Genomic DNA, 72,089 nt, shown 5'->3' on the forward strand with positions numbered 1-72,089 from the left:
CACACCACAGGGCAATAAGCAGAAATGCCAGCAGTGAGTATTTCACAGATATGTATAGAGAAACTATGAGGCAAAACAAGATCCAGGCTTAAATTGTGTGTGGGGCAAGATTCAGAATGTACAAAATTAAGTGTATAATTTGGGAAGATGGTACTGTTGTGTGTGGCTTACCATTGGACTTGTTGACTAGTCCGTAATTTGTTTGTTTTACTCTGTCTTATGTTTTAAAGGTGCAGTAAGCAATTTCTGACAAACACGATATTTGAAATGGACACTCAAATAAACACAGCCCTCCCTTCATTGCTCCACCCCCAAAATAACGAATACTCAACACTGGCTAACAGCAGTCGTGTCAGACAGCTGGTACAAGTATGGATGAATCAGCTGCAATTCAAGCCTTTGACATAATTTATTACTAAGCAGTCTGGGTAAGTAGAAAGAAACAACTATGAAGCACACATATCAAAGCAGAACTGAAAAAAGAAAGACAATAAAAGAGAAATCCAATACTGAAAGTTTGCCAAAGCTTATGTGGCAGAGAGTGGTACAGGTTTTGACACACAAGCCCAAGTTCATCTACTTGAATAGAAAATAGAATAGAATAGAATAGAATAGAATAGAATAGAATAGAATAGAATAGAAATAGAAAAAAACACCAGAGTTTGTTATTAGGTCACACAGGTTCGCTTCTCTTATAAAAAGTTAGGCAGGAAACGTAGGTATCGTATAAAAATACAAAATGTATTCACACAGATTGGATTAAAAAAGATAGAAAAATCACTTAAAATAGCCTCATTAGCCGCTTTTCCACTGTCGGGGCAGTGTGAGCCAGGGCTAACAGCGTGCCGGGCTGGGCCTATGGCCACAGACCTTAGGCACCGAGGCCAAAATCAAGTTGCGTTTCCACTGTCGGTCCACTAGCTCCGCAGCGCTGATCTAAAAACCGCCCTTAAACACACCTCCCTTGATCAAATGTCACACAACCCAACCCATTTCAGCGTGTAGACCATCACCTGACTACGATTAGCTCCACCTTTCGCCTCGACTGCGCCTCAAGCCCCAGCTGGCCCGCTTTGGACCAAGGTTTTCGGCGGGCCGAAAAAACCCGTGCCTTTGGCACCGAGGAAGCACCGAAGAGGCACGATCAAGCCCCGGAAGCGACAGTGGAAACGCGACCGGCCCTGGCACGCACTAGCCACCCGCCTTTGGCCCGGCAGTGGAAACGTGGCTAATGATACTGTGCCACCCTTGGCAGCTTTCTCCAATGACAATTCAATAATAAACAAAAATATACAAAACAAATTACATAAAAGACAGAAATTCACACAAAAACTTGAATTATATCGAATCATAAATCAAACTTTACATGGGACTGTAGCTCCTGAAAGAAAATCAAAACAAATAAGTAAATCTTATAAACAAAAGCAAATGAAATCAAAGTATGAAATCAAAGTTAAATGGAGTCACAGTTTCATAATAAAGCACACAATGATGGGAAAAATAATAACTAATAAATAATTAATAATATACAAATATTCAAAAAAAACAAAAAAAACCCAAAACAAAGAAAGAACTCAGTTTAAACTACGAGGAAGACAGGACTCGCACGGATCAAATGCGTAGTTTGTACGCCGGCTCTGATAATCAAATGAGCAATCCTCCACCCCGAAATAAAAATGAATTAGAAATCAAAGAAACCAGCCAGCAGAAGCAATCCCCTTTATTAGTTGCAAGGTAAAAGTGTTCTTGCAACAATAAGTGCCCAGAAAGAGAGGGAGAATCCTGCGGCAAATACGAACAACAAAACACAAAACAGTGTTACTAATAGTTACATATCAGAATCAGAATCAGAATCAGAAAGAGCTTTATTGCCAGGTATGTTGTTTACACATACTAGGAATTTGTTTTAGTGACAGAAGCTCCACAGTGCAACAGAGTGACAGCGACAAGACAAGACACATAATAAAAAGAATAAAATAATAATATACAAATTTACAAGATAGACAAAGTGCAAAAAAAAAAAAAAAAGCAAAAGACAATATATATTATAGACAATTGTATGTACAATTATGTGTGCAAATTGAGATATAAATAAGTGTTTTAAGTAAATAATGTGTAATAGTGTTATGTGTTCCGTGTTTGTTAAGTGTTCATGAGATGGATTGCTTGAGGGAAGAAACTGTTCCTGTGTCTGGTCGTTCTGGTGCTCAGGGCTCTGTAGCGTCGACCGGATGGCAACAGTTCAAAGAGGGAGTGTGCTGGATGTGAGGGGTCCAGAGTGATCTTCTTTGCCCTTTTTCTCACTCTGGATAAGTACAGTTCTTGGAGAGTGGGGAGGGTTGTGCCAATGATTCGCTCAGCAGACCGGACTACCCTCTGTAGTCTTCTGAGGTCAGATTTGGTAGCTGAGCTGAACCAGATGGTAATTGAAGTGCAGAGGATGGATTCAATGATGGCAGAGTAGAACTGTTTCAGCAGCTCCTGTGGTAGGTTGAACTTCCTCAGCTGGCGAAGGAAGTACAACCTCTGCTGGGCCTTTTTCACAATGGACTCAATGTGGTTGTCCCACTTCAGGTCCTGGGAGATGGTGGTGCCCAGGAACCTGAATGACTCCACTGCTGCCACAGTGCTGTTCATGATGGTGAGTGGGGAAAGAGCAGGGGGTTTCTCCTGAAGTCCACGGTCATCTCCACTGTCTTGAGCGTGTTGAGCTCCAGGTTGTTAAGACTGCACCAGACAGCCAGCTGTTCAACCTCCAGTCTGTAAGCAGACTCGTCACCGTCCTGGATGAGGCCGATCAGTGTGGTGTCATCCGCAAACTTCAGGAGCTTGACAGAGGGGTCTTTAGAGGTGCAGTCGTGTGTGTAGAGGGAGAAGAGCAGTGGGGAGAGGACACAGCCCTGAGGGGCGCCGGTGCTGATGGTGAGGGTGCTGGATGAGAATTTTCCTAGCCTCACTAGCTGCTGCCTGTCTGTCAGGAAGCTGGTGATCCACTGACAGACAGAGGTGGGCACGGAGAGCTGAGTTAGTTTAGGCTGGAGGAGTGATGGGACGATGGTGTTAAAAGCAGAGCTGAAGTCCACAAACAGGATCCTCACATAAGTCCCTGGTCTGTCCAGATGCTGGAGAACATAATGCAGTCCCATATTGACTGCATCATCCACAGACCTGTTTGCTCGGTAAGCAAACTGCAGGGGGTCCAGTAAGGGTCTAGTGATGTCCTTCAGAAAAGCCAGAACCAGTCTTTCAAATGACTTCATGGCCACAGACGTTAGAGCCACAGGTCTGTAGTCATTTAGTCCAGTGATTTTGGGTTTCTTTGGGATGGGGATGATGGTGGAGCGTTTGAAGCATGAGGGGACTTCGCACAGCTCCAGTGATCTGTTGAAGATCTGTGTGAAGATGGGGGCCAGCTGGTCAGCGCAGGTTTTCAGACAGGCTGGTGAAACGCTGTCTGGGCCTGGTGCCTTTCTTCTCTTGTTCTTTCTGAAGACCTGGCGCACGTCATCTTCACTGAACTGAATTGCAGGTGTGGGGGAGAGGGGGTTGTTGGAGGTGTGAATGGTGATTTTTCAAACCTGCAATAAAACCCATTCAGATCGTCTGCCAGTTGTTGATTCTCCACAGAGCTGGGGGATGGTGTCTTGTAGTTGGTAATGTCTTTCAGACCTTTCCACACTGAAGCTGTGTCATTAGAAGAGAACTGATTCCGAAGTTTATCAGAATAATTCCTCTTTGCCACTTTGATCTCCTTTTCCAGTGTGTATTTGGCCTGTTTGTACAAGACTCTGTCCCCTTTTCTGCGAGCATCTTCTTTGGCCTGACGGAGCTGGCTGAGTTTTGCAGTGAACCAGGGTTTGTCGTTGTTGTAAGTTAAATGAGTCTTTGTAGGAATGCACAGATCCTCACAGAAACTGATATATGATGTAACAGTCTCTGTGAGCTCGTCCAGATCGGTGGCAGCAGCTTCAAAAACACTCCAATCAGTCCATTCAAAACAGGCTTGTAAAGCTCGCTCTGTTTCGGTGGTCCATCTCTTTACAGTCTTTGCTACAGGTTTAGCTGATTTCAGTTTCTGCCTGTAGGTTGGTATGAGATGAACTAAACAGTGATCAGAGAGCCCCAAAGCTGCCCGTGGGACAGAGTGATATGCATCCTTTATTGCTGTGTAACAATGGTCGAGTATATTGCTGTCTCTGGTGGGACAGGTAACATGCTGTCTGTATTTGGGCAGTTCACGTGAGAGAATCGCTTTATTAAAGTCCCCGAGAATGATTAGAACAGAGTCCGGGTCACCTGCTACAATTCATAATCACATGCAAGACACTTACCACATGAGGATGGGTGTGCTTTACAATCAGTTCACAGGCAAATAACCCACTGCTAAACTGAAATAGAGGGACTGCACATTACTCAAACCACCCGCCAATCGTCAAGCCCCAAGCGAAGCTAGACTTTCTGCTTGCTACCAAACACTCACATACCTGAAAGGATGGCAATCATCAAATCCACTACTGATGCAACCAAAGGAGACAGGCTAGAATTCAACAAACGAATCATTAATGCCATACGAACAGTAATTAGAATGTTAGCAAACTGCTATGTGCTAACAGCACACACCTAAAGCTAGGAATTGATTTTAAATTCTGGAATCTGATACTTAACCCTCTGGAGTCTGAGGCTGATTTGGGGCTTGGAGAAGTTTTGACATGCCCTGACATTTGTGCTTTTTTCAGTTATCATAAACATATAAATGACAAAAGTGTCATTACACTGTATTCAGCACAAACTAGGCTACCATAATATGTGAGGAACATGTATGTACATGTTTGTGTTTTTGAAGGAATAACATTTATGCGTGGTTATTGAAAAAACAAAAAACTTAAGTCACTGAAATAAGGCCAAAAAAAGTATAGTAAATCTGTGTTCACAAGACTTTTGGGTATTGGAGGTTGTAGGCTAGAGTTTTTGCTTCAAAATTATGTAAAAATGATGCTGCCTACTCCTTCATATAAAACAATATATTGATTTAGTTTTTGTAAGACACTTTTTGCCAAGAAACACAGTATGCGTGGAGGTGTGAATCACCACTGAATAATGGGCCATTCTCACCTGAGAAGACAAAAGAATTGGATAGTAATGAGCTGAAATGACTTGCATATTAATGAGGCATTTCAGTCAGGTAGGCTGTGAAAAAAACCTTCTGTGATGTCTCAAGCTCATTATGATATATGAAACATACAGAACAATATTATTACAATATAAAGTAATGGTTTTATATTATACTTTAAAATATAATTTATTTCTGTGATGCAAAGAGTCTGAATATAGGCTTTTAGTTTAAAAGCATGCACATTTGGAGAAATATTGGATTCTCATATGCTTATGTCAATTTTCTATACAGAGGAGTTATATTAAAGGTACAATTTGTGATATTTTTTTCCGCTAGAGGTCGCTAGAAGCCTATTCAAAACAAAGGCATAGTTTGATGACGTAAAGTTTTAGAGTGGAAACTTGGGACATGTGGTCTCCATCTCAACGGACGGTGCAAAAGAATAGGGATTGGAGTCTGGAAGAACTCATGTTCGTGGATGCGATTATTAACGTTACTGTAGTATGAAGTAGAGCAGGACCGAGTGTTGCGGGAGCTGAACGAGGAGCTGGAGCGATTGATCAACACACGCCTCACGAGCAGCAGGACTTTTATTATGACACAGTCGCCGGCGCCGCTTCCGCTTTTCCGGTCATGAGTTTACGGGAGCTTTCCTTGTCGACAGAACCAGCGGCAGATGGTAAACAGTAATTATGTTCTATAAATAAGTAACACAATCCACCATAAAACATGCAAGAAGTAAATAAGGAACTGCTTGAAGCGAGCTAGTGGTTTGCTGGACGCTAGACTCTACTTCCGCATTTGTCCACGGCACTGTTGTCATGTGGTTTCTACGTCAGTAAAGGCGGTAACAAAGGTAACTGACGTCATTGACAGGCGACTGCACTGCCCCGTGTCACTGTTTAGAATGGGAAATTTCTCATGATTTACAAGTAGTTGAAAACATTACAGATATTGTTAGTAATCAGCTGGACAAAATATATAACACTAGCCTAGTGGTTTTTGGATATTTTACTGCAAAAATTTCACAAATTGTACCTTTAATTTAATATTCACTGTCATTACTATAAGCGCTGGTGTTTTCAATTCATCCTTGAAGTCGGAGGGCGCTCTGTGCATTTTTAGTCCACAAATTCATCTAAAAGAAGAAGAGGCTATTCCATGAATGGAGTTTCCAATACATACTGCAGCCGGAGGGCGCTAAAGAAACAAAAACTCATCTAAACTTCATCTGTAGAAGAAAAGAAAACAGGAAGTAAATGCATGTCTTCTAGAGATCGCTATACATGACTTTTACATCCAGATAAACACTTTTCAAGACAATAAATACACAATTGAGACGATGAATGCATGTATTGCCTCTGAATTTGCGTCTGAATAGCGCTGGCTCCGTGGGCGTGGCCGCATTAGCGGATAATGAGCTGAAACACGGATTTCTGACATGGCTCTCTTTTCATACAGATTACATAAACACAGAAGGTTTGTTTTCGATTTGACTTACATGATTTGAAACCTGACATCTTAACGTTTTTTTAGACATAAGTGTAATTTTTCTGTGATTAGTATTCACTAAGTTACAGTTCATTTTCTGAGAATTATCAGATTGGACTTCGTTCAGAGGGAGAGGAGAAATCACGCATCATGTTAGTTTTCTTTATTTTACAAAAAGCACAACATTTTGTTTTTACTTTGAGTGTATATAAATAAAAGAAGATATTCTATAGTTTCAATTCATATATTACTTATGTCTCTATGACAAGAAATGACGGAGTATTTTAAGTCTGTTTTGCTGCAATGTGAAAAAAAACCTGCAAAACGCACCGGCGCGTTTTTAGACCTCAGAGTGTCAGGAATCGGATACTGGTTATAAAATTAAAATTTCTATTCTGCTTATTGATTACTGTGTGTTCAATTAATATGATTTTAAATTAAGCAAGCACAAGATGCACTTGCCTCTCATATGTGTGAATACTGAATTCAAATGTTGATTCGCCTCTTCTTGCGCTTGAACGGACACATACACAAAAAATGACAAAGTATTGCAAAGTCGCTGATCTTGACTGAATAACTTTTGCAAATTTAATAAGGATTAATCTATATTTTATTTTAAAAAAAGAGAAAACATCTCTGTTACTGACTGATACCACGTTGGTGGCTTTGCATCCTTGTTAAATCCATGATGAATGGTGTACAGTAGCACCTACCTTGGCCCGGAGGCTGTAGTGGTGGAGGTGAGTGATGGGGAGAGAAGCTGAGCTTGTCTGACGTACATCACACTCTCCTGTTTGCAGACCTGATGCAAGAGAACGCTGGAAGGCAAAGAGTTTGCTTCCAGTGAGGTTCTGATGTGGTCCTTTGGTGTCTGGCCATCATGAAAAAGACAACTATGACTTTATAACTTTATAACTTTGTTTGACCATGTAGAATTCACTCCCCCCTGCTAGGAGTGAGGCTCACCCACAGTCCTGGGGTGAACAGATCCACAACCATCCTCCACACCTCTCTATCCCTGGGTTGCCTGTTTCAGAGCCACTTCGAAGCCTTATTAGGGTTCTTAGCAGTGTGTTGATGGCCGGGAGGTGTCACCTGTTTGTGAGCTGACCGTTTGGGGGCTGACTAATAGACAAACTAATCTTGGCTGCGAACATACATGAGGATGCATTTCAGCTTCAGCATCTTGAACGCGAGCTTGTGAAGGGCCCGGTTCAAGATGCGCAGGTCCAAAATTGGTCGTAAGCCACCACCTTTATTGGGCACAATGAAGTATGGGCTGTAAAACCCTGACTTCATGTCGGCTAGAGGGTCCGGCTCTATTGCGTTCTTTGCCAATAGGACTGTGGTCTCCACATGCAGGACAGGAGCATCCCTGTCTGCCACTGAGATAAACCGGACCCTGCTGGACCTGGGGGGAAGCATTGCAAACTGAATCGCATAGCCGAGTCTCATCGTCCAAATGACCCAATCACTAGCCAGGTTTCCAGACACAGTGCAAGGGGGACAGCAGACATGTCCAAGGTGAGGCAGGGCTGTGGAGCACAGGGGCCTACCTCGGAATTCACAGCATCCCGGTGTGTGGGTCGTGAGTGTGTTGACAACACTTACCTGGCTCCATGGTTCCTGTAGCTGGAGCAAGGCCTTGCATCGCTCACTGTCATCCCACACCTCTTGTAACCCAGAGATTGAGAAAGCTGCTTTTTTGCTGAGATTTTGGGTACCGTTGGCTGTGAGACCAGCGGCAGAACAGAAATAAACTTTTTTTAAAAAAAACAAAGGAGCGGTGTGTTCACCATCTCAGAAAGAGTAGCTCCCTCATCTCTGGGTTGCCCATCTCAGGGATGCTTTGCTGGCCGCTTAGAATATTTGCTGAGCACTTATGAATATGGGCGGCATCACTTTCCTGCGGGGAGCTCGACGATGCGGGGGATGCTTTTGGTGATGAGCAGGTGGGGGGCAGCCCCAAACAGACAGGTATTGACAGCAGAATCCACTCGGGGCAGGATGTGTTTGATTGTCTCCGTCTGCTTCTGTACTGTCGATAACTGCTGGGCAAAGTTATCAACAGCATCGCCAAAGAGACCAGCCTGGGAGATGGGGGAGTCAAGAAAGCAAGCTTTTCTCAATTGCTCGCAACTGCACGTTTTAGTTGGTCCCCACAATGTAGGTCTTACCAGGAACAAACACACACACACACACACACACACACACACACATACCTGTCATTGGTAGGTGTTTGTGATTTGTCCTTTACATCTGTTCTCAGTATTTCTAACCAATGTTTCAGTAAACAGAATAAATAATTTTGATATCTCAAAAGTATAGATATTGATCAAAATATGATATAGTGTGTTGCTCACATTTCTTATGTTTGTTATCTAAGGGAATCCAATTTGGTCAATGCTGAAAAAAAGAACATTGCATTTTATTGATGTTGTAAAGTTAAAAGTCTGCTCAAGTTAAAGTTTTATAGATAAATATCTCTCATTACTTAAAACATCAAGGGTACAGCTAACAGGATGAAAAGGAACTATAAGGCAACCACAAATGTGTTGTAATAAACCGCCTTTAAACTGGTTGGTTTGAATCTAGAGCAGTCTACTTCAGCTGAGCAGAAGCAATGCTAGTTTTTTAATCAGTTCAGATCTAGGAACTTTCCATAGAGCTTTGTCCCATTATGTTTTCTGTAATATTGTGTACTAAATATTCGTTGTATTGCTGTTGTTGATAAAATTAAAAGTGTGTGATGAGTCTAATGTGGACTCAAGTAACTCTTAGTGCCTAAATTCTAAACAGAGTGTCCAATGTGACTTGTATTGTAACCATGGCTGTCAACCAATAAAACTAATTATTTCATTTCATTTATAAATAATTAATTATTATTTACAAATAATGAATTACTATTAATTCTAATAATACATTATGAGTGCCAGATTTACTAAACAGGGCAAATTAGAGTGAGAGGGCAATTCCAAAAAAGCACAGATGCAGTGGAAATTTCTGAACATCATCAGTAGATCATGCGCATAACTTTCCATTCCAATTTGCGCTCTCACACTAATCAAGGAACACAGACGCAGCTGGATCATTTCCATAATGATGACTGCAATCTACCAAGAGCAGTGCAAATTAGCACCTGGTTTAAGACATGCTCTTTTTGGTCGTTAAATAATGACGCAACTGACTAGCGTAAACCTTAGTAAATAACCTTGCATGATTCATTTAAAAACTCTCCACCCATAAATTTTATATCTGAAAGGAAAACTCCTACAAATGCATATGCAATAAGGTCAGCCACAAAAACAACCCTGTTCAGCACTATTTTTTCACTGCGTGTCTTTAGTAAATCCTGACAGTAGTTTTTAACACCAAAAGAGAGTTTGCTCTGGCACAAGCTGTTAGTAATCTGGCCCTTAGTATGTAATCAAAATGTGTGTGTTTTGAACAGACACATGCTGTTGCTCTTCAGTCAAAATAATAGTTTGTTCAAAAACATTTTAATTAAATTAATAAAAATTGTATTAGGTTGGCTCAACAAAGCATTATTTGTTTAAATTAACATGTTTCATTCTTACTGTACTGACATAAACTAATTGCGTGGAAAAATATTCCTTAATTTAATGAAGTTGTCAGCGCCGATAGCCTCATGGGCAGTGCACTGACATATAGTGCCGTTACACTTTGTGCGGCCCGAGTTTGAGTCCCAGCTCTCGGACCTTTCCCGATCCCGTCCCCCTTTCTCTCTCTTACTTCACTTCCTGTCTGCTTACTGTTCTATCATAATAAAGGCAAAAATGCCCCCCAAAAATTTAAGTTCCCTTTCAAGGGAACTCGCGCTGCGTAAAAACGCTATGGGAACGCCTCTGCGTGATGTTGTCTGAAGCACGTATGCAATCTGTCCAATCAGGAGACGGAACGTCATAGGCAGGTGACGTCACTGACCAGGAACCATAAAGCCGGCCCGTAAACACTGTCATTCAGCTTCTGTGTTTTCAGCAAGCGCTAAGTGTGATTGTCCTATCTATTTGTTGTTGTCCGTTTATGGCGAGCGAACAGTATTTCAGGAAGTGTGTTCATCCCTCCCGCGTTTATCCTGGAATATGATACACATGGAATGTGTGTTGTTTGTTTGGGAGTGCAGCATGCCCAAGCAGCTCTCGAGGGGGCTGCCTGTGTGCACTGCGAGTAGCGCTGCGCTCCCGTGGAGCTCTCTTTGAGGAGGGCGACTCGCGTTTCTCAGGGCTTGGGTCCCGTTTCTGCCGAGGCAGTTCGGCGCCTAAGGTCTTGAGATTCGCATATGGATATAACAGAGGGGTTTAAGATGGGCCATGCCCTATCTTTGCCTTCACCTGCTGCATCTAAAAAAATAAAAAATTTTTTTTTAAAAAGTATCTATTTCGGAGGCAGGAAGCACACATTGCGGTTTCTTCCTCTCCGGTGGATACAGTCACGTTAATGGCGTCTAGAACTGAGGAGCTGGATGTTGTTAGCGTGGCTAATTCAATGGGATTCTATCCATGGTGGTAGATCCCGAGCAGGCTCTGGTATTGATACAAGAAGTGCAGACACTCTTGCGAAAGGAGGCTATAGAAAGGGTCCCTCCTCCCAGCAGGGAGTCAGGCTTTTACAGCCGTTACTTCATTGTGCCAAGGAAAGATGGAGGATACGTCCGATTTTAGATCTGCGACAATTATATTGAACAGTAGCAAGGCTCAAGTTCAAAATGCCATGTCGTGTCACATATCAGATCCGAGGGTTGGTTTGTGACGATAGATCTAAAAGACGCGTATTTCAATGTGTCAATCCTTCCACATCACTGAGAATTCCTGAGGTTTGCTTTCGGGGGCGAAGCACACCAATATCGGGTTCTCCCCTTCGGCTCTGCCCGGGAGTTCTGGAGAGAGTTCGCCGGGACGGGGTTCGGCTATAATTGGTAGCCCCATACTGGCTGGCCCGAGTATGGTTCTCGGACCTGGTATCTCTCCTGGACGGATCTCCGATGGAGATACCGCTCAGGGAGGACCTTCTCTCACAGGCGGGCGGTCTGATACTGCACCCCCGCCCGGAGTTATGGAAGTTGTGGGCGTGGCCTCTGAGGGGGCACGTCTCATAGATTCCGGTCTCTCAACTGAGGTTGTTGAGACCATACTCCAATCTAGAGCTCCCTCCATAAGCATTGTCACACTGAACTTTTACCAAATGTGTAGATGCTGCGCTGGCGCCCTTGCGCATGCAGGGCATCCGCATTCTCAACTACATAGACGATGTCGCTCAATCTGAGCAGATGACGGTTCAACATTGAGGTGTTGTTCTCGCTCATATGGAAAAGTTGGGGTTGAGACTAAACGCAAAGAAAAGTGTGCTTTCTCCTGCACAGACAACCACTTATCTGGGCGTGGTATGAGACTTGGTGATTATGAGAGCTTGTTTATCTCCGGCTCGAATAACATCGATCCTCAATACCGTCTCGAACATAAGGAAGCAAGGCCAGTCACTCACTGTAAAACTGTTCCATAGACTGTTGGGTCTGATGGCAGCAGCGTCCAACGTTATACCTTGCGGTCTGCTGTACATGCTCAAAACCAAGGGGTTCTCACCAAGGGGGAATCGATTTCGTATGATCAGAGTCACGCGGCAATGCTTACGTGCTCTAGACATATGGAAGCATCCTTGGTTTCTATCCCAGGGACCTGTACTGGGGGCTCTCAGTCGTCGCATCATGCTAACGACAGATGCATCCCTCACGGGCTGGGGGCGATCGTGAGTGGTCGCTCGATACGGGGTCTTTGGCAGGACCATCATCTCACATGGCATAAATTGTCTAGAAATGATGACGGTCTTTCTAGCATTGAGATACTTCCTACCAGACCTCAGAGACAAACATGTGTTAACAAAAACAACACATCAGTAGTCTTGTATATAATCACCAGGGGCGTCTGAGATCACACCCGCTTTACAAGCTGGCGAATCAGATTCTCCTGTGGTCCCTAGGGAAACTGCTATCCCTTAGAGCAGTTTACATCCCAGGGTACCTGAATATGGGAGCAGACATCCTGTTGAGGCAGGGGCCGAGGCTCGGGGAATGGAGACTTCATCCGAGGTGGTGAAGCTCCTTTGGGAGAACTACGGCTAAGCCAGAGTGGATCTGTTTGCGTCTCGAGGGACGACTCACTGTCCACTGTGGTTCTCCATGTCAAACCCAGCACCTTTTGGGCTGGTTGCTATGGTACAGCCGTGGCCGAGGCTACCGCTGTACGCTTTTTCCCCGATCGCTCTGCTCCCGGGAGCTCTCACAAGCGGGCGGTCTGATACTGCACCCCCGCCTGGAGTTATGGAAGTTGTGGGCGTGGCCTCTGAGGGGGCACGTCTCATAGATTCCGGTCTCTCAACTGAGGTTGTTGAGATCATACTCCAATCCAGAGCTCCCTCCATGAGGAAACTATATGCTCTGAAGTGGAGATTATTCACTTCTTGGTGTGAGAATCATCAGTGGGATCCAGTTAACTGCCCGGTTAGCGCAGTGCTGGACTTCCTGCAGGAGAGATTTTCCACAGGGCTATCCCCCTCCACACTAAAGGTGTACGTGGCGGCCTTAGCTGCTTACCACGCTCCTTTCAGTGGGGTCTCTTGGGGAGACACCCACATATAACACGTTTCCTTCGTGGCACTATGAGGATAAGACCTGCAGTTCACGAGAGTACTGACATGGGATTTGGCCACTGTGTTACAGGGCCTATCTATGACTCCCTTCGAACCCATCGAAGAGGTTGCAGAAAAGTTTCTACACTAAAAACAGTGTTTCTCATCACTATCTTGTCTCTCAAGAGAATTGGAGACATTCAAGCCCTGTCGGTTGCTCCATCGTGTCTTGAATTTGCGCCTGGTAAATGTAAGGCATTTCCACATCCCAATCCGGGATACATCCCTAAGGTTCTCACTAATACTGCGAGACCTATCACGCTGCAGGCCTTCTATCCTCCTCCGTTTTAGTCTTCGGACCAGGAAAAGCTAATCTGCTATGTCCAGTATGTTGATGAACACCTGTTCATATGTTTTGGTGCACCAAGAAAAGGTCTACCAGCATCTAAGCAGAGGATAAGCAAGTGAGTGGTCGAGGCTATCTCACTTGCTTATGAGGCGGTCGGGTAGCCTTCACCATTGGCTGTCCGTGCGCACTCTACAAGGAGTATGGCTACCTCCAAGGCTTTTATTTCTGACATTTGTAATGCGGCAGGCTGGTCCTCACCGCACACATTTGTGAGATTCTACGAGCTAGATCTCGGCTCCGCTCCAGGGGCACGGGTGTTACTGTGAGTTGTGCGCTTCGGCTTCACACGATCGGTCACTTGTTACTATGGCGGCATTGGTATGGCGTTCCCATAGCGTTTTTACGCAGCGCGAGTTCCCTTGAAAGGGAACGTCTCGGTTATGTATATAACCTTAGTTCCCTGATAGGGAACGAGACGCTGCGTAACTCTGCCATACTCCCTGCATGCCCGAAAGCGACATGCTTCAGACTTTGAGAAGCTGAATGACAGTGTTTGCGGGCCGGCTTTATGGTTCCTGGTCAGTGACGTCACCCGCCTATGACTTTCCGTCTCCTGATTGGACAGATTGCATACGTGCTTCAGACGACATCACGCAGAGGCGTTCCCATAGCGTTTTTGCGCAGCGTCTCGTTCCCTATCAGGGAACTAAGGTTATATACATAACCGAGACGTTAAAGGAATAGTTCACCCAAAAATGAAAATTCTGTCAGTAATTACTCACCCTCATGTTGATACAACCATGTAAGTCTTTCTTTCATCTTCGGATCACAAATTAATATTTTTGTGATTAAATATGAGCGGTGGAATACTCCTCCATTGGCTCTAAGGGGGCACAAACTTGTCCGTCCAGAAAGTCAGTGAAGAAAATGTTTAAATACTCCATGCCACTACAGTGGCTCAACCGTATGTTTCTCAAGCGACGATAATACTTTTCGTGCGAAAAAAACAAACAAAAGAACGACTTTATTCAACTATTCATTTTCTCTCTTGTAGGGTCTGACGTTAGTTCACGAGAGCTCCATGACGCATGATGTCCGAAAGGTAAGCCCATAGCGTTACTAACGTCACAGGCCTACAAGAGAGAAAATGAATAGTTGAATAAAGTCGTTCTTTTGTTTGTTTTTTTCGCACGAAAAGTATTATCGTCGCTTGAGAAACGTATGGTTGAGCCACTGTAGTGGCATGGACTATTTAAACATTTTCTTCACTGACTTTCTGGACGGACAAGTTTGGGCTCCCTTAAAGCCAATGGAGGAGTATTCCACCGCTCATATTTAATCACAAAAATATTAATTTGTGATCAGAAGATGAAAGAAAGACTTACATGGTTGTATTAACATGAGGGTGAGTAATTACTGACAGAATTTTCATTTTTGGGTGAACTAACCCTTTAATTAAACTAGACTTGAAAAGATTAAAAAGACAGTACTGACATTAGTATCGTTATTGCTCACTAGATGAAGCAACTAAACTATCATGACTATCATGTGCAGTAGCTGCCCACAGCAAGCACAAACCCCTCTCTTTGGCACTTTTAAGAGAAAAATTCAAAAACATTACAGAAACTCTTCTAAATGTCCAACATAACTGAACAGTAAACTTGTCTTTCCATTTACTTAAAAGCACATAACACTTTTGTACATTTGCCATGGTCCAAATCCGAGTGTGATGTTTTCCCAGTACCCCCTGCAGAGTTGGTCTGTGTTCATTCATTTCCATTCATTTGCCATTTAGTTCAACAAAACTACTGTGTGTGTGTGTGTGTGTGTGTGTGTGTGTGTGTGTGTGTGTGTGTACAGACAGTAGTTTAATACTATCATTAAACCTCTAACCTTATGGTTCTTGTTATTATTATTATTATTTATTATTATTATTATTATTATTATTATTATTATCTTAATAGTTCATTCTCTATTATTTAGCCAAGACAGATATTCTTTTCCTTTATCAAGGATCATAAGTTATTCTATTTTCATCTATATGTAAAGCACTTTTTTTTTTAAAGAGGAAGGCGGCCATCAACAGAAACCTTCAGCCCCTCCTTAACTGTTCTTCAAAGAGTCACACAAAGATGCATCGAAAGAGCTACTAGACATCAAAAAAAAATCTAATTTCAGGTAATATATATATATACACATATATATGTTAATAACCTAAAATATTTTATAAACTTAATTATAAAATTCTAACTATTAGCATCTATGTTCTTTGTTTAGATTGTGTCTGTGTTTATATACAATTTTTCTGTTACATTAATTGAATTAATGTTTGGTTACACTATTTCGCTGATCCACTTCAGACACTCTACTAACTATAAGTAACTTTTCAACTACATGTCAACTAACTCTCATTAGAGTATTAGTAGACTGTAGTAGACTAGTAGTCTGTTAGGTTAGAGTTAAGCGCAGTGTTCGCATTAGAATAAGTTGACCGTAGAATGTTTAAAGGGCTCTATTGAAATACAGTGTTACCTTTTGAATAATATTATATTTTTATTTACTCCATTTAAATGTTTTGTCATTTATTTGGGTATTAGTCTACAAAAACCACAATAATATACCCTATTTCAAAATCAAATGAAATATGCAATGTAAATTTTGATCTCTGACCTTTAAGTAAAGTGAATTCCAAAGGCATCCTTGTCAAAAAGAATGCATTATGATGTGTATATGAATCTGAAAGACAATGTTTTCACAGTTTTTTTTCATATATCAGGAACAGAAAAAAAAAAAAAAAATCTATGATAAGCACATCTATTGTCCTCTTTAAATAGCCATAATTTCTTCTGTTCATATATTTCTTAATGAACTTGAAGAAGATTAAATGAACATGCTTATTACAGGTGAAATACAAAACTGTTCCTAGAATGGAAACTATCGAGGTCATCTCAACCGACAGAGCTACAGTTTTCATCCAAATGAATCCACAGGCGGATCAAGACAGCACTATTTTTGTTGATGGACAGAAGGCCACAAGTCACAATGCGGCTCTTAAAGTATTTTTCAAAGTACAACCAAAGGCATTAGGGGTAATGTATTTAATTATGAATTAGAGTTATATGGTTTTAATAATATTCTTAATATTTAATTTCTTCTTGGTAATTTAAAATGAAGGAAATCTCTTTTCATATGCCTCCACGTGCAAATATATAGTTTTGACTCTAGTACATTACACATCAATAGCTTCTATTTTTTGTGTATCCATTCCATACATGTGTATTATGCCATCATTAATAAAACACCTGACCTTTATCTGCCATCCAGACTGTCCAGATAATGATTGGAGTGGTGATCTTCTTTCTTGGTATTCTTTTCACCATCGATTACCCTAATATTGTTATCATTAGTGGAATAACCTACTGGGGATCTTTCATTGTAAGTTTCACTTAATGGTTTTGCTTTACTTCCCTTTTCATTTTAATTTCCAGAGTAAACTTTGTCCTGTGTTTCTCTCAGTACATCAGTGCTGGATCTCTGTCTGTTGCTGCACAGAATAAACTCAATCTGTGTTTGGTACGTACATTTCACACACTGATTTTAGCACATTATAACTTTTCTTTTGTCACATTGTTTCCAATGTATTTCCATACTGTTATTAGTTATGACTGCGTACTTTAAATCACTTTGGTTCCCTTTCATGGGAACATCGACGCTGCGTAGTCGCTTTGGGAACGCCTCTGCGCGTTTTGTCTTGAAGCACTCGTGAAATCGAACCAATAGTGTGACGGGACGTCAGTGCGGGTGACGTCACGGACCAGGAAGCTATAAAGCACTCCTGAGAACAAAGAACGCCAGCTTCTGTGTCTTCAGCAGCGCTCTGTGTTATCGTGTGTCTTATTTGGTGTTGTCTGTCATTTACATATACAGAAACGATCTCCTTTGTTTGAGAACAAGAGTATCAGTATTACACCACATATATATCTATATAAAAGACACTATAATGGCGAGCAAACAGCATCAGACCGTGTGCTTATCCCTACCTTCATTACTTCACGGGTGGGGATACACACGAGCTCTGTGTTGTTTGTCTGGGAGTGGAGCATGCCCAGGCGGCCCTCGAGGGGGTTGTTTGCGAGCATTGTAATATAAAACCTCTCCACTCCCGCCGGGCGCTCTCTGAGGAAGGTGCCGCGGCTCACGTTCTTCGTGGTCGGGTCCCGCGCATCTGCCGAGGCAGAGCGGCGGCTCAGATCATGGAGTTCGCAGATGAATTTGGCAGAGGGGTTAGAGACGGGCGCTGCCCTTTCTCTGCCCTTACCTGCCAGTTTCAGTGGAAGCACGCTCTGCGGTTTCTTCCCCCGGGTTGAGGCACCGGTACTTCACATGTCCAGCTCTGAGGAGGTGGATATTGTGATATTGATTTGAGGACTCGCCACCTCACACACATATCGTGTTTCAAAATCACACGTTTATTCTAACGTCAAAAACAAATCAGTTGTGTTTGAAAGCCATGATTATTTTGTTTAATATTCAGACCGTGAAATACTTGTCTGATTATTTTCTCGATTTAACTGAGAAGTTAAATATCTTTCTGAATTTGTCAACTTACAAATATTGAAGATATATTTGTATATATAAAGAAAGTGAACAACAGTTTGAGTTGCGTCCAGTGCTATACGCGAGTAAGGATGCACACAATGTTTTGTTTGCTGAGAGCGGAGCATGCACGTCAGTTCACAGCTGACAGTGTTCATTCATAAAAATGTCCCGAAGTGTAAAGAGAAGTATGCACTAGCGAGAGTTTTTAGCTCCACTCCTGTTGGCTTTATTCTCGAGGGAATAAAAGTCTAACGCAAGGCTCGAATCTCGCGTTTGCCGCGGCAGCGCGTGGATTAAGCCTGCAATAAAGAACATATAGCTCGGATCTCGCGTTTGCCAAGGCAGCACGCAGATTAAGTCCGCAATAAAGAATATACGGCTCGGATCTCGCGTTTGCCGAGGCTGCGCATAGATATCGTGTCCGCAGGCACGTCTGTCTCCTGCTCTGATGCGTTTCATTCTCTCGGCCGTGAATGGGGTGAAATTAGGCCAGTCACACACTGCAAAACAGTTTCAGAGACTGTTGGGTCTTACGGCAGCTGCGTCCAACGTGATACCTTTTGGCCTGCTGCACATGAGACCCTTACAGTGGTGGCTCAGGACCAAGGGGTTTTCTCAGAGAAGAAATCCTTTTCGCAGGATTAAGGTCATGCGGCGATGCCTTCGTGCCTTAGTCATGTGGAAGAAGCCTTGGTTCCTGTCCCAGGGACCTGTGTTGGGGGCTCCTTGTCGTTGTGTAATGCTAATGACAGATGCTTCCCTCACAGGCTGGGGGGCGATCATGAGTGGTCGCTTGGCTCAGGGTCTTTGGGAGGACCATCTACTTTCCTGGCACATAAATCATCTGGAAATGATGACGGTATTTTGAGTACTCAATACTTCCTCCCAGACCCAAGGGTCGCCACTGTGTTGGTTCGCACAGACAACATGTCAGTGGTCTCTCATATCAACCATCAGGGGGTCTGAGGCCTTGCCAGTTGTGCAGATTAGCCCATCAGATCCTCTTGTTGGCCCTGGGGAAGCTCCTCTCCCTGAGAGCAGCACTTATCCTGGGGCATCAAAATGTGGGGGCAGACATCCTGTTGAGGCAGGGGCCGAGGCCCGGGGAATGGAGTCTCCACCCTGAGGTGGTGGAGCTCATTTGAGAACTTTGGTCGTGCAGAAATTGACTTATTTGCTTCGAAAGAACATCTCTTTGCCCACTGTGGTGCTCTCTGACTAATCCACCCCTCTGGGGTTGGATGCCATGGTGCAGACGTGGCAGAGGTTACGTCTGTACACACTATTTCCCTGATCGCTCTGTTCCCAGGAGTTCTGGAGAGGGTTTGCCTAGAGATGGTCTATCTCATACTGATAGCCCCGTTTCGGCCAACCCGAGTTTGATTTGTAGACCTAGTGTCTCTTCTACACTGCTCCCCCATGGAGATCCCTATCAGACAGAACTTTCTGTCTCAAGCGGGCGGCATGATAATTTACCCCCGCCTGGAGTTGTGGAAACTCTGAGCCTGGCCTCTGAGGGGGCCAGGCTCATAGAATCCGGTCTCCCAACTGAGGTTGTCGAGACTATACTCCACTCCAGAGCTCCTTCCACGAGAAAGCTATACAGACAAATAAATGGAAGTTGTTTTCTACTTGCTGTAGACAACGTCAGCTGGACCTGTTCCACTCTTCTATCAGTCTTGTGCTGCAATTTCACAAAGTATAAAACTTGGATGGTTTATCTCCTTCTACCTTGAAGGTTTATATAGTGGCTATTTCCACTTATCATGCTTTGTTGGGGGACCCTTCTGTGGAAGAGACTCCCCATTTATACGCTTTCTCTGTGGTACCCAGAGGCTGAGGCCTTCTGTGCGTACAAAACTCTGGTCTGGGACTGGGCTATTGTGTTGGAAGGGTTAGCTGCGGCTCCCTTTGAACCATTAGAGGAGGTGTCTGGAAGATTCCTCTCTCTTAAAACTGTCCACCTGTTGGCAATATCATCTCTCAAAAGAATTGGAGATCTTCAAGCACTTTCGGTTGCTCCCTCATGTTTGGAATTTGCGCCTGGTATGTTCAGGGCTTCCTTCATCTTAGACCTGGTTATAAATCCAAGGTCCCCACCAACGTCCCATGACCGATTGTACTGCAGGCCTTTTGTCCTCCTCCTTTGATTAATCCGGATCAGGAAGAATGAGCAAGTGGGTGGTCGAGGCCATCTCTCTTGCCCATGAGTCATACGGGCAGCTTTCACCTTTGGCTGTCCGGGCACACTCTACTAGGGGTATGGCTGCCTCAAAGGCTTTGATCTCGGGGGTTCCCATTAACGAGATATGTGATGCGGCTGGGTGGTCATCTCAGCATACCTTCATTAGGTTGTATAACCTTGATTTGGGCTCCACTCCAGGGTCCTCGGTGCTCTCGTCGTAAGATAACAGACAGGCACTTGGTCTTATGGCCTAGTTGGAATAGCGTTCCCAAAGCGACTACGCAGCGTCGATGTTCCCATGAAAGGGAACGTCTCGGGTTACGTCTGTAACCCTGGTTCCCTGAATAAGGGAACGAGATGCTGCGTAGCTTAGCCATACTCCCTGCACGCCTGTGAGCGTCTGCTTCATCCATATCAGAAGCTGGCGTTCTTTGTTCTCAGGAGTGCTTTATAGCTTCCTGGTCCGTGACGTCACCCGCACTGACGTCCCGTCACACTATTGGTTCGATTTCACGAGTGCTTCAAGACAAAACGCGCAGAGGCGTTCCCAAAGCGACTACGCAGCGTCTCGTTCCCTTATTCAGGGAACCAGGGTTACAGACATAACCCGAGACGTTTTCAAGTAATTTCCTGAAACTAACACATTCTTTTATTGTAGGTGAAAGCCTCTCTTATAATGAATGTGATCAGTGCTATAACTGCAGGAATCGCCATTCTTCTGCTGTCTATAGAATTAATAGCATCAATAGCATCAGTGGGGGATCCATGGTTTTATCCTGAGGTATTACATGCACAATGTGCAATAAAAATTCTGTCAAATCCTGATTATTGACACACTCACAAAATTAGCTCAAAATGATCCCTGCTTCAATATATTTTTCAGAAACTCACTCAATATAGATATGTTATTTCTGAAACTACTTTCATAAATGGGCATGTTGAATGTTTTGCAGGGTTTGCGGATCACTGTAATATTGCTGGTGTTCACCATTCCTCAGTTCATCATCTCCTTGTTTATCTCAGCATTTGCCTGCAAAGCCACCTGCGACAGAGACTCTACAGTGGTCAATGTTTTAGTAAACTAGGTCAATGATTTAGTAGAGGTGATGCTATTAGTGCTATTACATGCATTGCAATCAGTTTTACCAGAACAATCAGTGGTTATTTTAATTTAGATAATTTTTTTTGTTGAAGTCAAAGTTTTTAGAGAATGATCCCACTCCACTAAAGCTATCAGAATGTAAAGGAAATATAAAGCAACCATAATATTTCATAGTAAGCTGACTTTAATCTTAGTGCACATCATAGTGTGTGAAATAGATATAGGAACTGTAAGCCAATCACAACTTGCTTCATTATAAACTACAGCCTTTATCTTACTTCTAGACTACATTTTCATTGAACAAAGACAGTACAGCCTATAAAAAATGTTTGTCTGTGGTTCTTGTAGCAGAGAGTATTTTGTGTACTACATGTCTTATCTGCTAATTTAATTCCAAGGGATATTTGTGCATATTTTATAATTATTGCAAAAGTGAACTAATTTTGCTTCTGCATCAGGCATGTTTTGTCCTGCATGTTCCTTTCATGGCTGTATTTGTTAACCAAGAGTCTGAATGATTATATCCTAGAGTCATCAGAGAGACCAGCACAGTGATTGACATACTGTGAGAATTGAAATAAAAATATTTTTATTGTTGTCACAAAAAACATGCACTTGTGTGTCTTTTTGTCTTTTATTACGCTACTGTCAGTTATTGTCTACTGCAGTCTGCTTGTGTCGGATAAACCAATCCATCCTCAGTACGGCTGATGAGCAAAACCATAGCTAGAAGAATGGAAAGGAAATGAAGAAACCACAAACGAATTCAGCTAGTTGTACACTGACATTATTCATCATTATCGCTCATAAATGATATTTTAGTTTTGTTGAGTTATATTGATAATAATTAAATGCAAAGTCATAGAAAGAAACTATAATTTCTTCCCCCTCCCAAAGTCTTTATTCATCTCCACCTTTCTCCAAGTGCCCAACTACAGGATTATTGTGTGTGACCATAATTTATCTTATATACACACACACACACACACACATATATATATATATATATATATATATATATATATATATATATATATATATATATTTAAACAACAGGTTCTGGTTCTCGAATCTGATTGGCTGATAGCCGTACGATATTTCAGTGATAACAGCACTCCTCCTACCTTTTCACCGTTTGTATCACTCCGCTTGAAGTGACCGTCATGGCGGACGAGCAAATCCACCGTAATTTTTGAGAATACTACTTGTTGTACCACGAACTGTAGTTTTAATAGTTTTTTAGATGAGAATGTAGTTGTTTAGACCTGAAATATGTGATTCATATTTAATAATAGCACCTATTTTACAATTTGTTTTGACGTTTTCGGAGATGTGAGCTCCAGGCCTTCAGCAGCCGTTCAGGGGTCATGTATACGCCGAGAACTGCTTCATCTCGGCCAGTGCTTCGGGGATTTACCGCTGGCACTTATAGTGGTTAAACATATAGCATAATTCAATTTGAGTACATAGAATGGGCAATCTTTGGTCTTATTAATCTATTATTTGTTCCAGAGCAAATCGAATTGTGCTATGTTAAATTTGATAATAATTAATGTTACCTTACATCCTTTATATAGCATATTGGCTACAACTAGACGGGAAATATCAGACGAAGACTCTTCTCCGCTCTTCAAATATGTAAAACATTAAACTTTATAGACAGTGTTTTTTGAGTAAAGAAAATGCTTTCAAACAGATCTTTATTTACCTTTGCATTGCACAGAAGAGATGACCAAACTGTGTGCGCACTTAATTTACGAGGTGAGGCGGATTTATGAGGTTTGACTGAGAGTTTGAGGATCCAATGGAGTTACAAGGTTTTGTCACAAGCTCTTTAAAATCCTCTTCATGCGTTAAATATTTGTAAAAACCCACATACAAGCGTAAAGGGTGACCTATAGTTTTGTTTTTTGTTTTTTTAAATAACTAGTGCTTTACGCTTGACTAAACTGTACAATTGTGTTTATTTGTTGTTCAATAAATATTATTTTATATAAATATAGTATAAATAAATATAGATGACGGCAACACTTTACAGGAGAATTAGTCTGTCCGTCACTAGAGACTTCTAAATTGAAAGGAACTTTTGCAAAGGAAGTTGTTTTTGCGCTGTGGTGTTATGGAAGTTTTGGAAAATTCCGATAACTGCAAAAAAGGACAAATACAAGATCGCTTTCCTCAGTGGACATTCAAACAGACTTTTATAATGGATATAATATTATGGAGATCGACTTGAAGAATGAATGTAATTATATCATTATATCAGACAGGTAATACTCTCTCAGGCAATCTCTCTCTCTCGCATACTGTACAAAATTCAATGTGTTTCAATGAAGCGACTCGACGTTCCTTCGTTACTAGTTCTAAAGTGATGTTTTAGAATTAGTAACGGAAGCTTTGTCCAACTGTCAACTTGAGATTTGAATCCGTGGCGGAAGGAAGTAGTGCTGCACAAAAGAGGGTTTTAAAGGCACTCCATTGTTATTTTTTATTTATTTACACACTCGTGCCGTCGAACTGTTGTATAAATGCAATATCACACTCGTAGCCGTGCAATATGGCTGTATATCAGCATGGCTGTGATTCGTCCATAGTAGTGATATCCGTAGGTAATCACTACTCATGTGATATTGCTCATATTATATATATATATATATATATATATATATATATACACAGGGAGTGCAGAATTATTAGGCAAGTTGATTTTCCGATCATATTTCTTTTCCAAGCACATTTTACCAATTCCAATCCACATCAATCTTAATAACTACTATTAATATTGTTTTTAATCATTTATAAGTGATACATAATTGTTCATGAAGGCTGGAAATGAAAAATGCCCTATATTCAGGTGTGCAGAATTATTAGGCAGGTTTTCTTTTACAGATAAAATGAGCCAAAAAAGAGATTTAACTCAGACTGAAAAGTCAAAAATTATTAAATACTCATGAGAAGGACGCAATACTAATGTAATACTAGAAATTGCAAAGTTAAAGCATGACCATTGGACAGTGAAATGCTCATTGGGTCAGCTGGGTCATACAAAAACAGCTGGAGGAGAAAAGACACGTTAACTGCAAAATAATTAAGAATTAAGGTGAAGAATTAAGTGTGAAACCATCAGGAACCCTTTAGTCTCCAGCACCACCATTTCCCAGTACTGAAACCTACCTGGAGTCTTCAGAAGTGTGAGGTGTCAGGATCTCAGAGACTTAGGTTAGGTGAAGAATCCTAAAAAATGACCCGCTCTTAATAAGAATCACAAGCTGAAGTGTTATAAAGTACATGAAGACTGGGTTTTTATAGGCCTTATAGACAGACAGCTTGAGAGTGACTCCTGAAGGACCAGCACCACATCCTCTTGTACCACTGTTTGAAGAATTTATCTTCCAGAATCTGGCAGTAAGTTTTGGAAGATCATTTAGTCCATCTCTGCAAGATGGACATTTCAGGATAAGAGATGGACTAAAAGTGAACTCCCACACCTTACTGCCAGATTCTGGAAGATAAATTCTTCAAACAGTTGTACAAGAGGATGTGGTGCTGGTCCTTCAGGAGTCAACTTGCCTAATAATTCTGCACTCCCTGTATATATAATATAAATACAGGTGCTGGTCATATAATTAGAATATCATGAAAAAGTTCATTTTTTTTATTGTAAATTATTTTTAAAAATGAAACTTCCCTACATGTAAAGTAAAACATTTCAAAGGGGTTTTTTATTTTTTTTATTTTGATGATTAGAGTGTACAGCTCATGAAAGTACAAAAATCTAGTATCTCAAAATATTTCCTAAGATCAATCAAAAAATGGATGGATTTTCAAAACAGAAAAGATCACGTTCTTTAAAGCATGTTCATTTGTACACTCAATACTTGATAGGCAGCACATATTACAGCAAATGACTTGCTCCTAGCACAAATTACAGCATCAGTGAAGTGTGGCATGGAAGTGATCAGCCTGTGGCACTGCTGAGGCACTATTGAGCCTTCAGATCATCTGTATATTGTTGGATCGACTGTTTCTCATCTTTCTCTTGAAAATATTACATTTATATTTACATTACATTTAGTCATTTAGCAGACGCTTTTATCCAAAGCGACTTGCAAATGAGAGTAGTAGAATCAATCAAGTCAACATGAGAACAACAGTATGTAAGTGCTGTGTGAAGTCACAGTTATGACAGTAAAGTGCTCGTAGCAAAGATTTTTTTTTTTTTTTTTAAATACACAAATAGATGGAATGAAAATAGAAATTGAGGTAAGTGCTACTATTACTGGGTCAAGTGCTGACGAAAAAGATACGTCTTTAGCATTTTTTTGAAAATGGCTAAAGATTCAGCTGCTCGGATAGAGCGTGGCAGGTCATTCCACCAGCCAGGAACAGACCCGGAGAAGGTCCGTGAGAGTGATTTTGTGCCCCTTTGTGATGGCACCACAAGGCGCCGTTCACTTGCAGAACGCAAGTTTCTGGAGGGCGCATAAGTCTGAAGTAGCGAGTTACGGTATGGCGGTGCAGAGCCAGCGGTCGTTCTGTAGGCAAACATCAGAGCCTTGAATTGGATGCGAGCAGCTACTTGTAGCCAAAGCAGACTGATGAAGAGAGGAGTGACGTGCGCTCTCTTCGGCTCGTTGAAGACCAGTCTTGCTGCAGCATTATAAATATCCCATAGATTCAGGGGTCAGGCATGTTGGCTGGCCAATAAAGCACAGTAATATCATGGTCAGCAAACCACTTGGAAGTGGTTTTTGCACTGTGGGCAGGTGCTAAAGTCTTGCTGGAAAAGGAAATCAACATCTACATAAAGCTTATCAGCAAATGGAAGCATAAAGTGCTCAAAATCTCCTGGAAGATGGCTGCATTGACTTTGCACTTGATAAAACACAATGGACCAACACCAGCAGATGTCACGGCCCCCCAAATCATTACTAACTTCAGAAACTTCAGACTAGACTTCAAGCAGCTTGGATTCTGTTCACCGTCTAGTTCTTTTTCTCCTTAGCCCAGGTAAGATGCTTCTGATGTTGTTTCTGTTTCAGAAGTGGCTTGGTAGTCCTTTTCCTGAAGATGTCTGAGTGTGGTGACTCTTGATGTGCTGACTCCGGCTTCATATGACTCATTGTGAAACTCTCCCAAGTGTCTGAATCGGCTTTACTTGACACTATTCTCAAGCTTGTGAATAGATATACCCGGAATTTATACTGTAGGGATGGTCATTTAATGAAACTCAAATGTAAATATTCTAATATACTGGATTTTGGACTTTCATTAGCTGTACACTCTAAAAAAATTAAAAAAAATTGATGATATTCTAATTATATGACCAGCACCTGTATATATAAAATGTAATATAAGCCCTTTGAAGGGCATCAACATATTTTTATGGTATACATAGAACACAAACATAAGTGTCAGGGTTCTGCCCTGACAGCCCTGTCTGTTTTGTGTTTGTTTAATGTGTCCTTGCTTATGTTGTGTCTGAGCACATGGCTTTGTCTATGTTTGTGTTTGCCATGTGCTCCTCTGTTCCCTCCTCCTTGTTTGTCACCACGCCCCCTGGTCTAGTCATTGTTTAGTGTTTTCACCTGTTCCCTATCCTCCCTGCTTCCTTTCTTGTTGAGTCCTCGTTTGTCTAAGTGTTGTCACCTGTTCCTCATGTTCTTTGCCTCCTTTATATTGTGCACTCTTTCCCTCATGTCTTTGCCAGTTCGTTAAGCTTTGTGCCTGTGTTCTAGTCTTTCGTTCACCTAAGCTCATAGCGTTTTGTGTTGGAGATTTTCGTATCCCTTTTTGCCATTGTTGTCTTCCCTGTTCCAGACCATCTAACCACTTGTCTCGTCTAGTCCTCGTAGTGTCTCTGGTCTCCCCCTGTCCTGTCCTACAGACTGAGGATCCCTGTGGCTGCTCCTTCTCCCCGACAAGCAGCAAGAACGGTTCAGTGCCTGATCGTTTCTGATGGTTCTAACTGCTTTAGCTGTTTGATCCTGTCTGGCTCCTACTACATCTTTGGGCCTCATACTGCACACCTGCCAATGCTCACCGGCCTGCTTACTACCTGGGCTGTTCTCAGTGGCCGTTCCCTCAGCGTGCTCGTCTTTGTGTCGCACCCCCTTCCTATTGTATGGACTGTGTTCACCTCCACACCCTCTATATTCCCAGTTTGTCAATAAACCTGTAAAACTCATCCTGCGTTTGAGTCCTCCCTCACAGATCCTTGACAGAACGAACTGGCCAGCATAAGACTCAGCAGGATGAGCATCAGAGTCCTACCACCTGCTAACGCCCGGGAGAGAGTGGCTCGTCATCAAGGTTTGACTCGTCTTCGCCAACAAGGTTGGGAGATAGGATGCTTTGCCCAGACGTTCTGGACTATGTCTAGGGGGCTAGATTACAATGACGCGGCTCTCAAAGACATCTTTAACGCCTGCTTAGATGATCCACTACCTGCATGGGAGATGGATTCTCTCAGAGTTCTAGATTTCTGGAGTTTCACCAGCTATCTTCGTCATCGCAGCCCACGGAGAGTGTCTAGTCGTCTAGTATCGGCCTGCAGCAATTCTCCCGCCCTTCCTCGTCTGTCACGTCAAGTCTTTGATCCTCCTCTGACTTCTACCAAGAAGCTAAGGTTCAGAAAGAGGGTGACTGAGTCCACCACATCTACCTCAGAGACTTGTCCAATCACCTCTGAGCCAGTCAAGTCTACCACTGTCATCCCCCAAGCAATCAAGTCTGTTCCAGTCATTTCTGAGTTAACTAGATCCGATTCTACCATTCCTGAATCTGTCACATCCGCTTCCGTTATTCAGGAGCCAGTCAAGACAGGCACTGTCATCTCTCAATACATCAGGTCAGTTCCAGTATCTCCCCAATCTGAGTCAACCCCTATTTAAGATATGGTAACGTCTACTTCTGCTGCCCAAGAGCCAGAGAAGTCTACCACTGTCACCTCTCGGTCAAGATTTGTTTCTGTCATTTCTGAGCCTGATGTACCTGCTTTTGTCATTGCTGAGTCCATGGGGTTAACTACTATGCCGTCTGTGTTGGCCGAGTCAGTTGCAGATACTACAGAGGCGGTCAAGCACATAACATTGGCCCATCAAGAGCAGAGGAGCGGAAAGGCCATAGTTATTCAGTCTAATACCCTTCCTTCTAAAGCCTCAAACACAGCAGTTTCTGAAGCATCTAGTCCAGTGGAATCAATTTCAAGACCGCTTGGCATTCTTGTCACACCGGAAGTGGGTGTTCTAGCCAGCCATGTCCTGTCCAGGAACATCCCTTGTGTGACTCCAGAGCCAGTCAAATCAACTGCGGTTTTTTCTCAGGTTACTAAATCAGCCACTCCTGAATCTGCTGAACTAATTACTGATTTCCCTTTATCTGCCAAGAGTTTTTCTGTTATTCCTGAGCCTGTCAAATCAAGTGTTTTCCCTCAGTCAATTAAGCCTGTTCTTACTGAGTTTGCTGAGTCAGCTTTGTTCACTGCTGAGTCTACAGAGGTCACTGCTGTTTCGCCTAAGGTGGCCAAGTTAGTTGCAGATACTACAGAGGCGATCACTACAGAGGTGGTCAGGCACACACCATCGACCCGTCGCAAACGGAAGAGAAAGACCCATGCAAGGCAGTCTACTATCCCCCAATCTCAAGCCTCAAGTCCAGTGGTCCGAGAATACCCAAGTCTGAGTGCCCAGAACCGTGAGGTCCTGGAAGACCCTATTATGATGGTCTCAGATCTGGTGGTCCCTGAGGTATCAGGTCCAGTGACTTTTTCTAAGCCACCTGTCAGTCAATTCATGCCCTCCAAGACCGTTTCTACCAGTGCAGTCATGTTAACAGAGGTCCCTTGTCAGTCAATGTCTGCTATTATGGCCAAGGAAACCATTCCCAAATTGCCTGTAGTCATTGCTGCAGAGGCCTTTTCTGAATGTCTTACAAGTCTCATGTCCATAGTAAATATTCCTGTTGTGTCCACAGTAAAGATTCCTGTTGTATCCACAAAGGATGAAATTCCAGGAGGAATTCCTGAGTCTGCTCCTGAGAGAGCAGTCCCAACGCCCGCTCTGTTGAAAGCAATTCCTCAGCCTGCTTCAGATGAGGTTTTTCCTGAGCTCGCTGCTAAGAAAGCTGTTCACGAGTCCGCTCCCAAGGGAGAATCAGTCCCAGAGCCCACTCCAGAAAGAGCAGCCCCAGAGCCCGCTCAGATGAGAGCAGTTCCTGAGCCTGCTGCTGGGAAAGCGTTCACCAAGCCCACTCCAGATAGAGCATTCACTGAGCCTGCTTCAGCTCCAGAGAGAGCAATCACAGTGCCCATTACAGCTCCAGAGAGAGCATTCACCGAGCCCGCTCCAGCGAGAGCATTCACCGAGCCCGCTCCAGCTCCAGAGAGAGCGTTCACCGAGCCCGCTCCAGCTCCAGAGAAAGCGTTCACCGAGCCCGCTCCAGCTCCAGAGAGAGCGTTCACCGAGCCCGCTCCAGCTCCAGAGAGAGCGTTCACCGAGCCCGCTCCAGCTCCAGAGAGAGCGTTCACCGAGCCCGCTCCAGCTCCAGAGAGAGCGTTCACCGAGCCCGCTCCAGCTCCAGAGAGAGCGTTCACCGAGCCCGCTCCAGCTCCAGAGAGAGCGTTCACCGAGCCCGCTCCAGCTCCAGAGAGAGCGTTCACCGAGCCCGCTCCAGCTCCAGAGAGAGCGTTCACCGAGCCCGCTCCAGCTCCAGAGAGAGCGTTCACCGAGCCCGCTCCAGCTCCAGAGAGAGCGTTCACCGAGCCCGCTCCAGCTCCAGAGAGAGCGTTCACCGAGCCCGCTCCAGCTCCAGAGAGAGCGTTCACCGAGCCCGCTCCAGCTCCAGAGAGAGCGTTCACCGAGCCCGCTCCAGCTCCAGAGAGAGCGTTCACCGAGCCCGCTCCAGCTCCAGAGAGAGCGTTCACCGAGCCCGCTCCAGCTCCAGAGAGAGCGTTCACCGAGCCCGCTCCAGCTCCAGAGAGAGCGTTCACCGAGCCCGCTCCAGCTCCAGAGAGAGCGTTCACCGAGCCCGCTCCAGCTCCAGAGAGAGCGTTCACCGAGCCCGCTCCAGCTCCAGAGAGAGCGTTCACCGAGCCCGCTCCAGCTCCAGAGAGAGCGTTCACCCAGACCACTCAAGCGAGAGCGTTCACCGAGCCTGCCCCAGCTCCAGAGAGAGCGATCACAGTGCCCGTTACAGCTCCAGAGAGAGCGGTCACAGAGATTTCTCTAGCTCCTGAGCTTGCTCCAATTTTGGCTCCTGCCCCTGAGGACAATTTTAAGTCTAGTTCTACGGTTTCTAAGGGCACCCTAAGGTCTCTCTCCAAACCCATTTCCAAGACATTCTCCTTCCCTGTCACTTCAGCCATTGCCCCTGATCCTGCCACTGTCTCCAAGCCCAGTTGGAGGTCCAGACCAGTGAGGCCAGTCCCCGTTTCCAAGAGTGCTTCCAGTCAAGTTTTCACCCCTCCCACCCCACCCTCTGTTTTTGCTGGTTGTTTTGGCTCCCCTAAGCCAGCTCCACCCTGGTCAGCCAAAGACTTTGTGCCCAGTTCCGTTCCCACCCGCCCCTTCCCTCCCTCTGTGTTCCCTGGCCAGTTTGGATCCTCCAGTTTTGTTCCCCGCCCACCCTCCCAGTTGGTACCTCCTTGGACCCCTTTGCTCTGTGTGGACGCCTGGAGGCATCCATTGGAGGGGGGGTACTGTCAGGGTTCTGCCCTGACAGACCTGTCTGTTTTGTGTTTGTTTAATGTGTCCTTGTTTATGTTGTGTCTGAGCACATGGCTTTGTCTATGTTTGTGTTTGCCATGTGCTCCTCTGTTCCCTCCTCCTTTTTTGTCACCACGCCCCCTGGTTTAGTCATTGTTTAGTGTTTTCACCTGTTCCCTATCCTCCCTGCTTCCTTTCTTGTTGAGTCCTCGTTTGTCTAAGTGTTGTCACCTGTTCCTCATGTGCTTTGCCTCCTTTATATTGTGCACTCTTTCCCTCATGTCTTTGCCAGTTCGTTAAGTTTCGTGCCTGTGTTCTAGTCTTTCGTTCACCTAAGCTCATAGCGTTTTGTGTTGGAGATTCTCGTATCCCTTTTTGCCATTGTTGTCTTCCCTGTTCCAGACCATCTAACCACTTGTCTCGTCTAGTCCTCGTAGTGTCTCTGGTCTCCCCCTGTCCTGTCCTACAGACTGAGGATCCCTGTGGCTGCTCCTTCTCCCCGACAAGCAGCAAGACCGGTTCAGTGCCTGATCGTTTCTGATGGTTCTAACTGCTTTAGCTGTTTGATCCTGTCTGGCTCCTACTACATCTTTGGGCCTCATACTGCACACCTGCCAATGCTCACCGGCCTGCTTACTACCTGGGCTGTTCTCAGTGGCCGTTCCCTCAGCGTGCTCGTCTTTGTGTCGCACCCCCTTCCTATTGTATGGACTGTGTTCACCTCCACACCCTCTATATTCCCAGTTTGTCAATAAACCTGTAAAACTCATCCTGCGTTTGAGTCCTCCCTCACAGATCCTTGACAATAAGCTCCTCCTTTGTGGTTCTTCTCAGTCTACACACACACAGACCCAGCATAAGAGTGATCAGACTTACACATCAACAGCTCATTTCAGGTATAATATTTCATGCATCAATTAACATTTATGATTTTGATTTGTGATTTTTAAAACATAATTATTTACACACGTTGATATACATCAATTAAAATTAATCATAATCTTTTGACTTTTCTGATTCTTCACATCATGATTGTTTTGGTGCAAGTTGTTGTTTATTTATTGTTAGTCTTTGGTGCATAAAATTCCACTTGAATGTTTTGAGATTTGGAAATTAGGCTACAAAACATTACTATTATGGACCATAACTTTTACAAAACATACATTTTAAATTCTGATAACAGACTCTTCAAAAAGAGGACAAAGGCAAGGTAATTTTATTTATATAACACTTCATACACAATGGTAATTCAAAGTGCTTTACATAAAGAGGAAAAAATTCATAAGAATAAAAATGGAATGGAATGCATTCTTATGAAACTGAAAATGAAAATAAAACTGACATAAAAAAGATGATATATAATATAAAAGATTGTTATAAAAAGCATTAAAAATGAAATAATAACAAGAAAAAGAATAAAAGGATGATACATATAAAATGTGCAATCAAACTCCAGAGGCATCATATCAAAAAGACTGTACAAATTCACAACTGTTTATCTCAGACAAGTAAAAATGGGAAATTTGCAATAAGGTCCCATAAGTTAGTTAAGGCATTAACTAACATTAACAAAACATTTGTTACAATATATATTAATATTAATATAAAATAATAGAATTAATACATCATAATAATATTAATAACCAAAAATTCCACTGTTCATTGTTAATTAATCTCAGCTCGGGACCATTAAATAACATGAACATATACAAATTTGGATTTTAAAGAAGTATTAGTAAATGTTGAAATTAATGTTAATTAAGATTAATAAATATGAGTTAATGAATATGTTAACATGAATAGTGTGTTAAGTGCTTAAAATGACTAATTCAACAATTTTTTTACAACATTTGTAAATATAAAAAGTGCATAAAGTAACATATGAATTAAAGTTTAATGACATTTATAAGCATTTTAATTTACATTAAATAATGATCTGATAATTATTATGTAATGTTTAATGAGTTCATTAGAAAACATTAACAAGCACATTGTCATATTTCTAGCTATGTGAATATATGTTAACTAATGATCTGTTAAGCATTTTATAATGTTTGTTAATGATTTATTAATGAGTTAAAGTTATTATAAAGTGTTACCCCTGCTCGTTTCCCTGTATTTCCCTGTTTGTCTGTGTCTTGAACTCTGTCATTGGCAATATTTTAGCTGTACTTTAAATATAAATTCAGATTTACAGGAAAAGCAGAGAAAAAAATATTAGTTATTATTAAAAGTGAATTGCTGTGAAAAGCATAATTCTAATGCTTAATTTCTGCAGGTGATATACAAAACTTTTCCTAAAATGGAAACCAGCAGGGTCATCTCAAATGACAAAGCAACAGTTGTCATCCAAATAAATCCACAGGCGGCACAAAATGCTGTTATTTGTGATGATGAACAGGAGGCCAGAGGAGAATATCACAATACGGCTCTAAAGGTTTTTTTTAAAGCACAACCAAAGGCACTGGGGGTAATGAATGAAATGAAATTTCAAAATAAATCAAATTTTGTGAATATTTTTAGCATTTAATTTCCTCTAAATCACTTAAAATGACAGAACCTCATACAAGTTTGGGGTGGTCTAATGCTTCCCTTTATTATATATCCCTATATTTGTGTCTCTTGCCTTATATCTTCCATCTAGACTGTCCAGATAATGATCGGAGTGATGAGCTTCCTACTTGGTATTGTACTCACTGCAAATGTCTACCGTTTCAGTACTTTTTATGTCTTTAGTGGAATAACATATTGGGGATCTTTCATTGTAAGTTTCATTTAATGGTTTTGCTTTATGATTTTAATTTCCTGAATGAACTCTGAAATGTCTTTTGTTTCTCTCTCAGTACATCAGCGCTGGATCTCTGTCTGTTGCTGCGCAGAATAATCTTCATCCCTGTGTGGTATGTACATACAGTAGATTATAATGTGCTGAAATCTGTTGGTGATAACTCTTCTTTTGTCACATTGTTACTTATTTGTACAACATTATTTACTATGGACATTATTTACTATTATGGACATTGGTCGTATGGTTATAGGTTTAAGGATGTTTTAAGTGAGGGACAACAGTTTAGTTACAGCTTTAATTGCATGCAGGTATTTTTGTAAATGTGAGTACAATGTAAAAACAGACTTATTGTATACATAATAAGTGCATTATATCAAATGATTAATTTAAATGTTAGTACAGGGGAGTCCAGTCCTGCTCCTCGAAGGCCAATGTCCTGCTGAGTTTAGCTCCAACCTTTCCCAACACACGTCTAGAAGTTTATAGTAATCCTAAAGACCTTTATTAGCAGGTTCAGGTGTGTTTAATTAGGATTGAAGCTAAATTCTGCTGGATAGTGGCCCTCCTGGAGCAGGACTGGACGCCCCTGTGGGGTGTTAAACACACCTGATCCTGTTATGTGTTTGTAGTACATAGTAGTTTGAAGGCCTTTGCACACATGCAAAATTTTTGCACTTCAAAATATAAATTCGACCTCATGTTATGTCAATTACGTTTGCACACTGCCTCTGAAACTTTCGTCCATCATAAAAATATTCGTATCAGACAATTTTGACAATTCAGAGCCACCGTACACGAATGCCAAAATCCCCAATGCCATCTGAAAAGTTGATCCACGTCATCTACAGCACAAAGCAGCAGCACTAAATTAATTAATATAAAATGCTAGAAAGGCATGCTAGTACAATTGCAGCCAGTGAGCAACAAACAGACATTCATCCTCTTACCAATAACAGATCAAGATATCTGACTCATTATTATTTTAGATAGTTAAAAAAAGAGTTTAGGACAAGTGTTCATCATTACTATTCCTTTCACTTAAAGTTTTTCTCCCTGTAGGTGAAAGCCTGTCTTGGAATGAATGTGATCAGTGCCATAACTTCAGCGATAGCCGTTCTTCTGATGGGCATACAGATGGGAATCGGTCCAAGGAGATATCCAAGTTGCTACTATTCTCATAGTTACTCTGAAAATTACTCTGAAAATGACATCTGTATAAACTTTGAGGTACTAAATGTACAATGTCTGATATCTTGTTTTAATGTGCATTAATTAGTTTAAGATATTAATTGCTGTACTTAAAAGTTTACCCAAAAAAATTAAAATTCTGTCATAATTTACTTTAAAGTCATTAATCATTGAAAATCTTGACATCCATAAACTTCAGTTTGTTCCCCACACAAAGCTATCAGTGTCACGTTCGGTTGAATTAGACATGGGAAAGGATCTATTCGCAGCAATGAACATCAGGTGCAAATGATGATCAAACAATGAATAACCAAGATACTAACAGAATAACTAACAGAAACTAAGGAAACTGAACTAAACACAATTAAATTAAAATGTATCTTAATAGCGCTTTTCACAATACATATTGTTTCAAAGCTGCTTTACAGAAAATGTATGTCAACATTACAATTTAGAGTAATCTGTTATCAGAGGTGACTCCAAATGATGTAATTTCAGAAATGTACATGTACAAATCACACAGTTAGCTAACAATGTAATAATTTGAGTTAGAAACAACAAGCTCATGGAAGTAATGAATAGACACAAAAATGTTTGGTTAAAAACAACCCAAGTTGGGTTGAAAATGGACAAACCCAGCAATTGGGTTGTTTTAACCCAGTGGTTGGGTTAAATGTTTGACCAACCTGCTGGGTAGTTTTATTTAACCCAACTACTGATTAAAAATAACTATATGGCTGGCTTAAAATGAATCCAAAATAGGTGAGAAATTAAAAACCAGACACATAATTACTAGAGTCAACAATAATAATCAAAATGTGTACATTTATTAATAAGCAATTTAATATATGTTTATTGTTTATTATTCATTATGTTATTAATAAATGCTTATTTATTAAACATATTAATAAATGTTAATTTCCAGCATATTTTGGGTTCATTTTAAGCAAGCAATACAGTAATTTTTATAAAACAGTTGAGTTAAATAAAACTACCCAGCACGTTGGGCAAACATTTAACCCAACCACTGGTTTTGGCGTGCTTATGGTATGCAGTTTTTCACGTGCATATGATACGCACTTTATGCCGTATTATACGTACGAACCCCCCACCCCCCCACCCCCATCCTACCCAAGAGCGTATCATATGCACGCGAAAAAACCGCGTACCATAAGCACGCCAAAACTCATTTTGGCGTATATATTCTACGAGATTACAAACTCGTACTATTGATACTCATTCTCATGTGATCGTGTTGGTTTAGGAGCCAAATGTGAAAACGCTCTCCCTCCTTTAGTGGACTTAGATATCCTATGTACAACCAGAAGTCCAGAGTTTTGTGATCTTAAAGAACATGAAGGATTGTAGGGCGATAGAAGATCGATTAAATACACATGAGCTAAACCATTTAGAGCCTTATAGGTCAGTAGCAATACTTTATAGTTGTTTCAGAACTTAATAGGTAACCACCCAAAACCAAAACAAATACTGATGAACCCTGACAATCGGATGATTTCAGGATAGTGAACTAGCTGTATGTACCAGTTTTTATGCTTTTTTTGTCTTTCTGAATTGTGAAAACTCCAGTTATCATTCATTGTGATTGCATTAAAGCAGTCTTCAAAATATCTTTAAAAAAATAATGCAGGTTTTAGATTGACAAGAGGGTGAGTAAATGATGACAGAATTTTAATCTTGTGAACTTGATATACATCCTGCTTTTTGAGACATACCCTGATCATCAGAATAATATCTGCTTATAGTGTAATGTAACCTTTAGAAACTCACTTAATACAATACTGGGATGTTGTTTGTGGAACTGCTTTCATATATGGCTCTGTCTTTTTAGAGATATGGTTGGGGGATCATTGGAATAATGATGGTGCTCTCCATCCTTCAGTTCATCATCTCCATCTGTATCTCAGGCTTTGCCTGCAAAGCCACCTGCGACAGAGACTCTACAGTGGTCAATGTGGCACTAAACCAGGTAATGATTTAGTGGTGATGATGTAATTGCTTTAACCAGCTGGTGTCAGTCAGTTTTATCCCAACAACCAGGGCTTGACATTAACACCCGCCAACCCGCCAAATGCGGGTAGATTTCAGCTGTGGCGGGTAAGACAGCCACTCCCACTAGCCACTTTGGCGGGTTGAATATAATTTCAGTTTACAGCCAAATGATCGTCGTAGCACAAAATTACAATCCAATCACACAATTCGTTATTTATGTGCAGTTAGTGAATGAGGGATAGGCGGAATTGCGCTGAATGACACACAACAAAAGCGCTCTCTCTGTGTCGCGCGCGCGATCAGTTCTCCTCGCGCCTGAATAGTCAAATACACTTGCACACAGATGTCTAAATGTCCATCATGTGGAGTATCTCGCGTGAATACAGTCGGTTATGGCTTAAGTGGACGTAAACAGGTGGGTAATAACTGGATATGCGTCAGTTACGTCCATGCATTCAGCTGCCCAATTAAATAGGTCATTAATGTTAATCAAACATCAAAAGATGTTAAATAAATGTAGGCTATATGTTAAATAAACCTAATGTATCTAAAAAAAAGGTTATTTTAATGTACTATTGTTTTTGTAATTTGCTTCTTTGTTCTTTTATATAGCCTAACACAAATAACTTATAAAATTTCTCATATTAGCCCATGCTCATATATTGTCCACTTCTTGCCCACCTGTACATACCAGCTGATATACAATGTATTCTTGATTTGGGTGGTCAATCTGCATTTAAAAGTTTGAAAGGGTTTTCAATTTTCTAAATCAAGTAAAATGACTCAAAATAAAGTAATTTAAGCATAACAAAGTCAACTTTAATCATATTAAATGTAATTTACCAACATCACAATTGTGGCCAGTGAAAATGCTGAGTGGCTAGTAACTTTGGAAAACCACTAGCCATAGTGGCTGGTGAGCAAAACGTTAATGTCAAGCCCTGCCAACAACCAATACTTATTTTTATCTAAGATATACATTTCTGCTGGAGTCACGGTTTTTAGAGAATGATATCACTCCACTAAACAAGCTAGTGAGAGAGAAAGAAATATAAAATGACCAGAATAAGTTCCATTGTCAACTGCCTTTAACCTTAATCTCCTGAATCTAAGACAGTCTACTACAAATTTAAACAGTTTTCAGTAAACTGTCTTTAGTCTTATATTGTTGAGATGTAGTTATGGTACATAGATAAAAACTAATGTACAAAAATCAACATGCTTCATTGTAAACTACAGTAAACTTTTCCTTCTGCTAAACTGTTGAAGTGGGTGGGTAGGTGTCACGGGGCAGGCCCCTCAGGCTGCAACCACCCCTAAACCCGTACCACCCTTGGGGAGTCGGACAGCGGCCAGACAAGGACGACAGACAAGGCTTCAAGTAACACCGTATTTTATTGAATATAAAAAGGGAATCTAAAAATAATGAGTCTTCTGGGCAGGGTCGTTCCGTCCTGCGGACCCACAGAGTGCGATATAGGGGGGTGCTCTAGGGAATGGCTTCGCTATCTTCCAATGGGAAAGACGGGTCAGGGCTCACACTGGGAGGAGACTGCTGTAGGACTGTTCAGGTACGTATTTCAGGTGACGTACTCCCTTCTTCCCAAGGGGAGGATGGGTCAGGACTTACGACCGGAGGGTCTGTGATGGGACAGTTAAGGTACGTGTTTTAGATACGTACTCTTCTTCTGCAGATGACAGGCAGAAAACTGACGGCTGAGGAGCTCCACTACCAAGCAGTCCGGGATATATTCCAATATGAAATCCTCTTGATGGGCTGGCAGACACAGAGCTTACAATAGGGGAAGTTCACTGCAAAGCAGACAGGTGAATACAGAGATACGTAATCCTCTTCTTCAGCAATGACAGACAGGGAACTTACAGCTGGAGGAGCTTCACTGCAAAGCAGTCAGGTGAGTATTCAGGTATGGCTTCCTCTTGAAGGAAGCTGGAGGAGCTTCACTGCAAAGCAGTCAGGTGAGTATTCAGGTATAACTTCCTCTTGAAGGACTGGCAGACACAGAGCTTACAATGGGAGGAGTTCACTGCAAAGCAGGCAGGAGAATACACAGATACGTAATCCTCTTCTTCAGTAATGACAGACAGAGAACTTACAGCTGGAGGAGCTTCACTGCAAAGCAATCAGGTGAGTATTCAGGTACGACTTCCTCTTGAAGGACTGGCAACCACAGAGCTTACAATGGGAGGAGTTCACTGCAAAGCAGGCAGGAGAATACACAGATACGTAATCCTCTTCTTCAGTAATGACAGACAGAGAACTTACAGCTGGAGGAGCTTCACTGCAAAGCAATCAGGTGAGTATTCAGGTATGACTTCCTCTTAAAGGACTGGCAACCACAAAGCTCACAATGGGAGAAGTTCACTGCAAAGCAGGCAGGTGAATACACAGATACGTAATCCTCTTCTTCAGTAATGACAGACAGGGAACTTACAGATGGAGGAGCTTCACTGCAAAGCAATCAGGTGAGTATTCAGGTATGACTTCCTCTTGAAGGACTGGCAGACACAGAGCTTACAATGGGAGGAGTTCACTGCAAAGCAGGCAGGTAAATACACAGATACGTAATCCTCTTCTTCAACAATGACAGACAGGGGACTTACAACTGGAGGAGCTTCACTGCAAAGCAATCAGGTGAGTGTTCAGGTATAACTTCCTCTCGAAGGATTGGCAGACACAGAGCTTATAATGGGAGGAGTTCACTGCAAGCAGGCAGGTAAATACACAGATACGTAATCCTCTTCTTCAACAATGACAGACAGAGAACTTACAGCTTGAAGGGCTTCACTGCAGAGCAATCAGGTGAGTATTCAGGTATAACTTCCTCTCGAAGGACTAGCAGACACAGAGCTTACAATGGGAGACGTTCACTGCAAAGCAGGCAGGTAAATACACAGATACGTAATCCTTCTCTTCGACAAGGACAGACAGAGAACTTACGGCTGGAGGAGCTTCAATGCAGAGCACTCAGGTGAGTATTCAAGTATAACTTCCTCTTGAAGGACTGGCAGACACAGAGCTTACAATGGGAGGAGTTCACTGCAAAGCAGGCAGGTGAATACACAGATACATAATCCTCTTCTTCAGCAATGACAAACAGAGAACTTACAGCTGGAGGAGCTTCACTGCAAAGCAATCAGGTGAGTATTCAGGTATGACTTCCTCTTGAAGGACTGGCAGACACAGAGCTTACAATGGGAGGAGTTCACTGCAAAGCAGGCAGGAGAATATACAGATACGTAATCCTCTTCAGTAATGACAGACAGAACTTACAGCTGGAGGAGCTTCACTGCAAAGCAATCAGGTGAGTATTCAGGTATAACTTCCTCTCGAAGGACTAGCAGACACAGAGCTTACAATGGGAGACGTTCACTGCAAAGCAGGCAGGTAAATACACAGATACGTAATCCTCTTCTTCCACAATGACAGACAGAGAACTTACAGCTTGAAGGGCTTCACTGCAGAGCAATCAGGTGAGTATTCAGGTATAACTTCCTCTCGAAGGACTAGCAGACACGGAGCTTACAATGGGAGACGTTCACTGCAAAGCAGGCAGGTAAATACACAGATACGTAATCCTCTTCTTACTTCTTAGAACGTGACAGAAAGCTCAGGTAAGTAGTGGACAGCCGGCGGGTTTAAGTTCACACTTCACACATCAAACAGTGCATCACATCACTTCATCACTGCAATTCAACACTCAGTGGGAAATACATATATAGATGGCCGTCGCCCATTTCTGACCTGGCATTCACGTCAGGAAGTCCCATAAACAAGGAAGAGGATGGAGATCAATTGAACTACTCACAGTCTCTCCCAAACAATCTTACGGTCCAGCGATTTCCTCCTTCCGATTGAGTCAACGTGCTCTCTCTCCCAAACTCACAATGCCGTGCCTGATTGCCAGTCCCACTTCCTCTTCTCCACTGCTCACTCTTCCTCCGAGATTCACAGTCCCCAAGCAAAAGAAACAAAAACACACCCCTTTTAGTGCATCCTCTCTCCTTTTATCCTACCCTAAGGGCAACGTGTCCCAATGTGCACCACTGCCGGCAATCTTCACTAATCACCCCATTCGCGGGGATTTTTCGCTAAACCGGAACTAGTCTGGTGTTCCGTTGTTATTGGTCCGGCGGGAGTCAATCGCGGCGAACATTGGTTCCGCCTTGACAGTTGGAATTTTTGTCACCTCGTGACACACCCCCCCACCCAACCGTTCTAGTCCCTAGAACGTGGTGGCTCTACCCAGTCTCCGTACCTTGCCGGAGGCTGGCCTCGGTTATCCCGCTGGGATCGTCTTAGGGGCGAGGGGAAATTGGCTTGCTCAGGTTCAATGGCTTGCTCAGGTTCAATGGCTTGCTCAGGTTCAATGGCTTGCTCAGGTTCAATAGCCGGTCCCCTTGGGACCACCGTCCATCCTATCATCGGGGTCTGGTGAGCTCTTTCTTCGGCGGGGATGATGGTGTCTACCAGCCTTGGATAATTGGGACAAGGGCGGATCAGGTTCCGATGCAATACCCTTTCTGGGCCGGTTCCCCCTTCAGGACAAAGGACGTACACAGGCTGGTCAATTCGGGGTTGTCGTTGGACCACATAAGGTCGAGGCTCCCAACGGTCCCTTAACTTTCCCTTTCCTTGGCGCCGACTGTCTTTAACCAGAACCCTTTCTCCCGGCAGCAGGGGAGCCTCACGAGCTGTTCGATCGTATAATCTTTTGTTCTTCCACGCAGCTCGTTCAATTCGAGAGGAAACCTGCTCATAAGCAAAATGGAGGCGCTGATGGTGATTGCTCACCCATTCTGTTAGGCTAGTCCCCTCCTCTGCGGGGCTGGATCCCAACAGTAAGTCCATGGGTAGCCGTACATGCCGTCCGAACATCAGGTACGTCGGAGCATATCCAGTAGTGCTATGCACGCTGTTATTATAAGCCTGGACTACGGCCGGGAGACTTGCCATCCAATTACCCTGTTGTTCCACCTCCAGTGTCCCCAACAGACCCAACAGGGTCTGATTGAATCGTTCACACCCTCCGTTCCCTTGAGGGTGGTACGGCGTGGTGTGGGTCTTCTTGCACCCATATAGCTGACACAGCTCTCTGATGACCCGGGACTCAAAGTTTGGGCCCTGATCCGAATGAAGGACTTCTGGACATCCAAAGGGCTGGAACACATTCTTCCAAAGGGCACTGGCAGTGGTGGTTGCAGTCTGGTCTCTAGTTGGAATGGCTCATGCGTACTTCGTAAAAAGATCTGTTACTACGAGGATGTTTTGGATAAAGTCAGTGGGCCGACCCTAACGTCAAGTAGTCCATTGCCACCATATGTAGTGGGGCTTTAGCTTGAATGGGGGCCAGTGGAGCTCGTACCTCTCTCCGAGTCTTGAAGAGGGTGCAGCGTGGGCACTGTGCAATGAACATCCTTACTGCCTTCTCCATCCCCGGCCAGTAAAAGTGTCTCCGCACCAACGAAAGCGTCCTCTCCTGCCCTTGATGTCCCAAGTGATTGTGATAAGCTTGGAGCAGAGCTTGGGATTGATCTTCAGGCACCACTATTTGACATACCTCCTCCCCCAGTGCTGGATCCCGTAACATTCGACAGACGACTCCCTCCTTAAGAACGAGCCTCTCCCGTTGTCCCAGGAGCTGCCTCACCCCTCGAGGTTGCCCCTGTCGTGCTCCCCCTTCTGGCCAAGTCCCTCGCCGCAGCCAATCTTGTACCTGGGCCAAAACCGAGTCCTCTGCCTGTCGGTCCTTCCACCGTTGGGGGTCCCAACCCCAACTCAAGGGAACTCCTTCCCTTCGGAGCCCAGGGGCCTCTACAATCCCCACCATAAGCCCTTCCCCCGGTGCTACATTCTGAAGCGGAGTAGATCTCAAGGGTTTACCCTCAGGGAGCCGCGACAGTACGTCGGCATTAGTATGCTCCTTCCCTGGCCGATACTGAAGGTGATAATCATAATTGGCCAGCTGCGCCACCCATCGCTGCTCGACGGCTCCCAATTTAGCCGTTTGGAGATGGACCAGCGGGTTGTTATCCGTAACCACGACTACCTTCGCTCCCCACAGATAATCCTTGAACTTCTCGCTGACGGCCCACTTCATAGCAAGGAGCTCAAGCTTGAAGGAGCTATAGTTAGCGTCGTTACGCTCAGCTGGATGCAAACTCCTACTCGCATAGGCAATAACCCTCTCTTCCCCCTGTTGCTTTTGGGCTAATACGGCCCCCAATCCCAGATTACTGGCATCCGTATAGAGCGTAAAGGGCTGAGAGAAGTCAGCATAGGCCAAGATCGGGGCTTGGAGCAGCTCTTGTTTTAGCTTCTGAAAGGCCAACTCACAGGCGGGGTCCCACGAGATGGTAGGGGACCCTCGACCCCGGGTCCGCCCCGAGCCTCCAAGCAGCTGATTCAGGGGCTTAGCGATCTTGGCAAAGTCCTTAATGAACCGCCGGTAGTATCCCACGAATCCCAAGAAGGATCTCACCTGACGCACCGTCCTCGGCGCGGCCCACTCCTGAACGGCCGACACCTTTTCGGGGTCCACCGCAATCCCAGCCGCACTAACTCGATGGCCCAGAAACTTTACCTCTTTCTTGAGCAACTGGCACTTCTCGGGCTGTAGCTTTAACCCGTACCGTTCCAAAGACTGGAATACTTGCTCCAAGTGTCGAAGGTGAGACTCAAAGTCGGGAGAGTACACAATGACATCGTCTAAGTAGACGAGCGTGGTGTCCATAAGCTGACCTCCCAAACAGCGCTGCATGAGCCGTTGGAAGGTAGCGGGAGCGTTACACAGACCAAACGGCATACGCTCCCACTCAAAGAGGCCAAAGGGAGTGGTAAAGGCAGTCTTTTCCCGGTCTCCTTCCTCCACTTGAACTTGCCAGTAACCACTGGCCAAGTCTAAGGTAGAATACCAGGCGGCCCGAGTGAGGCTGGTCAGGGAGTCCTCAACCCGCGGCAAAGGGAAAGCGTCTCGTTTGGTGACATGGTTCAGCTTCCGATAATCGACGCAGAATCGCCATGCTCCGGTCTTCTTCCGAACGAGGACGATCGGTGCTGCCCACGGGCTACTGCTCTCTCGAATAACACCCTTCTCCAGCATCCCTCGTAAGAGGGTACGAACCTCAGCATACAGAGTCGGGGGTACGGGACGATAGCGTTCCCGGCTCGGAGGAGCATCTCCAGTAGGGATCTGATGTTTTACGATGTCTGTCCGCCCATAATCCTCATCATGTGCGGAGAAGAGATGCTCCCATCTCACCAGGAAATCCCGGAGTTGCTTCGCCTGCCCTTCTTCTAACCCGTCACCTCGTAAGGACTCCCCCGCAAGGTGGGCCGGCAGCGCTTCCTCCTTTCTGCGCACAAGGGATTCGGTCTGTGCCAAGGCCACCTCTACTACCGTTGGGCCCACCTGGCAGAACCGAAACTCTCCTTCCTCGTGAACTTGTTGGGGGCTTACCATGGTGACCCGAGCCAGACGTTGGTGTCGATGCAGATCCACTGCATAGGGGTTTGTATTTCTCAGTCTTACGGCAACCCGGCCCCGGCGGACAGAAGCCAATCCTCGGGCCACTTCCACAGCCTGGCAGTCTGAGTGAGGCTCCACCAGGATCCATTCCTGGGACCCGTGAAGCTGGGCAGGAAGGCGGGCCCAGATAATGGCCTCGCTCTCGGCCGGGACTGACAGTGCGTAACGACACATCACTCTCCCCACATTCTCTCGATTCCGTTGGGCATCAGCCATGCGGACCCGGCGACAATCGGCCACAATCCGATCCCATTCCCGTTTTTCCTCCCTCGGGACCGAGGGGGTGGGTCTCGCTTTAAACAACTCCTCCCAGCAATCCATGATGACGTTCATCCCCAGTAGGGCACGGTGAGCTCCCAAGCATGTATCCCGTACGATCACAACTCCCTTTTGAGGCACAAGGGTCCCATGAACCTCCAGGTCTGTGACCAGATAGCCCACATATGGAATATCCAAACCATTTGCCCCACGCAGGGTTAACCAAGGGGCATCTGCAACCGAATGGCCCTGGAATCCGAATAACTCCCGAGACAGGCTTTCGGAGAACAGTGTGACCTGGGAACCGGTATCCAGAAGGCATTGGACTTCGGTCCCCTTGACTTGAACCACCACAAGGGGGCAGCGCCCGACTAGACAGTTCTTGGCCTCCAATGGAGAGGGGTCAATTAGGGGGGTCCCGACCACTTGACCCACAGTGGCCGGAGACTCTAAAAACCCCCCTGCGATCCCCGGCGTGCGCTGCATTGCCGGACGTAATGGCCTGGTTCGCCACAGCCATTGCAAATGGGACGTCCTTGTTCGTCCCATTGAAAACGGGGCCCGGATGACCCGGGTGGACGTCGCACTGGGAATCGACTACCTTCGGAGTGTGCTCGCTCCCGTGCCGGTGGTAATGGCCGGAAATGTTCTCGGCGTAATTCTTCTAGAAAGGTTTTAGACAACTCTGTCATCTGGTCACGAACATCTCTTCTCAACTCTTCTCGTAAGGCCTGTTTCCAGTCAGACGGAACGAGAGGCAGGGGACTACTGGCAGCATTGGTGGCCATACAGTGGGAAGGATCAGAAGTATCTACATGATCCTGTTCGAGGGCCAGAGCTTCCTGGCGTAACTCATCAAACGTCAGAGTAGGACTACGACGAAGTTGTATTCGGAGGCTCTGACGTATTGGGCCATCTCGCAACCCCAAAAGAAACTGGTCCTTTAAGAGGGCCTCTCCTTCTCCAAGCCCATGGTCCTGCCTTTTCTTCAGCCGAAACAATTGTTCTCGCAATTGCAACGCAAAGGCACGTATGGTCTGCCGAGGTCCCTGCTTGCAATTAAAGAATTGCGTCCGAAGGACAGCTGCAGGAGTTGCGTCACCGTACTGCTCCGTTAGAAAGTCAAGGATAGCCTGGGCCGTGGTTCGAGTTGCTTCCGGCGCCGCTTGTACTTCTCTCCTGGCATCACCTTCGAGTGAATTTAAAATAAACTGGGTCTTCTGTGTAGCGTTTAACCCTTGGAGGCCTGCCAAGTACTCCACTTGAGTTTTCCACGCCGACAAACTGAGTTCTGAACCTGGTCCTCCATACTTTTGGGCCCATGGGGCTCCCATAAAGATGGGCATAACACGTGAGTGACCCGCCGGTACATCTTCGTCTGCCATTGCTCCGCCTCTGTCTACTCAACCCAAGGTGGAACCCTGCCGACTACGCCAAATTATGTCACGGGGCAGGCCCCTCAGGCTGCAACCACCCCTAAACCCGTACCACCCTTGGGGAGTCGGACAGCGGCCAGACAAGGACGACAGACAAGGCTTCAAGTAACACCGTATTTTATTGAATATAAAAAGGGAATCTAAAAATAATGAGTCTTCTGGGCAGGGTCGTTCCGTCCTGCGGACCCACAGAGTGCGATATAGGGGGGTGCTCTAGGGAATGGCTTCGCTATCTTCCAATGGGAAAGACGGGTCAGGGCTCACACTGGGAGGAGACTGCTGTAGGACTGTTCAGGTACGTATTTCAGGTGACGTACTCCCTTCTTCCCAAGGGGAGGATGGGTCAGGACTTACGACCGGAGGGTCTGTGATGGGACAGTTAAGGTACGTGTTTTAGATACGTACTCTTCTTCTGCAGATGACAGGCAGAAAACTGACGGCTGAGGAGCTCCACTACCAAGCAGTCCGGGATATATTCCAATATGAAATCCTCTTGATGGGCTGGCAGACACAGAGCTTACAATAGGGGAAGTTCACTGCAAAGCAGACAGGTGAATACAGAGATACGTAATCCTCTTCTTCAGCAATGACAGACAGGGAACTTACAGCTGGAGGAGCTTCACTGCAAAGCAGTCAGGTGAGTATTCAGGTATGGCTTCCTCTTGAAGGAAGCTGGAGGAGCTTCACTGCAAAGCAGTCAGGTGAGTATTCAGGTATAACTTCCTCTTGAAGGACTGGCAGACACAGAGCTTACAATGGGAGGAGTTCACTGCAAAGCAGGCAGGAGAATACACAGATACGTAATCCTCTTCTTCAGTAATGACAGACAGAGAACTTACAGCTGGAGGAGCTTCACTGCAAAGCAATCAGGTGAGTATTCAGGTACGACTTCCTCTTGAAGGACTGGCAACCACAGAGCTTACAATGGGAGGAGTTCACTGCAAAGCAGGCAGGAGAATACACAGATACGTAATCCTCTTCTTCAGTAATGACAGACAGAGAACTTACAGCTGGAGGAGCTTCACTGCAAAGCAATCAGGTGAGTATTCAGGTACGACTTCCTCTTGAAGGACTGGCAACCACAGAGCTTACAATGGGAGGAGTTCACTGCAAAGCAGGCAGGAGAATACACAGATACGTAATCCTCTTCTTCAGTAATGACAGACAGAGAACTTACAGCTGGAGGAGCTTCACTGCAAAGCAATCAGGTGAGTATTCAGGTATGACTTCCTCTTAAAGGACTGGCAACCACAAAGCTCACAATGGGAGAAGTTCACTGCAAAGCAGGCAGGTGAATACACAGATACGTAATCCTCTTCTTCAGTAATGACAGACAGGGAACTTACAGATGGAGGAGCTTCACTGCAAAGCAATCAGGTGAGTATTCAGGTATGACTTCCTCTTGAAGGACTGGCAGACACAGAGCTTACAATGGGAGGAGTTCACTGCAAAGCAGGCAGGTAAATACACAGATACGTAATCCTCTTCTTCAACAATGACAGACAGGGGACTTACAACTGGAGGAGCTTCACTGCAAAGCAATCAGGTGAGTGTTCAGGTATAACTTCCTCTCGAAGGATTGGCAGACACAGAGCTTATAATGGGAGGAGTTCACTGCAAGCAGGCAGGTAAATACACAGATACGTAATCCTCTTCTTCAACAATGACAGACAGAGAACTTACAGCTTGAAGGGCTTCACTGCAGAGCAATCAGGTGAGTATTCAGGTATAACTTCCTCTCGAAGGACTAGCAGACACAGAGCTTACAATGGGAGACGTTCACTGCAAAGCAGGCAGGTAAATACACAGATACGTAATCCTTCTCTTCGACAAGGACAGACAGAGAACTTACGGCTGGAGGAGCTTCAATGCAGAGCACTCAGGTGAGTATTCAAGTATAACTTCCTCTTGAAGGACTGGCAGACACAGAGCTTACAATGGGAGGAGTTCACTGCAAAGCAGGCAGGTGAATACACAGATACATAATCCTCTTCTTCAGCAATGACAAACAGAGAACTTACAGCTGGAGGAGCTTCACTGCAAAGCAATCAGGTGAGTATTCAGGTATGACTTCCTCTTGAAGGACTGGCAGACACAGAGCTTACAATGGGAGGAGTTCACTGCAAAGCAGGCAGGAGAATATACAGATACGTAATCCTCTTCAGTAATGACAGACAGAACTTACAGCTGGAGGAGCTTCACTGCAAAGCAATCAGGTGAGTATTCAGGTATAACTTCCTCTCGAAGGACTAGCAGACACAGAGCTTACAATGGGAGACGTTCACTGCAAAGCAGGCAGGTAAATACACAGATAAGTAATCCTCTTCTTCCACAATGACAGACAGAGAACTTACAGCTTGAAGGGCTTCACTGCAGAGCAATCAGGTGAGTATTCAGGTATAACTTCCTCTCGAAGGACTAGCAGACACGGAGCTTACAATGGGAGACGTTCACTGCAAAGCAGGCAGGTAAATACACAGATACGTAATCCTCTTCTTACTTCTTAGAACGTGACAGAAAGCTCAGGTAAGTAGTGGACAGCCGGCGGGTTTAAGTTCACACTTCACACATCAAACAGTGCATCACATCACTTCATCACTGCAATTCAACACTCAGTGGGAAATACATATATAGATGGCCGTCGCCCATTTCTGACCTGGCATTCACGTCAGGAAGTCCCATAAACAAGGAAGAGGATGGAGATCAATTGAACTACTCACAGTCTCTCCCAAACAATCTTACGGTCCAGCGATTTCCTCCTTCCGATTGAGTCAACGTGCTCTCTCTCCCAAACTCACAATGCCGTGCCTGATTGCCAGTCCCACTTCCTCTTCTCCACTGCTCACTCTTCCTCCGAGATTCACAGTCCCCAAGCAAAAGAAACAAAAACACACCCCTTTTAGTGCATCCTCTCTCCTTTTATCCTACCCTAAGGGCAACGTGTCCCAATGTGCACCACTGCCGGCAATCTTCACTAATCACCCCATTCGCGGGGATTTTTCGCTAAACCGGAACTAGTCTGGTGTTCCGTTGTTATTGGTCCGGCGGGAGTCAATCGCGGCGAACATTGGTTCCGCCTTGACAGTTGGAATTTTTGTCACCTCGTGACATAGGCATTTCTCCTATTGTTCATCACAGTATAGCCTATAAAACAGTCTTCATGGTGTGTGGATCGTGTTAATCTCTTGTGTACTAATATATCTTGTCTGTTTCTTCACAGCGATACTGAGTCACAGTGAGAGGATCTTACTGTTTAAAGGTTGCAAGAAATTAATATCACATTAAAGTACATCAAACAATTTGATTGTTGATACGAAGTACGAAGTCATGCACTTTTTTTTTTTTTTTTGCTTTGACCTAAAATTGAAACCAGTTTAATAAACAAGAAGCTGTCCCTGTGCATGATGTTGGTAAATGTTTGTGGTCAATTCATTCTCTGCATCTGGTCTCAGTATCTGTAAAACCATCTGCTTCTACTGAGCAATGCTTCACTAAACCAATTCAATGGTTTTGGTAGCTCTGCTGTGACAACCATAACTATAGAAGGTGATGTTATTTATGTTATAGTATACTCGTGCAGTGCAAACTAAATCTTCTAGAGTGTACAGGTATTACATTACTGCAGTCTGCTTATGTTTGAGATAAATCAATCTATATGTACCACTGACAAGAGTAAAGGTACAGTTGGAGGTGCAGAATGGAAAGGAAATATAAAGCAACCACAATGGTAAACTGCCTGGCACCTCATTGGTGTGAAACTAGGACATTCATTTGTCTAAAAAAAATGCAGAATGTTTTCAGTGAGGGTTGTGGTTAGGGTTAGGGTATATAATATGGTGTTCTTATCTTACATTGTCTATGGAAAGTGTGCATAATTATATAAAAACTGTGCGTATGTGTGTGTCTGATTGGAAAACAGACATGTTTAGGGAGCAATGACACTTCCTCTCTCAAGATCCATAAATGTACTAAAATCATATTTAAATCGGTTCATATGAGTACAGTGGTTCAATATTAATATTATAAAGCTACGAGAATATTTTTGGAGCACCAAAAAAACGTCTAGGTTACTAATGTAACCCCCGTTCCCAGAAGGAGGGAACGGAGACGTTACGTCGATACTGACGTAATGGGGTCTCGCTAGGGAGCCCAATCACCTCCAAGGATACAAAACAAGCCAATGGGAATTGGCCTGTGAGATTTACATGCCGGGCCCCTCCCCCGGCATCCGGGTATAAATAGGGCCGGCATACTCACCTTCATTCATATTTTTGCTGAGGAGCCGAGATAGGTATCTGGCCGCTCAGCGGTGGCACAAAGCTATGGCAAGGGAACGTAACGTCTCCGTTCCCTCCTTCTGGAAACGGGGGTTACATTAGTAACCTAGACGTTCCCATTCAGTCAGTCACGTTCGACGTTACGTCGATACTGACGTAATGGGGTCCCGTGGAAAACGCCATAGCAACTGAACCACGTTACGAGTGTTAGGGAGGCAGGTGCTGGCAGGCTGAGGCGTGCCAAGTGCAAATGCGGCCCATACTCGCAACCCTCCAGCGCCCAGAGTAAGCCCAGGAATGTCTTCCATACCGGTGGGATGGAGAGGACAGGGCGTTACCGTGGAGAAGTCGAAGCTGCTGTTCCTACCCCACGGGGGAGAGTGCTTCGGAACTCAATCCCTTGTTTTCCAGCAACGACAAAAACGCCAGGAAAGCGTTCCCCGAGGAGGGGAAAGCTACGGAGACCACACCCTGCCCGAAGGGAGGTAACGTGTGGAAGACACATATGGACTGGTCTGAGAACAGTAACGCATATGGAAGATCTCTGATGTAGGTCCTACCTTCCGGGAGGAACAACTAGCAATCAGAGACGGGGCAAAACGAAGCCGCCCAGGGAAAGACACGGGTTTACCGTCAGGGAAACCTTACCGTGGACAATCTCATATGGGATTACCCGAGGGGAATCACAGCATATGGGCATCTAGCCCAGTACAAGGGCAGACCAACTGGGCATACACGCAAGTACTGGACCTGGCGCCTGATGCCTCCGCCGCGTCTGGCTGCCGCAGGATGCAGGAGGAACTCCACAGGGTTCGCCGTTACGGGGAACTGAACTGAGGAGCGGAAACAGTGCTCGCATTCCCTCTCCCGAGGGAAATGGCACAGCAAGCGAACACCCATGGCTAACTACGAGTAGAAAGCACACGGGTGGACACCGGTTCCACTCGGAGGTTATAATACCTCGCGAATGTGTTTGGTGTCGCCCAGCCTGCAGCTCTGCAGATGTCTGCAACAGAGGCGCCGTGCGCCAACGCCCAGGAGGAAGCAACACCCCGAGTGGAGTGAGCTCACAACCCGAGAGGGCACAGCTCGCAACCCGAGAGGGCACGGCTCGCCTTGGGACTGGTACGCCAAGGCGACGGCATCCACTATCCAGTGGGCCAACCTCTGTTTGGAGACAGCCTTTCCCTTCTGCTGACCTCCAAAACAGACAAAGAGCTGCTCAGAGCTTCTAAAGCTCTGCGTGCGGTCCACGTAAACGCGCAGAGCACGAACGGGACACAGCAACGCAAGGGCTGGGTCTGCCTCCTCCGGGGGCAGTGCTTGCAGGTTCACCACCTGGTCCCTGAAGGGAGTGGTGGGAACCACATAGGTCTCAAGATGACTTGAGAGTAGTCCGGCCCGAATTCCAGGCACGAATCGCTGACCGAAAATGCTTGCAGGTCCCCAACCCCCTTGAAGGAGGCGAGCGCGGTCAGGAGCACTGTCTTAAGAGACAGATGTTTCAGCTCGACTGACTCAAGGGGCTCGAAGGGAGCTCCCCAAAGGCCCAAGAGGGCGATGGAGAGATCCCAGGAGGGAATGAGGCGAGGCCTAGGGGGATTCAACCTCCTGGCGCCTCTGAGGAACCTGATGATCAGGTCGTGCTTCCCTAGTGACTTGCCGTCGAGCACATCGTGATGTGCTGCGATGGCGGCCACATAGACCTTCAGGGTGGAAGGGGACAGCCTCCGTTCCAAACCCTCTTGAAGGAAGGATAGCACAACACCGACCGGGCATTTCCGGGGGTCCTCCCTGCGGGAGGAACACCACTCAGCGAACAGACTCCACTTCAAAGCGCAAGCGCGCCTCGTCGAGGGGGCTCGGGCCGAAGTGATGGTGTCGACTACCGCGGGCGGTAGGTCACTCAAGTCTGCCGCGTCCCGTCCAGGAACCACACGTGGAGGTTCCACAGGTCGGGACGCGGGTGCCATATGGTGCCCTGCCCCTGAGAGAGGAGATCCTGCCTCAGGGGAATGCGCCAGGGATGGGCTGTCGCGAGGAGCATGAGTTCCGGGAACCAGGTCCGGTTGGGCCAGTACGGCGCAACTAGCAAGACCTGCTCCTCGTCCTCCCTGACTCACTGGGGGAAACGCATACTTGCGTAGGCCCCGGGGCCAGCTGTGTGCCAGTGCATCCGTGCCGAGGGTCCCCTCAGTCAGCGAATAAAACAACTGGCAATGGGCGGATTCCAGAGAAGCGAGCAGGTCCACCTGTGCTTCCCCGAACCGGCTCCATAACAGCTGGACCACCTGGGGGTGGAGTCTCCATTCCCCCGGGAGCGTGAGCTGTCGTGAGAGCGCGTCGGCCGCACGATTGAGCTCGCCCGGGATGTAGTCGGCGCTGACTCCACAGAAGGAGATGGCGGGCGAGTTGCGACATGCGACGGGAGCGTAGACCACCCTGGTGGTTGAAATACGCTACCGCCGATGTGTTGTCCGTCCGGACCAGTACATGCTTGCCCTGCAGCAGCGGTCAAAACCGGCGCAGCGCAAGGAGTACTGCCAGCAACTCGAGGCAGTTGATATGCCAATGGCGATGGGATCCCATCCAGGACCCCGACGCCGACTGGCCACTGCATATGGCACCCCAGCCGGTGGCAGAGGCATCTGTTGTGACAACAACATGCCTGGACACTTGCACTAGGGGCACCCCGGCCCGTAGAAAAGCAATGTCCGACCACGGGCTGAATGTGTGGCGGCAACTCGGTCTGATGACCACACGGAGTGAGCCACGGTGCCATGCCCACCTCGGGACCCGGTCGTGCAGCCAGTGCTGAAGCGGTCTCATATGAAGCAATCCGAGCGGCGTGACCGCGGCTGCGGATGCCATATGCCCCAGGAGCCTCTGAAATTGTTTTAGTGGGACCGCTGTTTTCCGCGAGAACGAGTTCAGGCAGTTCAGCACCGACTGTGCACGCTCGTTGGTGAGACGTGCTGTCATATTGACCGAGTCCAGCTCCACACCGAGAAAAGAGATGCTCTGCACGGGGCAGAGCTTGCTCTTCTCCCGGTTGACCCGAAGCCCCAACTGGCTGAGGTGCCTGAGCACCAGGTCCCTGTGTTCGCACAACTGCTCTCGTGACTGGGCCAAAATGAGCCAGTCGTCGAGATAGTAGAGGATGCGAACGCCCACTTCCCTGAGCGGGGCAAGGGCCCCCTCTGTGACTTTGGTAAAGACGCGAGGAGACAGGGACAGCCCGAAGGGTAGGACCCTGTACTGATATGCCCGCCCCTCGAACGCAAACCGTAGGAACGGTCTGTGTCGAGGAAGGATCGAGACATGAAAGTACGCGTCCTTCAGGTCGATAGCTGCAAACCAATCCTGGGCGCGAACGCACGTGAGAATGCGTTTCACGGTGAGCATCTTGAACGGGAGCCTGTGAAGGGCCCGATTCAAGACACGCAGGTCCAGGATTGGTCGTAACCCCCCGCCTTTCTTGGGTACTATGAAGTAAGGGCTGTAAAACCCAGACTCCATCTCGGCTGCAGGGACAGGCTCTATTGCGTCCTTCGCCAAGAGAACTGCAATCTCCGCCCGCAGGACAGAGGCGTTGGGACCTGTCACTGAGGTGAACAGAACGCCGCTGAACCTGGGTGGATGCCTGGCGAACTGAATCGCGTAGCTGAGTCTGACTGTCCGAATGAGCCAACGGGATGGGTTGGGAAGGCGTAGCCACGCCTCCAAGCACCGTACGAGTGGAACCACCGCGGCCAGCGGCGGAACAGAAAGAAAACAAAACACAGGATTTTCCCCCGGGCCTGTCCCGGGGGAGGGAGCGGTGCGGTCACCGTCTCCGTGGCAACCTCCAAAACTTCCGGGTCTCCCGTCTCAGGGCCGCTTCTTCGCCTTCTTCTTTTTCTTAGAAGGCGGTTTGGCGGTCAAGAAAGCGAGCTTTGTCGACTTCCCTCATCTCAGCCAGGTCCAACCAGAGATGCCGTTCCTGGACCACCAGGGTGGACATCGTTTGACCCAGGGCACGTGCCGTGACCTTCGTCGCCCGGAGGGCGAGGTCGGTCGCGGCGCGCAGCTCTTGAAGCACTCCTGGGTCAGCACTACCCTCGTGCAGGTCCTTCAGCGCTTTCGCCTGATGGACCTGCAGAATCGCCATGGCGTGCAGGGCAGAAGCCGCCTATCCAGCAGCGGAGTAAGCCTTGGTCTTACCCGCCTTGGACGGGAGACGCGGACAGAGCACTAACCGGGCCAGCGGCCGCTACAGCCGCCGGTGTTGGGGTAGTGGCAGAGGGGCCTCTCACTTCTGTTTTAAAGAAGGAGAGGCGCGATCTCAGCACCAACATGGACATGCCCTCACAGTGAGGGCATGTGCCATCCATGAACGCTGACTCAGCGTGCGGTCTACCCAGACACGTGAGACAGTGATCATGGCCGTCAGAGGAGGTCAGGAAACGACCGCATCCAGAAACACACGGACGAAAAGACATCTTGAAAAAGACGCTGATCGCCCGTGCTTGCTCTTTCAGTATACCTCACCAGCCGAAGCACCCAGGGACGAGTGTGGCACCGTCCTGTGGGCAGCGCGCCGTCACACCCACCGCTGAGCGTGCCTTCCCACCAGCTGGAGAGACTCGAGCAGCCACCAGGAACAAAAACAGCCGAGTAGCAATTAAAATTGCTGTTTTTAGGATCCTGTCCTATAGCAATTATAATTGCTGTTTTTGCTCTTTGAAATTCGCTCTTTCTTAAGAGGTGAATGTGCAGATCCGATCCGATCGGCTCCGAAGCAAAAGTATGAATGAAGGTGAGTATGCCGGCCCTATTTATACCCGGATGCCGGGGGAGGGGCCCGGCATGTAAATCTCACAGGCCAATTCCCATTGGCTTGTTTTGTATCCTTGGAGGTGATTGGGCTCCCTAGCGAGACCCCATTACGTCAGTATCGACGTAACGTCGAACGTGACTGACTGAATGGGAACAAAATAACGACTTATTTAGTGATGGCTGATTTCAAAACACTGCTTCAGGAAGCATCAGAGCACAAATGAATCAGTGTGTCAAATCTGCTGCTCGGAGCGCCAAAGTCACGTGATTTCAGCCGTTGGCAGTTTGACACGCGATCCGAATCATGATTCGACACAAAAGATTAATTTATGATCCGATGCTTTCTGAAGCAGTGTTTTGAAATCGGCCATCACTAAATAAGTTGTTATTTTGTTTTTTTGGCGCTCCAAAAATATCTTTTTTCTGGGATGCTTTTTTTTTATAAATAAATGAATAACAATGTTTGCGCACAGCTTCCCTGCCAAAGAAATTAATAAAAATAAATATTTACTGGTTAAAAAAAATATATATCAGGTCGGCTTTGTCGAGTTCAGATGCCCTCCCTGAACAGCTGTCTGCCTGGTGATGATAAGCCAAAAATAAAGAAGTCCTACATGAATCCCGTGCATTTCTTTTAGGTAGCCTATGTATGTTCACCAATATGTGAAATTTAATTGGCTATTTAAGAGTAAAAGAAGACATGGAATCAAAAATAAACCAAAATCATAAAATTGTCCACTACATGAAAGAAGTATTTCAATAACACCAAAAGAATTAAAACGATTTATCAATTTGTGCAAAATAAACAATTATTAGTGAAAGTATGTCCCTCTTGGTGCAGTCATTTATTTTAAATATATAGCTACTTGAAAATAGCAGTGTAGAAAACATGCACATTGTGGCATTGTCACGATCACCGTCTGTTTCTGTCAGTTCCTGGACTACATTACCCACAATCCTCCCTGCCAGTCACATGTTCACTCCACACCAATCACCTGTCGCCACATACAGCCATGCACACACTCCTCACTAATCACCACACCCAGCTGCAGTACATTAACAGGACTATAAAGGACTCACACTCACACCACCAGTTTGCGAAGTCTTGATTCCTTGTGACAATTCTGAGCGTTTCCTTGTTTTCTGTCTGCCTGTGATTGATCTTGCCTGTTCCTGTTTTTGACCCGTTGCTGCCTGTCCTGACCCTTGCCTGGTATACTGTTCTGTGAATGATATCTGCCTGTCCTGACCATTGCCTGCACCCTGATTACGATTCTGCCTGTCCCTTGCTGTTCTCGTCTGCTCCTGATTGACCCTGCCTGTACGACATTCTTAATAAAGCTTGCATTTGGATCTTACCATGACTCCCGCTTCGTTACAGGCATAGTTTCCTTTGCTTCTGTGATAGTGAATACTAAAGAAGACCATGGTCTCTGTGTGAAATGATTATTTTGTAGAAATCTGTGAAGGAGTGTGAAGGTATTAAAATAAATTTGTAAGGAAGTCAGAGTTGTGTTAATATATTTAATGTTTTGTTTATTATTTTTTTAAATAAATAATTATGAGAATTGTTTATTCCACTTGAGCCCCTGCCCCCCAAAATGCCTGTGCACGTCCCTGCTTTTCACCACTCTAGAAGAGTGACCTCTGACCCGACACATGACGTAGGATGTAGTAGTAGTGTAAGCTTAGGTGAGAGTAGACGCCTCTCCAGGATCAAACTAATAGGGCTGGGCAACAAACTAAAGCTCCTCTGACATTTCCCTTTAAAAATTATCTTTTTAGAATTCTAATTTGTGACAGGTGTTTTGTTTTGCTCTGTCCTCTGCATTTTGTCTTGTATGATAAAATCTTAAAACATGTCAAAGCGTTTCTATTTCTTGGCTCTTGATTAAAACATCATAATTAAAATCCTGTAAGGGCAAACTCACACTACAGGACTACACGAATCACCATGGTGCTCACACTAAACAAGTTTTCTTGTCATCTTCTTGCTTTAGCAGCACTCATACTACATAACACAATGCCAACAACACGTACAGACTACAAGATCTTTGGCCAAGTTGTAACCCCAATAAAAATAAATAAATAATAATAATAATAAAAAAAAAAAACACACATCCGCATGAATTCACGTGGGACATTAGAGAGCCGCTCATGATCGCTGTTCAAGTCATTTGTGCAGAAAAAAGATGAGACGAAAAAGAAAATTGGGCAGAAATACAAGTGGGCTGGCTGTCCATGTCTGTTCAGCAGAAAACTGATAGTAGATCAAATATCATAATGTTAAGTGTAGTGCAAAGACCATACAGAATATTTAGATTTTTTTTTTTTTTTATATATTTCTTGTTATTTTATTAGTATAAAACAACTACAATCAAATTGCATTAATTTACATTAAGGTGTCTGATAGCATTTGAGTAGTTCACCATTGTCATTACATTGCTCACACTACAACAGTGGTTCTCAACCCCATTCCTGCAGGCCCACCAACACGGCACATTTTGCATGTCTTCTTTGTCTGACACACCCATTTTAGATCTTTGAGTCACTACTAATGAGCTGATAACCTTAATCAGGTGTGTTTGATTGAGGAAACATGCAAAAATGTGCAGTGTTGGTGGGCCTCCAGGAATGTGGTTGAGAACCACTGCACTACAAGAACATGTAGTAATATTTTCAAAACTGTTCATTATTATTGTAGCATCTGTGACTGCTGGAGACAGGCTCAGATCACATCACCGACCTGCTCATACTCAACAAGCACTGCCGACCGCAATGAGCACCGATTTGCCAGCAATCAGGGGTTTTGTCCCAGAACTTGGAAATCACATGGAGGTAATGGGTCACAGAGACCCAGAACCTTTACAACTCTGCGTGTTTTTGTACATTTTCAGACATCTTGCAGTTGTCCATATAATCCTGCTGTAGTACTGATGCTTCTTTACAATTTTGACAGTGCCAGTCTGTGACGAGCAGGGCGGGCGAGAGCCGTGAGGGAACGGCGCGAGGCGTGCCGGCCTCGAGTCTCTCACAGAGGAGCTCCGGAGGCATAAAAGGAGGAGCGACTACAATGAAGGATGAGAGAGGACCAGGCCTGGACTTTATTTTATGTTTTGTTATGTTTGTGTGGCCGGCAGACGTCCGCGAGGGTCTGCCGGCATTACTTTCGTTTTGTTCTTTGTTTATTTTGAATTAAAGTTACGTTGAATGTTCGCCGGTTCCCGCCTCCTTCTTCCCATATTTACGAACAATGTTACGTTGGTGCCGAAACCCGGGAGGACGGAGGGACATGCTGTCGGAGAGCCCTCGCTGCTGAGGGGGATCGCGGTGCTGCGGAGTTCGGGCAGCACGGGAGTGAAGACCGCGAGAGGCTGCCCGAGGCGGTGGTGCTGGAGCTAAGTGAAAGGTGGGACGGAGACCCGGATGCCGTGCTCCTGGGACGAGGTGGGGTGGCTGCCGTCCAGGAGGGAGCGGAGGAGTCGCCGCCGTCCGCCGTGGGCCGGAGCCTGCTGCTGTCCGCCATGAAGGGGAGGAGCAGGGGACTCGCTGCCGGCTGCCCTCAGCCGGAGGAGCCATCGCCGGCCGCCAGGAGGCGGTCGAGGATCGGGCCGTCCACCACGCGTCCAGTGCCATCGCATGTGGCACCGCGAGGAAGAGCCTCTTGGCAGGCTGAGGACCGAGCGGCAGTGTGTCAGGGAACCGGACCAAGAATTTTTTTTTCTCTTTCTTTTTCCTCTCTCCCCTCTCTCGTCCTGTCGCTCCCCTTGCTTCCGTCTCCTTTCTCTCGTCTCGTCTGTCCTTACCCCCAGGTGCTGCGGCCGCCGAGACAGGCCCCGGGGGGGAGTAAGCGCAGTCGCGGGAGTACCCCCCGGCCTGCGAGGGGCGTTGGGGGTATGTGACGAGCAGGGCGGGCGAGAGCCGTGAGGGAACGAGTCTCTCACGGAGGAGCTCCGGAGGCATAAAAGGAGGAGCGACTACAGTGAAGGACGAGAGAGGACCAGGCCTGGACTTTATGTTATGGTTTTGTTATGTTTGTGTGGCCGGCAGACGTCAGCGAGGGTCTGCCGGCATTACTTTCCTTTTGTTCTTTGTTTATTTTTGAATTAAAGTTTTGTTGAATGTTCGCCGGTTCCCGCCTCCTTCTTCCCATATTTACGAACTACGTTACACAGTCATTCTGACCAAAAATGACATTTGAATGTATATTTAAACAGGTGGCATGATACCAGCCCTGACACAATGAAGACTACACCATGGTTTGTGCTGTATTCAGTCCTGCACACACAGTACACACTGACAGTGGTTTGCCTCAAACTTTCTTTGCACAATGTTGGCTCTATTTTGAATTGTATTTTTCCTGTTCAGAAACACTGGATGAATTCTGCCCTCATCTGTCCCTCCTGAAACTGACAGTTCTCAAGTCTAATAACGAAGCATAGTGCATATGCAAATCCAATTGTAAGAAATATGGCTAAAAATTGGCCTTCTTTTCATTTGGACTGTATTACAATACTAAGTTATGTAATATATTAACATAATTCTACCTTTTTGGCTTTCTTGAAGGGGAAAAACTTTAGTAATGACTATACATAAACCCCTTTCTTGGACTGCCTTCCTTGTCTCCAGCGCTCAATATCTACCTCCTGTCTATACATTCACAAATATGTTTGGAAACATTATTGAAAACATGATTACTTAATAGTTGAAGTTAGCAATAAATTTCATATTCTAATTATTACTCTAACATTTTTCTTGTGGGTAGAGTCTGAAAACTGATAAAAATTTACGAAATCATTCAGCCATGTGAGGCGGTGTCTTTGAAAGCGCATGTATTTCAGGTCCGAATGGCTTTTCTCCATAATGCCTTGCGTTTTGTTGTCATTGATATAATTCTAAAAAACAAAATGTACACAGAAGTGTTTTAACAATGTCACAGAGAAGAACAGTTGCATTGTACAAACAATGAAGCACAAACCTGTGTGTTCAACTGTGTTCAACTTATATCGCTCAAATTTCTTTGAGGGATTTTGTTAGGCAGGACCTTTTCCATGGTGGCTCAAATCTTCTGAAAGACTTTTAATTCTTACTACCAGCTCATAGATGTAAAATGGGGCTAATCTTCCTTTTGTATGATGCTTCCTGTGGCATCAATGTAAACAAAATCAGGTTTGCATTGCTAGTGGAACAGTTGTATTGATCTTTGTGACCACAGCATCACTCCTCAAGGATGCAGGAGCACCTTCTGGAAAACATTGCCAGAATCGGTTCTCTCCTCCACCATCTTCTGAAGACTGAGAATCTTATTATGATGCCGGTGAGCTTTTTTTCTGCTGCTCCATGCTATATTTTTAAGCACTGCAGGTGTAGAGCCTTTATCTCTACATTCTGACTCGAACACTGTGCTATCCATTCTTTTAAGATTTTGTAAATGTAGGGCCCTTGATAGTAAGGACTCTAATTGCTTGGTTAAATTGTGCCTTTAATCAGCCTGCACAGTTCAACATTTTAGTTCTTCCAGGCTGTGGCACACTTCATCTCCCTGAAATGTGACTGCTCAGGATACTCTCATCTCAGACAGTAAAGTCTACAAATATGTAGTACCTCAGACAGTGGAAAGAGGTCCTCCCACTATGAAACTCAGTTTTCTTTGTGTAAACTAATGCAGTTTTAAGTTTGGAGTCATACTCTAAAAAACAAAGCAAATGTCCTATCTGTATCTGTTTTAATCATCATAAAATCATAATCACACTCAGTATTTTTTGAGTTTTTAGAATTATGCATGATGGTTTTGATTCACACACTTTCTTTTGACAGTGTTTTAATTCAATTAACAACAACCCAACTGTCAGTATTGAAATATTTTCCTCACAAAATGTTTTCAGTAAAGGTGGTCTTGCCCAATTACACAATATATTGGAGAGAAATCATAAAGACTCCAAAAGTAAGAGACAAGACTAGATTCAACAAGAGGACTTTTTTTTTTTTTTTGGATGGGGTTTAGCACATAAATCATTAATACTCAAATTAGATTAATGCAATATAATTGTAGAATACATAAATGTAGCACCATAGACATGGCTTCGCCATGCCACATGAGGGCGCCACCTCCTGAGTATTGACATACATCAGATTCACATATGGTAAACAAATACAGTCTATAAGCCTGACCCTGTATCCCAATGTGCATACTATCTACCCTATCCACCCCAAAATAGTACTGAATATTACTAATGTCACATAATATTTAGGATGGATAGTTTGTACATTGAGAAGTCTAGCCACCTTTTTCCTACACCCCATAATATTTTTCATGAGCTATGGGAGTAGTTGCACCTAACTTTTTTTCTGTTAAAGTTAGGTGCAAAAGCATTAAAGGGTGCCTATTATGTAAAATCCACTTATACATGGTGTTTGAACATAAATGTGTCTTAGTAGTGTGTAAACACAACCACCCTATAATGAAAAAAATCCACCCACTTTTTTTTTTTTTTTTTAAATCCCCATTAAACCAAAGCAGTCTCATTAGACAAGCCGTTTTGATTCTCTGAGAAGTGTGACATCACACTGCTCAGGCCCCGCCCACGACCGCTTCCTGACAGTCCTGCATTAGTATAGTTTCTGCCCTCAGCGAGCTGTACGCTGTCCACCATTTTCTTCGTGGTCGTGCAGCTGTAGCAACAACAATATCTGGTAGGTAATTGAGATTTTTTGTTTTGAAGGGAATGCGCCACAGATCTAATACACGCATATGATTTCTCTAACTTTACCTGCTCTTTATGTTCACAGACATAACTGACTGTGTTTATGTGAACGAACGGTGTGTGTTTTTGACTGAACCTTGTGTGTATTTGACAGTTTAAACAATAAAAAATGTGAAAGACATGTATGCTCAGAAAACAATATGTTAAGTTTAAACTGATATTTTAAAACAAAACGCGTGGAAATAAAACACTTTAATTAATGTTTAAAGAATATGCTATCCGTGAGAGTGATCTCCATATAGATTAGATTATCAAAACAAAGCAGATGTCTTGTTAATATTTGGCAGAGAATCTGATTGAGGCAGGAACTGTGATGTAGAGAGGGGGCGGGGCACAGCAGCTCATTTGCATTTAAAGGCACATGCACAAAAACAGCCTGCAATGGTCATTAAGACAATTTCAATTTTGTTGAGCACACCATAAACATACTCTAATCTCAGTGAAATTTGGTTTGTTTCCATTTCCCATGAAGGAGAGTTGACGGGGTGGCTGAGAGCGGAAGATTTGTTTCACACACTGTACCGATGCTTGTATCGAAATGACAATACCACGTGATTTATGATGTTTGAAGCTTCGAACGTCATGCAGTATCGGAAAGTCGAGACAGCTGGTTTGAAAAAATTGGTGCTTCACTTGATGCATAGAAAAATGCATTTAATCATGTTTTATTGCTGGAGTCTCAGAGACCCTGAACAGAACATAAGGGTTAAACAGCTCACCCAGTTAACTACTCAGTCAGTTATGATCACATAATTTTATATTTTATATTATTGATCAATATGTGAATCCATTGACCAGGTTACACTTGACACGAGTTGTAGTCTCATTATCACAAATTAATTTAGATGAGATTACATCAGATTAGATAGAACTGATTCAAGACAAGATTCTGTCACGGACTTCCGAAGCTTTGGTCATATGCTTTTTCAAACCGCATCTGCTCCGTGATGATTTAGATATGGTGAAGAAAATAAGTCTGACCACCAGATGTCGCTAATGCACACTGCGTTAAAAGCTTTGAGTAATGAACCGTTTTTCGGCACAATTTGATGAAAGCCTCAAATGCTTCAGAAAGCCTCGGTTTCCCATCACTACAGTTAACACACAAGACTCAACAGATTCTCAACAGAGTGACAAATCGATGAGTCACCATGGAAACGGACATTAAGAAAAAGTGTTTCATACTTTGTTCTTCTTTTGTTTAATGGCTGTTTAGATACTTAGTGCATATTGCCAACTGTTTGGTGGTTGTGCAATAATTTTTTCAGTCTTTTCGAACTATATTGTTATAACAAGAACTGTATTATTTGTTTGATGCCAATTCTATAATAAAAAGAAAGACTGAATAAACTAAACTGTTTGTGTCTGTACAAGGGTCAGCCTTGATGGAGGACTGAGACTTCCCAATTTTAAGATGTATTACTGGGCAGCCCAGTGCAGGTATTTGGTTCAGATGTTTCCCTCTTGGCTTTATACTGTCAAAATTCCTGCCTGTGTTCCCTGTGTCTCCATTGTTGTTTGTTTATCATGTTTCCCTGCCACTCTGTTCACTTGTTAGTTACCATGGACACTCATTGGACCACGCCCCCTTGTTAGCTTGTTGCCTCATTACCTTGATTAGCTCATCAGCCTTGTTAACTCTGCCTATATAAGCCTAGTTCACTCATCCTTTCCCTGTGAACTACTATATGTGTAACTCTGTGATTCTGAGCATTTCTCTGGTCCCTTGTATCTTGAGTTCCTGTGGTTTTTTTTTTTGGCCCCATGTTCAGGATTTCTCTTTGCCAGTGTACCTTGCCTTGTTTTGTTTTTCTTTGTTTGGAAGTCCTGCCTGTGTTCTGACCCTGGCCTGTACATTTGATTACGATTGTGGATTACCCTTCTTCAATAAACTTTTTGAATCCTCAACCTTTCGAGTCTGGAGCAGTATGTTACAAATACAGAGAAATCAGAGATGAAAGAAAAGTGTCCTGCCAATATATTATACATTTGGTTCAAAACAAGAACCAATAGCCCCATGATTATTCATTCCGTTCAGACTTTGTATAAACGGATTGTGTCCTAAAGTGAAGTTATTTTGGGTGCAAGTATGTGATAGTATATCACATATTCATGAAGTTGATTTTCCAGTGGATCCAGAGGTGTTTTTATAAAGTAACTTTACCAACTCTTATCTCAGACAATAGCTGTGTCCCAATTCAGGGGCTGCGCACTTCGAAGTGCATGAAAGGGGTGGGGTTTTGGAGAGGAGGGTTGCCAGGTCTGCACAACAAAACCATCCTAAAAGTAGTTTATCACAGCACAAGTGTAAAAGTATCCCAATCCCAGACGTGGCAAAAATGAGCCGAACGTCCTTGCATGGCTAGCGGCTGTGTGACAGCAGCGGACAGTTGATGTTTGTGTGTGCATTTTAAAGTTTTATGACTTTCTATTGGGTTTTGACATGCTTCACAACGGGACACTTGACCAAAATATGTATGGTTAAACTTAGTTAGTTTTATATCGTCTGCAACTAGTTAACCTTGTTTGGTTTTTTTTATGTTAAATGAAACGTTAACTGTGAAAATACATTAATATTTATACATTTACTCTGTATTTAAGCTGTATTTAAGTATAAATTTAAAATATAGCTCTTTAGGATTTTATTCAACTGCACTCCATCTCAGAGACAAATATTGTAGGCCTATTTATGAAAAACTGAGGTTTTGGACATCACGGATATTACAGTTTGATTTAGATACTGGTGAACACGGGGCATTTCTTACATTTATGTGAATTCACACCTCGCAATGAATTGTGGGAGTGTGTAGACCGCGAAGTGTCTTGAGATGGGAGCTTCATTCCACTGGGAAACGGAGAGGGTGCACTTGAAGTCGCTCTCGAATTACGTCATCCCTCCTCGCGCTGTGGTGAATCGCACTTCAAAGTCCGCTTTCCCCCCCACTTTTCTCAAGAACATAATAGTGCGTAAAATGGGCACATTAAAATGTGTCGATATAAATATTATTTAAATGTCACTTTGCCAATGAAACAGCCTAATTTACAGCTTATTTTTGTGATGTAAGTTAAAAATGAAATGCATACGTTGTACATTATATTTGTAATGTAATTTATTTGTAAATGAGCAGGAGTAATTTCTGTTCTACAATTTTTTTACGCATGTTCACGTGTGTAAATAAAATATTTTTTCTGTTCATTTTATTTCTTTTCTGCAATTTATAATTTTACATGAAACATTAAACATATACAACATATACAATCCATTTTTTCATCATGTAAATTAAATGTTTTTACATTAAAATACATTGTTCTATAGCTATATAAAGTACCTATTACAACTATTTACAACAGAACAAAGGTTTAACATCAGAAAAACAACATTTTCAATTAACAGTACATAAAACAGAAAAAAGCATATTTATGTACACGTTCATTCAGCTGAGCAGGGAGACGCTGGTGGAGCTGCTGGACCTGGATGGGCTTCAGAGACTTGCAGGACTGCAGGTTTGCAGGACTGATTCAATCGATGGCTGCCATAATATTTGAACATACAAACAGATCTATGGCCCATTCAGATTTTGTCTTGATCGTCATAGCTTTAAAATTCTTGCCTGTTACAAATAGTCATGCATAGCAGGTAAATTTTAAGATATGTCAGTGTAAGTTTCTTTTAGTTAAAACAACTGAAACATGAATTTTACTCTGGGACTAAACATTTGTAATGTTTCTTTCATAAAGTGTTATATAGTGTATTTTCACCAATATGTAATATGTAAATAAAACTAACATTACATAGTTTAACCATACATATTTTGGTCCAGTGTCCAAAATAGTGTGTCAAAACCCAATAGAAAGTCATAAAACTTTAAAATGCACACACAAACATCAACTGTCAGCTGCTGTCACACAGCCGCTAGCCATGTAAGGACGTTCGGCTCATTGTTGCCAAGTCTAGGATTTGGATTCACTACTTTTGACATGGTTTTGTTGCGCATACCTGGCAACCCTCCTCTCCAAAACCCCACCCCTTTCATGCACTTCGAAGTGCGTGGCCCCTGAATTGGGACACAGCTTATAGTGAAGCTATTAAGCTTACTGAAATGTTGTTGATAATAGCAAAGCAGTCACTGATGTGCCGATTGGTTTGTAGTTGTCAGGTTTGCTGTGTATGTTTAGAGAAGATCACATATTCAATGAGGGGCAGGAGTGAATTATTATTTTTTTGAATTATATAAAAAGTGACACATGATTTGATCTCTTTACCCTTTTTGTTTGTGTATGTTTTTTCTTTGCAGTTTGTCTTATGTTTGTTGTTATTACTGTTACATTTGGAAAAAGCTAAATTAAAGGTGATTAATCATTGCAAATGATTCTGTATTAATGCTGAGACAGTTAATATTGTAATCGTTATAATGTATGAAAAAAAACAACTATAAAACCAGACACCTTTTTTCTTTACATTCACAAAACTGGCGTACCATCTGGATATGCAGAGTATGCACATTGTAGCGAATTAACTCAAAGGGGAAATATTAATAATTATTAATAACTCAATATGATTTATTAATTATGATTAATTATGAAAATGTAAATCGGTTAATCAGATTTACTGGATATAGCTACATTAATCTTAATATTACCATCAAATAACCAGTTGTCCAGGGAACACTTAGTGTTGATTGTTTAATAATTCTAAGAAATGTTCATTTCCAGGTTATGGAAAAATAACATTCTTATCGCACCGTGCTACTTAGAGCATAGGTTCGGGTCTATATCACTTAAGAGGCAATTCATTACCAGATGGAGTCAGAACCAAACATGTATTGTGTACAATCTTTATTAACTAACTCACAAACACATAACTAAACTAACAAACACATAACATAACATAACATAACATACACAAAGGGTCACACATATGTAGGTCAGAATGAGTAATGATAGAGTTGAACCGGTAGAGGTACTGTTACTAGAGCTATAGGAAAGTCGAAGACACTCTGGAAAGGACTCATCAGTTTCTTTTAGCAATAGCAAAGGTAAGTCTTACAAATCAATACTAAATCGCTGTTTAGCATTAAAATGTACAATACTTGCAAGATGCCTTTAGGCTGAAGAGCGTCAGATCTGCAGGTTGAGGATAACTCTTAAGGTTATCGTCTGAAGTTGTTGTCAGTCTGTTGGGTGATGAGCACATGGCTGGGTGTTGTAGGCCTACCAGCCTTGTGGGCCGGGCCTAGAGATGCCGGCCGCAAGGAGACCTGTTCGGTTGTCCAGAAGCAAAGAAGAAGAGAGGGAGTGGCACTGTTCGCTGGTTTTTAACCTCTGGTCAAAGTCACACCTCTCAGTTGTTGACTGGACCAATGAAGATGTTGTAATTCCGGGTGGCAACACCCCTCCTGTCAGGGCTTTTACGACCCAGAAAGATTAACAAGCTGAGTTCTTGAATCAGAACTATTTAAGATTCTTGTAATACTGGTATGGACATACCGCATACACAAGCATTTAAATCTTCCCGCTACGAACGTACGACACTAAACATGGCATGATTGAAGTTACCTTAAATGTGATATAACTTAAAAATCATAAAACATGTAAATACAATGACTGCAATACAACACAGTAATAATAGATACCATTTCCTGGGAATATGCCTGTTCATTTATAGAATTAATGCAGTAACGTCTTTGTTCTGTGTGGAAAATGCAGGGAAGATGCAGATTTCCTGTGTCTCTTCTCTGCTCTCAATATGGAAGCACATTCCTCAGTGCAATAAACTTCTCGGGGGATGGGGACAGTCAAATCCCAGAGTGAGCTTAAAACTATTGGTGAACTAACACATAATTGTGTCTGATTTGTTTCAGTCATTACAACGTGCATATGGGCATAGGGCTGACGTGCTACGCCACTGATTTACAATATGTCTACCCAGTCTTTCTTATAACAAACAAATGCTGTTTTTCGAACTTTACCCGCAGGTGGCTGCAGCATGTGCACTGTTGCACAACATGCATTGGAGTAGGTGACCTCTTGGAAGAGACCAGTGGAGATGTTCCACATGAGAACAATCAGCCTCTCCAAGAAAATGCTGATTTTCATTTCTTATTCAGTTCTTGATCCACTAGTGGATCATCACTACTTTATTCAGGTAAATGTAATGAACAAATCCAGAAAACTCTGATGTACATTTTCCAGTTCTTGCTCCAAAATTAATTGAACTTACAAGAGTTTTAACATTAACCCCCCGGAACCATCAACTTGGAAATGCATAGACAATTAAGACACTTAGTAATGTCTTAATAAGCGAATATGGTAATCATGTAGATATGGCAGAGGAACGTCTATACTGTAGCTTGGTTATGAGGATGAGTGTCTCTCAGCAGTGAGGTCCATGCCAGCTGGGACTTGAAAGCCTTAGTCACCTGAAACAGAAGAAGACAACAACCAGAAGGTGCACAGTAATATGCTCATGCTTATAATGGGGAGGGAGGGTTGCGAGCAGTTTGAGCATACTTACCGAGCAGCAATGCCACGTATATATGTCCCGTGTCTAATAGGAGAAAGGTAGTGATTGGAGCGATTTGACAGCTGACCGCGTCAGGTGGTCGCAGCACTATGCTTACGTGGCCTGACTGAACTAACGCTGCGCTCGATTTCAGACAGGACCACTTTGGCAAGTTACTTGAGTTTATTGAACACAATTATCTTTGGCGGTATGGTTCCTTATTGGGGTTCTTGCTCCAAAATTAATTGAACATACAAGAGCTTTAACATTAACTCCCCAAACTAATGAGATGAATTACTTGCCCAAGTAGAACCCCCCAAAACCATACGTGTTCCATCCCTGCAAAAGAGAAAAGACAATGTTACTGAGATATTCTTATAGCCTACTGACTATCAGAGGGGTATTCTCACCTCTAAAAGGAGGGAGAGAATAGCAGGCCCCTCTTTAAATTTAAGTAGCGAGGGGTGTTCATCCCCTGCTGAGGGATGAACAGCAGGCCCCTGCAATTATAGCAGCAAAGGGTGTTCTCTCCAGTGGTAGAAAAATAGCAGCCCCCTTTTTTTTTTTTTTTTTTTGCGAGGTACTGACTGCTGGCCCCAGATATACAGCAGTGGTGTTCTCTCCAGCGGGAGAACCACGAAACAAAGCAGCATGTCCCCCTGAGATTCGCATGAGGGGTAGGAGAGCAGCGTGCCCTGTGCATACGAATACTACTATACTACTAGAATGCAGTGTGCGTTTTTTTTTTTTTTATATATATATATATATATATATAGAAGAGCTGCTCTAGGCTTTTTGCACTAATAATACATCCTGAGTTGTAGGCCTAATGTATCGTTGATACACAGATGATGACCACCGACTCATTGCTTTGAGCATGGGTATGGAGACTGTTGAAGCTGCAGATTGAATGGCTGGTATAAAGCGCGGGGTCCATGCTACAATGAAGGCATGCGGTTCGGAGACACGAGGCAAACCAATGCTTGGACGTGGCTTCTCCTTTCTCTGTAATGAAAAGTGGATCTGTAGGGTTTGATTTACTGCGTGAGCTAACCAGCCGGTTCATGGCTGTGAGGGGACAATAACCGTTGTTGGTTCTGGAGATGTTAATGGTACTTCCGTTATTATCTCTGTCTGTTTTGGAATGTTTCAGATAGATGGAAAAGTATTCGGTGTGAAATTATATGTCTTTGATTGTGAGATCGTGTGAAGGGTCAAATGTTTTGGTGTTAATGGTGAATTCCACTCCTCTGAGGAATCCATAATAGGCGGTGAGGAACGCTGCTTCTAGAAGCAAGTTTGTGTGCGGAGTGAAGAGACCTGATCTTAATTTATCCACCATCGTGTGCACCTGTGAGAGAGACAGTGGTAGTCGTTTATCTGGAACGGCAGAGCTTTCCTTTTTTAACCCGTTGAGGAGAAGGCATATGGAGGGATTTTGTAACAGGCTTTGGGAGGAAGGATCTATACATCTAATGTGGAACTGAATGCCTGAGATCATAATCTTGATGGTAGAAGGCTTAAGCTTTCTGGATTCGAAGCAGTGCGTAATGAAAGCACATATGATAGATATGTTAGCTGGGAGGGTAGGCACCGAGAAAGCGTTGCAGAAATCTGAAAAAGACGACCACGCTGAGTCGTAAGTTTTAAGTGTCGTTTTTGCTAGCCCTGATCTCATGTAGTGTGCGGCTGATTTAAGGTAATTTTGCAAAGTTGCATTCAGTCTAGGACTATTTGACTGAAGTCCGGGCAGCCCAGTCATGATGAAGCAGCTCCCGGACACAGGTGTCTGAATTCCTGGAAATTAATCCGAGACAGCTAGAGTCAGCTATTTTATTATCCAGCCCAGGTATGTGAGTAGCTTTAATTGTAAAATTGTTCATAACTGAGATCCAGGTTAGGCGCCTAATAAAACGGTTAATGAAAGGCACAGAGGAGCAACCCTTGTTAATAATGTTCACTGTGGCTTCGTTATCACAGAAAACGAGGATGTTTTTCCTAGTCCATTGATCTGCCGATAATAAGCAAGCAGTCACTATAGGATATAATTCCATAAGTGCTGTCGATTTGATAGAGGGAGCCAGTTCCTTAAGTTGTTTTGGCCATGTTTCTGCGAACCACTGTTTGTTAAAAATACCCCCGAACCCGACGGAAGGAGCTGCATTGGTGAAGAATTGTAGTTTGACTGAGGTTTCTATATCTTCTTCGTAGAAAAAGGAAATGTCGTTCCAGTTGTCGCATAATTTAGACCAGAATGTTAAATCGGACCTGCAGCCTTCATCTAACGTGACCGTGTCATGCATTTTCTCAACCGTTTTTGACAGATCTAAAAGTCTGGAAATGAAGGAACGACCTTGGGGAATAATCCTCATAGCAAAATTGAGATGGCCCAGCAGAGAAAGAAGATCCATTTTTGTTAAGGTAGGTAATAGGGAATAAGTTCTGATGAACCCTCTAATCCTTTCTAGTTTGTCTAGCGGAAGAGATGCTTGCATTTTCACTGAATCTAGCGTGATCCCTAGGAAATCGAGGACATGAGACGGGCCTTTTGTTTTTTTCTTCTGCAAGAGGAATGCAGAATATGTTGAACGCTTTAACCAGGGAATTGATGCTGCGTGATGGGTTGGCATCTGGAAAGTCGATGAGGAGGAAGTCATCCAACAGGTGAAGAATGAATGGTAGTTTAAAATGATTTAATAATATCCAGCAGAGTGCTTCAGACATTGTATCGAAAATCTTTGGGGTGCTTTTACACCCGAAATTGAGTCTGACTGAAAAATTAATTTTTTCTCGCCAACTGACGCCAAAAAGATGCCACTGAGAGGGGTGTAAAAGGGCATGATTTTGAAGGCGTCGGTAATATCCGCTTTACTGAGCCACGCTCCTCTGCCGGCTAATTTAATGAGTTTAATTGCGTTGTCCACTGTGGAATAAGCCAGGGAAAATGGTTCTGAAGGAATTAAACTGTTAATGCTCAGAACCCCTACTTTAGAATGGGGAGCGGATAAATCAATGATTAGACGTTTTTTCCCTGAGTATTTCCTAACTGTGACTCCTAAAGGGTTAGTGCGGAATAGATTGAAAGGAAGTTGATCAAAAGGTCAGATCATGTAGCCCTTCTCAATTTCTTTCCCCATCAGATCAACGACGGCCTGTGGATCTTTGATAGTCGACTGGAGGTTTTGACAGGTGAAAGAGAAAGTGGGCAGATGCATGCATGAGCCCTAGAATAAGGGTAAGACACAAAACAGCGATTTGGATGCTTTTCCAGGGCTTTAGATAGCTCCTTGGTGTTCACCGGAGTGTTTATTTATTT

At 44.1% G+C, this 72,089-nt stretch overlaps 2 protein-coding genes across 2 annotated transcripts; both read left to right on the forward strand.

Annotated features, from left to right (window-relative positions):
* Positions 1-15,686: 15,686 nt before the first annotated feature.
* On the forward strand, positions 15,687-27,654 carry LOC137036177 (membrane-spanning 4-domains subfamily A member 4D-like). Its single transcript, XM_067410214.1, has 8 exons — positions 15,687-15,773; positions 16,499-16,684; positions 16,920-17,030; positions 17,112-17,168; positions 21,038-21,160; positions 21,333-21,455; positions 26,487-26,491; positions 27,369-27,654. Exons 2-8 carry the CDS (start codon positions 16,523-16,525, stop codon positions 27,652-27,654), a joined length of 867 nt encoding a protein of 288 aa, XP_067266315.1. The 5' UTR covers positions 15,687-15,773; positions 16,499-16,522.
* Positions 27,655-33,487: 5,833 nt separating this feature from the next.
* Positions 33,488-38,973, forward strand: LOC137036178 (membrane-spanning 4-domains subfamily A member 4A-like). The gene is made up of 6 exons (XM_067410215.1): positions 33,488-33,655; positions 33,830-33,949; positions 34,029-34,085; positions 35,033-35,200; positions 37,011-37,148; positions 38,866-38,973. The coding sequence occupies exons 1-6, from the start codon at positions 33,488-33,490 to the stop codon at positions 38,971-38,973; spliced, it is 759 nt and encodes a 252-aa protein (XP_067266316.1).
* The last annotated feature ends 33,116 nt before the right edge of the window (positions 38,974-72,089 follow it).

This window comes from Chanodichthys erythropterus, chromosome 14, assembly GCF_024489055.1.
Source record: "Chanodichthys erythropterus isolate Z2021 chromosome 14, ASM2448905v1, whole genome shotgun sequence".
In the NCBI taxonomy this organism is placed as follows: domain Eukaryota; kingdom Metazoa; phylum Chordata; class Actinopteri; order Cypriniformes; family Xenocyprididae; genus Chanodichthys; species Chanodichthys erythropterus.

What these genes read in the sequence shown, in the direction of transcription:
- LOC137036178 (XM_067410215.1), top strand. Translation starts at nt 33,488, where the DNA reads ATGGAAACCAGCAGGGTCATCTCAAATGACAAAGCAACAGTTGTCATC. An exon ending in CACAACCAAAGGCACTGGGG is followed by an intron (nt 33,656 to 33,829) that starts GTAATGAATGAA and finishes TCTTCCATCTAG; the next exon opens with ACTGTCCAGATAATGATCGG. An exon ending in ACATCTGTATAAACTTTGAG is followed by an intron (nt 35,201 to 37,010) that starts GTACTAAATGTA and finishes CTGTCTTTTTAG; the next exon opens with AGATATGGTTGGGGGATCAT.
- LOC137036177 (XM_067410214.1), top strand. Translation starts at nt 16,523, where the DNA reads ATGGAAACTATCGAGGTCATCTCAACCGACAGAGCTACAGTTTTCATC. An exon ending in CCTACTGGGGATCTTTCATT is followed by an intron (nt 17,031 to 17,111) that starts GTAAGTTTCACT and finishes TGTTTCTCTCAG; the next exon opens with TACATCAGTGCTGGATCTCT. An exon ending in ATCCATGGTTTTATCCTGAG is followed by an intron (nt 21,161 to 21,332) that starts GTATTACATGCA and finishes AATGTTTTGCAG; the next exon opens with GGTTTGCGGATCACTGTAAT.